We start from the raw sequence: 52,503 nt of genomic DNA, 5'->3' as shown, positions 1-52,503 counted from the left end.
CAAAAAGTTCAAAGAGAGCAAATGAAGGTGAACGGATTTGCAAAAGGACCAAAATAAAAGCAATCAAACGGAAAATAAGCAGACTAAGAGAAACCTATCAAATACTGAAAAAGGGCAGGAACAGCAACAAAGAAGGAAACAGCCAGCACCAGGCATGGAAAAAGCAAGCTTCCATGAGACCAAAGAACCCAAAATCAAATGTTCAGCTACGAAGACAGGATGAAATTGTTAGGAGCCCATCTTGAACTTCTGAAAGTCTATGATTTAATTTCATAAACTTCAATACCACAAACCTTTAGAAAGGAGGAAAAAATATCTTTACCTTCTAATACATTCTCATGAAGGAGAGGAAGGGGAGTCGTATCGGACAAATTCCTTGGAGGAGGGTTTATTTCTTCTAAAAAAAGTTACACAGAATCCCATCTAGCTTCTTGAGAAGAAATTTTTATCAAGCCCATTGATCCGGGGAGAAAACTGATGTGGTATTATGTTATGCAAAGAGTAACTATAAAGTGGTCATTGTGAGTCCACCATACCACTTTTTTTCTTTACCTGGTTATATGTTAGCTATCGAGTACCAGCAGTCACTTACAGGAAATGAACCTAAGAGTAATGATTCACATATTACTTGATCAAAATTCCCTTCTAATCCTGCTTTACCAAATATCTTTTATTACATAAATGATTGCAAATTTGTAAGTCGATGCTATGCTATGAATATCCACAGAAATCAGTAAGCATCAGGATATAATAATGGCTGTGGAGCTTCAAAACAGACAGAAACACAAGGAAAAATGAACATATGCAGTAAACGTGCAAAACATTTCTGCTGTACCTCCTTCAATCCTGGACGCCAGGGAGGAAGATTATTGTCTGCTCTTAACAGTGAAATTGGCGGTGGTAATCCATACTGCAAGCAGTAAACCACATCTAAATAGTCATAATTACATGCATAGGAACATAAAAATCAAAACTTATATCATAATAATCAGTTGAATCTCAAAAAATTGCACAAGCAAATTGCTAAGAGTATAGTCGGTTTTTTTCTTTATCATGTTTGTCACCTTCACATGTATTTTAACTGTCACTTCATGCATGCATAAAGTTTCAAACATTTAACATAGTACATTACTTGCAGTTTACAGTTTAAACTAAGACTGTCGCTATGAAGAAAAGTTTCTAAACATAGAATTTTATTATAAAACACAATTACCTGCTTGAAATTGCTCCAAACATTACAATCAGGGCCACGACCATCACGTACCACCCTAATGTCAATATCTGCACCCTGAGACATTTTGGTCAGTTTTTATTTAAATGGTCTCTCACACTCCCAGATTCGCATTCTATAGGAACTGGAAACATCCTCAAATTAAGTTCCCTAAAGGCAATTTATGTAAACTAAATTGAAAACCAAAACTCATAATCTAGTTTCCAATACAAAGAAAAAGTAACCCCCCGTGAGTTACCCCATTGACATTCATGTACGTGAAAAAAGTACACATTGTAGAGGGATGGATTCAAAACTACTGACCAATTTCCTTATGAGATTAATCAAGAAGCACATATCCTTGACCCAAACACTCACAAATATCAAAAATAAATATCCAAAGCAAAAGTAATTACCATTGTCATTGCTCCAAAATGAGCTGCGCCAACTAGAATGCTCCCAGTGCCAACGAAAGGATCATAGACAAGTTTCCCAGGTGTCGCTAATGCTTGGTTGGCCATTAAGAAAGCCATTTCAGCATCCATGGCAGTTGGCCCAAGATAAGTGCGACTTTTTAACTGATATGTTGGTATAAGCTTCCTATCAGCACCACCAACCTCCCGACCAAAAAAAATCGTCCTTTGAGCAACTGGTGGAAGTCCATTATTCAGTCCGTAATCAGCCGCCTCCATAAGGCTGAACTTATGATCTGGATTTCTTAAATTAACTTGACCCTGCAATATACCATCCGCATTCATTTATTAAAAAATGAAGACATTGACATGCACTAGAGCTTTAGTGACAAATGGATGATTAAAAACAGTGTCAAACTCAAGTATTTACCTGCAGAACCTAGAAGTGCTAACAGAGGAAAATGGCATTGATAGGACTTCTACTATTTGATTGATACCATTTATGATGGGAAGCCATGATAATTGCATGAGACCATGTCTTAAGTTAAGAAGTAAATGTAAAAGCAGAAGCGATTGTAACACAAATAAAGCATGAGGTAGCATAACTACCACAATTGATCAACATGCCTCTGAGTTTCTTCAAAAAGAGTAAGATTCCCAGGTTAGAATGTGAAGCATGACGAAAATAAATGTACAAAATTAAGTAAACTGATTAATTTACTCAATCAAATTTGCATGCATGAAACAAATAAAAAGTTAGGTAGATGGATAATACTTTCTCAATAAAACTTGCATTCATGAATTAAATTATATACCTTCTTTTTGTTTTGGTTTTTTTTTTCCTGAAAAAGAAACACCTTTCCTTTTTATGTGAAAATATACAAGGGATGAGGAGAAATCCTTAAGAACACCTAGGAGTTTAAATAAAAGCAATCTGTACCACTATCTAAAAGAGCGTAATTTGAAAAAAGGTTAACAAAGAGAACTCTATTTAGAGGTTAGATTAATCACTCCTTCCCTAAAGATATAATTATCAACCGAAATATGCTGAAAGAAACCTACTTTTTCTTTCTAACAACTCTCAAAGAAGAGCCTTAAGATCATTGTTCCAAAGGGATTTTTTCTTTCATTTTAAGGAAGGTCCACACAAGGTCTAGGGAATCTTTTCCCCACCCAGAACAAGCTTGTAACAGTGTTCAACCCAGCATTTCTGTTTAGAGATGAAATTCCAGGGGCATCTTGTCTTATTGCTCTTTTAGTTGCTGTGAACCATCGTCTAAACTTCCTTCCCATACTGTCAATGATCTTGTGTGGAAGACCAAGGGAAGTGACTACAACCCCATGCATGTGTCGCCTATCCATAGGCAAGTGCAAGTGCAACCACAAACCTTAGCTGCACCTTGCTGCTTATTATTGTTGCCATAAGTTACCTTTTTTAATGAGAAACCAACAATTCTTGGAGAAAAATGAAAGACTACAAGGCAATACAAAAAGGGCCAACCTAATATGAAAAGGGACTCTAATCAAGCAAATGGAGCCCTTTAGTAATTACAAAAAGGAAGCTTTACACAATGAGGCCCAAGGAGAGGGGTGAAACTTTACAAAGGACCACAACTCAATCCAATGTCTCTTAATCTCTCTTAAAATTATGTTGTCCCTGTTGGATGATGGAAGTCCCACATCGACTAATTTAGGGAATGATCATGGGTTTATAAGTGAGGAATACTAACTCCATTGGCATGAGGCCTTTTGGGGAAGCCCAAAGCAAAGCCATGAGAGCTTATGCTCAAAGTGGACAATATCATACCATTGTGGAGAGTCGTGTTTGTCTAACATGGTATCAGAGCCATGCCCTAAACTTAGTCTGCCAATAGATTGGTAAATCCTCAAATCCTCAAATATCGAACAAAGAACTCCTAAAGAAAAGGAGCCAGGCCCCTCCTCGAAGGCAGTCAAAAATGACTAAGACTCCAAAGGAGTCGAGCCTCGATTAAGGGGAGGCGCACTTTGTTCGAGGGGAGGTGTTGGATGATGGAAGTCCCACATCGACTAATTTAGGGAATGATCATGGGTTTATAAGTGAGGAATACTAACTCCATTGGCATGAGGCCTTTTGGGGAAGCCCAAAGCAAAGCCATGAGAGCTTATGCTCAAAGTGGACAATATCATACCATTGTGGAGAGTCGTGTTTGTCTAACATGTTAGACGAACACGACTCTCCAAAGGATCGTCCTTAGCTCTGATACCATGTTAGACGAACACGACTCTCCACAATGGTATGATATTGTCCACTTTGAGCATAAGCTCTCATGGCTTTGCTTTGGGTTTCCCCAAAAGGCCTCATGCCAATGGAGTTAGTATTCCTCACTTATAAACCCATGATCATTCCCTAAATTAGTCGATGTGGGACTTCCATCATCCAACATCTCCCCTCGAACAAAGTGCGCCTCCCCTTAATCGAGGCTCGACTCCTTTGGAGTCTTAGTCATTTTTTACTGCCTTCGAGGAGGGGCTTGGCTCCTTTTCTTTAGGAGTTCTTTGTTCGATATTTGAGGATTTGAGGATTTACCAATCTATTGGCACGACTAAGTTTAGGGCATGGCTCTGATACCATGTTAGACAAACACGACTCTCCAAAGGATTGTCCTTAGCTCTGATACCATGTTAGACGAACACGACTCTCCACAATGGTATGATATTGTCCACTTTGAGCATAAGCTCTCATGGCTTTGCTTTGGGTTTCCCCAAAAGGCCTCATGCCAATGGAGTTAGTATTCCTCACTTATAAACCCATGATCATTCCCTAAATTAGTCGATGTGGGACTTCCATCATCCAACACCTCCCCTTGAACAAAGTGCGCCTCCCCTTAATCGAGACTCGACTCCTTTGGAGTCTTAGTCATTTTTTACTGCCTTCGAGGAGGGGCTTGGCTCCTTTTCTTTGGGAGTTCTTTGTTCGATATTTGAGGATTTGAGGATTTACCAATCTATTGGCACGACTAAGTTTAGGGCATGGCTCTGATACCATGTTAGACGAACACGACTCTCCAAAGGATCGTCCTTAGCTCTGATACCATGTTAGACGAATACAACTCTCCACAATGGTATGATATTGTCCACTTTGAGCATAAGCTCTCATGGCTTTGCTTTGGGTTTCCCCAAAAGGCCTCATGCCAATGGAGTTAGTATTCCTCACTTATAAACCCATGATCATTCCCTAAATTAGTCGATGTGGGACTTCCATCATCCAACAGTCCCTACCTCCTCAAAGACCCCCTAAAATAGCACAAGAGCTTGCAACTCACGAAAGTGACCCTTGTCATAAAATAGCCCATGTCGTCTTCTTCTTCATGCAGGTCTATGACCTTTGGCCTGCAATTGTTGTATGTTACACGTTGTACACTACTTTTTCTACACCTTAGGTTTTGCATGCTAACCTCTCATCTTCTAATTCTTCGAGCTATTCGTGTACTACTTCCAGCTACTTCCCTTCTTCTTTGTGTGGGTTCCGCAGCACTCTTCAACTTCCCTTACTTTTTTATTGCTTGTTTGTTTTATCTTCACACATGAATTTCACATCCTTTCTGTTTTGGGTTTCTTGAAAATTTATTGTATGTTCCGAGAGCTCTTGGCTTTGGGGGAATTCTTCACAAAACCCAAATTCGTTCCAAAACATTCAACACATACTCCTAAAGACGTTGATTCTTTCAACCTCTTTCTTGATTTACTCCAACATTTCAAGGTTGACGTAGAAATTTAGGGGTGTTCTTGAAAAAAATTCTGCCACCATTGGTCTTCATTTGGTTCTTTTAGTGTCGAAGTACTCCATTCTTGGAAGATTCTTAAAAATTTTCTCCCCTAATCTTTGAAAAAAATACTCAAAATGATTCCCCATTGTAAATCGTTGTGTGTTGTTGAGTACCAAGCACAACTCACAAATCTCCCTCTTGTGACGGCTCCGACAGGAGTTTCCTGGTCTTCCACTGACAGTAGCCAATGTTGGACTAGACAATTGCTGACACCGAATTGGTGTAGCCTAAGGGATAAGGGAAACTTCTCTCCGAGAATCAAGTCATAAACTTTATAATGAAGGACTACTAATGGATAAAGAGTGGGATTCTCCAAGGGAATTAAAAAAAAACTAAAAATGATTAACCAAGGATTTAACAACGCTTAATATGAATTTACCCCAATTTACCTCTAATCCTACTACATCAACATTCCTTGCTAGTTTCATATTGGCTAAAAGTCCGAGCAGCTCAATTGCTGATTCACAGAATCTAAGGGGCTGTTTGGTAGGCAATCTGAAAACAATGGATCCAATGAAAACAGAGTTATTTCCTGTTTTAATATATGTGTTTGGTAGAACATTCATAAATTGGATCTCAATTTAAACAATTGTTCAAAATATGTTTGACATAACATCTTTATAAATCATAAAACTAGTTGTAGTTATCCAATAAATATTAGGTTGAACATAAACTATTAATAATTAATTTATGAACATGTGTTTATGTTAAAAAATTATATATTAATTATTCTACAATATCATAATTTATAATACATTATATTACACATTTTCATTTAACAAAAATGAATTGAGTTTATAACATGAAATACTATATTTATTAAAGTTTTGTCGTTTTTAAAATAAATTTACATTTTAAATTTCAAATTCAAAATCTGGATACAATGAGAACATAAAAATGTTGTTCTTATAATTTATATTCTTTGTATCACAGAATCAAAAAACTATTTCAAGGACACATCTATATTCCATAAACTCCCTGAATCTGAAACATAAAATAGAGTATAGATTGCCTATCAAACAAGTCCTAAGTCATTCTTGGAAAATCTTCTTAAGAAGAACTAAAAGATGATAAGATTGAGCAATCCAGGGCTCCTATGCTTAAACTCTAGACCTGGTATTAAAGTCTTGTCAATAGTTCCATTTCTCAAATTGCTTTTGCAATTCTTTCATCTATCAACACTCTGCCTAAAAAATTAGAAGTATCATATGTTAGGAATAACGACTCTCCACATAGTATGATATTGTCCACTTTGAGCATAAGCTCTCGTGCTTTTGCTTTGGGCTTCCCCAAAAACCCTCATTCCAATGGAGATGTATTCCTTACGTATAAACCCATGATCATTCCCTAAATTAGCCAATGTGGGACTCCCTCCCAACAATCCTCAACACCATAGTTCATAACTTTTAGCCTTATTATCTCTGATTCATCACACTTAACCCAACTCTTCAAGCTCAATATTAATCTGCCCAAACTAGAGTTTCTTGCCACATTAATTTGGTTACATCCACTGAAGAAAGCAATCCACACTATAACAATGTAGTATCTAGTATCCATTATAATCAAAACGATTGGATTTCAATAGCAAAAAAGCAGAATTTAACTAAAAAAAAGAAAGAATAGGAGAAAAGGGAAAAAAAAGGGCTAAAACTAGACCTTGAAAGGAATGTAAGCTAGACCCTGAATGCGTTCATTTTGTTCCTGGAAGCTGATAGCCTTCCCAAAGCTCTCTACAGAAATCTTGAAGGTGCTTCCCTGTTGTAAGTATGGGGACTTCCGTTCTTCCGGAAAGTTTCTAATAGACTCCTGTAGCTCCTCGTAGTCACTTCCTACGCCCCAGAGTTCATACATCCCCTTCACTAGTATACCTACACAAAACCAAACCAAACCAAACGAAATCAAAAGAAAGAAACAGGAATCAACTAAGAACAAAACTTTAAACGAAAACGAAACGAAATGACTGACTTCGATTGGCGATGCTCCGTGCGATATCATCGGAAGAGAGGTCGACGAAATGGAAAGGAGAATCGGGGTGATGGTGAAGAGGAAGCTTCCATTCCAACTTCCCCCCTTTGTGGTCGCCATTTTCACCAAACAACTCGGCCAGAGATTCGACCTCCGCCTTCCTGTAATCCAAAAGCCTGTGATAGAACACACAGAGATACCACATTTACTCTAAATCTAATACTATTCTCTGCCTGTTCCAATTACTTCTTCAAAGACGAAGATGAACTCGGAGGAACAGAGAACAACGGCTAAGGTAAAAGCTTTGAACTCAAACAGTTGGGTATCGGTATTGATATTGCGCCCAAACCCTTCAAAACCCTTCTTACCCTCCTAAACATTTTTGCCTCCATAACAAAATATCCGTTTTAATATTAATAAATTAAATTAAAAAATATAAAAATAATCATTCAAAAAAGAAAATGAAAGTTATTATTTATACCAACAAGGTGTACGTGCCTTTTCGATGGCTCGTTCATAGAAACTTTATGGTTAAACGTGTTTTACTTGGTGTAATAGTATGTTGGCTGACCTTCTATGAATTTTTATGGGATGAAGTGAGGAGGAGGTAACGTTACCGTGTCGTAGATGAATGTTGATGTGATCAAGTGTCGATCCAGACTCTGAATTCTGTACATGAATCGTTACGACCATATTTGAGAATAGAGATTTGAAAATATAATCTTTTGATCAAGGGATTTGAATTAATTAAACCCGAATGGGAGAAGAATGTTGGCCTTGAAAGGATGATGGCTCGAGATTTGAACTTGGTGAAAAGATGATGAGTGCGGGTTTGGCTTAGTCAAGTACCATAAAGCGATTTTACTGTTCAAATGTTTTTTTCGGGATGATTGATTGATGAAATTATAAGCCATGATATGATTGATGTTGTACTTCTAGCACGTGTTTAATGATTTTTTTTTTTTTTTTTTGTTGCATCATGTTTAAGAATTAATGTGTTTCGATATGTATTACTGATCATTATAATCGTGAAATATACTATTTTTTTTTAATTTTCTATACACTTTTAGGGGTTTTGTAGAACCCGGGTATAAAAGGAATGCATACTTAGCAAGGTAACATGAAACTTGGATCTGAAAAATTCAAAGAGAGGACTAGAAACACTTTTTTGTGAAGATGTCATCAATTTGAAGATGAGAAGGTACATATTGTGTGCGAAGTTTGCCAGCGACAACATATTCCCGAATGAAATGATAATCTAATTCAACATGTTTGGTCCGCTGGTGAAAAATGGGATTATAGCTAAAAAAAATAGCAGTTTTGTTGTTACAAAGTAAAAGCTGATGTAGAGTAGGGATCTTGAAATCATGCAAAAGATGCATAAGCTAAAGAAGTTTAGCAACAGTCACGACAAGAACACGATACTCAAATTCACAGTTGGAGCGTGAGACAGTAGGTTGCTTCTTGGCACTCCAAGAAACGAGATTATTACCAAGATAAATGGAATAGCTGGATGTAGAACAGCGAGTATCGAGACAGCTAGCCCAGTCAACATATGAATAAGCCACTAGCGCATTAAGAATAGTGGATGGACGAAAGGTAAGGGCGAAGTGGAGTGTTCCCTCAACATAGCTAATAATACGTTTGACATTTGACAGCAAGAAAGTGATATGCAAAAATTGACTGACATAATTGACAACATGGGCAATATTTGAGTGCATAATGGTCAAGTACGGAAGGGCGCCAACAAAAGATTGATAGAGAGTATGATCAGAGAAAGGATAACCATTAACAGTCACGTGTTGAGAAACAACCATAGGTGTGGATTGGTTTGCTATCGAACAATTGTGCACGACCAAGAATATTTGTAGCACCCCAAGGAAAGAAAAAAAAAAAGGAAATCCAATCAAAGTCAACCGAGGGGCAAATGAGTCATTTTGCCTCTCCAACAATAATAGGTGTCCTTGAAACCCTAGCACCATACTTCTAAAGAAAGAAAAAGAGTGAGAGAGAACAATTGGGAGAAGAAAGTGGCCCGAATACAACTGTATCCTTACTTGAATAGGATATGTTCTATAGGTTGTACAACTGTGTCCTTTGAGTTCTAAGAAGTCAAGAACCAAAGCCTGGTGGATGAACCACTGCCTTGCGGTCAGAGCGTAATTAATGGGGATTGTGAGATCTCACATTTATTGGGGAGGAGAATGAAATACCCTTTATAAGGGTGTGGAAACCTCTCCCTAGCATCCACATTTTAAAAACCTTGAGGAGAAGCCCGAAAGGGAAAGCCCAAAAAGGACAATATCTGCTAGCGGTAGGCCTGGGGCGTTACAAATGGTAATAGAGCCAGACACGGGGCGATGTGCCAGCGAGGAGGCTATTCACCAAATGGGGGTAAACACGAGGCAGTGTGCCAGTAAAGACGCTGGGCCCCGAATGAGGGTGGATTTGGTGGGGGTTCCCACATCAATTGAAGAAAGGAACGAGTGCCAGCGAGGACAGTGGGCCTTGAGGGTGGGGGTGGGGGTGGGGGTGGGGGTGGGGGGGGGGGGGGGTGGATTGTGAGATCCCACATCATTTGGGAAGGAGAACGAAACATCCTTTACAAGGGTGTGGAAACCTCTCCCTAGCAGACATATTTTAAAAGACAATATCTGCTAGCAGTGGACCTAGGTCGTTACAATATCTCGAGCATATTTTAACTGACTAATAAAGAGACCGTTACAATATCTCGAGCATATTTTAACTGACTAATAAAGAGACCATCAAGAGTGGATGAAACTTCAAAACTAAGAAAGTAACTAAGAGAGCTTAAATCCCTGGTAGCAAACTTAGAATAAAGCTTACAAGTAAAGTTGTCAAGAAAAGATGGGTTGTCGTCAATAACAATAATGTCATCAACATAAAGAAGCAGATAGGTAAGGTTAGATTGCTGATGAAAGACAATCAGCGCCATTACAAGAAAAACCAAGTGTGAGAAGAAATGAACTGAAACTAGGCGCGAGGATCAATATACCTAGGAGGTTGCAGGAGGTTATTTCATATGAACATGTTCAATAAGAGTGACATTGAGGAAAGCATTCTTGAAAGTAAGTTGCCGAAGAGGTCTTTATTTTTTTACAACAAAAGAAAGCACAACACGGACAGTAATAGCTTGGACAACTGGACTGAAAGTGTTAGTGAAGTCAGACTAGGAATCTGAGTATAACCTTTGGCAACAAGACGAGTCTTGAAACGCTCGACAGATCCATCAGACAAATATTTAATGTGAAACTCCTATTTAGAGCCCATGATGTTGGTGTTGGCAGGGCGAGGAACCAAAATTCAAGTGTCATTTTGTTGTAAAACTTGAATTTCCTCATCCATGGCAGCAAGCCAAGCAGGATTCTTAGTGGCGGATTTGAATCCTCTTGGCTCAATGGATGCAAGAAGATAAAAAAGTTCATATGAGCCCAAAACACCAAGATTTGCTGGATGGTGAGTCTTGAAGATACCAACTTTGGCTCGTGTGATCATAGGATGAGAGCCTAAAGAAGAAGAGGAATCAACAGCAAGTTCAATAGATGGTGGATTAGAAGTCGAGGGTGGCAAAGAGGAACTTGCAAGGGAAGTATGAACCTGCACAAACTCATCCACAAGATCAGAATTGTAACACCCCTAATTTTCTAAACCTAATAAGTGACGTCACTCATGCATACATAACTCATTACGCGGAAGCTCATCATAAATAACCTTGGAAAACACAACAAAGTTTTCATAAAGGTTCAAAAATCCAAACAAACATATCTCCGAATATAAAACATTCGGTAACTGAATTCAGAAAACTCTAAATAAAAACAATGTTCAATGCTCTAACTTAAAAACAGTCAAATAAAACGTAAACTACTAATAATGCCCCCTCTTCAACTTCCATAGTGTCCTCAAGTTCACCGTCAGGCGTACATTGGTGTCTTACATTTACCTGAAAAATGTAGGTAGCACATGGCTGGAGTATTTTATGAAATACTTAGTAGATTAGTAAGTCACCCCATTGTTGGGGTTAGAAATGCGAACACATGCAACTTATGAGTGGGACCTAGCTTTTCGTAAACTTTACATGGTCTTGGGTGCTTTTCTATTCTGGGTAGGGTTGGATGTGTGGTAATTCTTCACACATGACCCATGTATGCGCACATGAACCCACCAGGCGGGCTCGTATACGACTCCCTGGGCCTGGCTTGGTTGGGCACAACGTATTACACGTTGCCGGACACCACAAAACAGAAAAGGCCGGCATGATACATGGCGAATATAAATATCGTATTTCATTCTTTCATAACATAAAGGGGAAGTATCCCGATGCAAGTGACATACATATATGCATGAGGTCCCTTAACATACTTAACATGACATTACATAAGCATTGCTAACATCACATATATGTTTCTTACATTACGTGACATATCACATAACCTACATTACATGACATATTACATAACATGAAAATACATCCCAGTTCTATAAGCATTTCATGACATGACTCGATAATACTACATGTATACATGGCATCAATCAACATTTTCATGACATATATTACTAACATATCATTCATAACTTCACATAACATAACCAAACAACAGTCAACATAATTCATATGTCACATAGTCATATCACATAAATTATGGTGCATGCAGGGGCCATAGGGCACGCACCATCATACAACACGTAATAAGCTAACTCCAATAGTAAGGTCACTTACCTCGATGGCCTTGGCCGAAGTTATTCACAACAAGCTAATTCCCAACGATACTAAGTCTTATAAGAACCACATAAAAATTACCTTTCATAACATACCCTAGCTAAAACTCATCCTATTTATTAAAATAAACCCTCCCAACACAATCTATCTTTGACGGTTAGGAACCATACTAACCTCAAATTGTAAAAATAAAGGCGGAAACGGCTTCGGAAGGGCCGAAAACCTAGAAATCAATATATTGTGGGTACCGAGTCGCTAAGCCAAGCCGTCGAGCCGTCGCCGACGAGCCGAGCCACTTGACCAGTGCGAGCCGAGCTGCCACGGGGTACGCATGCGAAGCCGAACGCACGCGTTTGTTAGGTTCGTATTGGGCCAAAATGAGTGCGGTCCCCCATTCGTCTGTGGGCTGGGTTAGAGACCAAAGTAACCCAACCCAATTTCTTCGTCTTCCTTACCCAAAAGACCTCGAAAACCCTAATCAAAGATGCACCGACGACACACTCTTCTCCGTTTCCTACGACGGTCACATAATGTCCTCTTCTTCGATTCCGACGGTTTGCCTTATTCGACGCAGCGATCCCTATGTCGATGCTTACTTTCACTCGATTCTCCCTCCGGATTAGCAACCTCACCGAAAAACCAGCGAACTAACCCACACGATTTTCTTTCGAACACTCTCGGTTCCCGTTCTCTCAGACACACTCAGACACAGAAGGTGAGTTTGGAGACAAAAATCGTTTTTTAAGGAAAGAGAAGGGTTGAACATAGGAATATAAAGGGTCTCATAACATTCCCATTAAGGTAATAACTTTCTAGTCGGAAATCGCTCACCTTTTCCAGCATGAATAAATGCATAACATAATATCTTTTCATTTTTTACAGCAAAAATAAAATCTCAATCATAAAATCTAAAAAAATAAAATCTCAAATTATAAAATCTAAAAAAATAAAATCTGAATCCTTACAAGAACAAATATCACAAGAGAGAAGTTGGATCGAGGAATGTGCGGTGGAGAAGTGGTAGGGATAAATCAATATGGTAAAAATGTGGTTTCAAGAAATTTGAAATATGAAGAGAGGAAGAGGTTGGGTCTGACTACTAGGGATAGGAAATATAGTTTCATCAAATTGAGCGTGGTGTATAGCGGAGTGGTGGTAGGATCAAAACAACGAATCTCTTTATGTGAGGGACTATAACTCAAGAAAATGCAAGGAATGTTGCAGAGAGAAAGTTTGTTAAGCATATAATCACGCAAGCAAGGATAAAAACGACAACCAAAGAGATGAAATTTGTTATAATGTGGAGAGTAGTCGTAGAGGAGTTCAACAGGTGACTTACCTCCAAGAAGTAGAGTAGGGAACTGGTTGATGATATAAGCTGCCGTGCTGAAAGCATCAACCCATAAATGAGGAGAAAGATGGAAGTGGAAGAGAAGAGTCAAACCAATCTCAGTAACATGATGATGTTTTCTTTCTGGGCGAGAGAGTTATTGATGGATGCCAGAAGTATGTAAGTGAACTTTGAAACAAGTGCTACTAAATTCGGCACCCATCACTTTGAAAAACCTTATATGAGCCGAATATTGGTTAAACTTTTTAAATTAAAGAAAAGTATCAAAGATATAAGATTTAAATTTTAAAGGGTAAAGTCGAGTGAATCGAGAATAATCATCAATAAAAATAACATATTAAAGAAAATCCGAATTGAATTTGATGGGGGGAAGGATCCCAAAGATCACAATGAATAAGATCTAACACATGAGACAAACTGTTTTCATTGCAAAAATAAGACAATCGATGACTTTTCGCAAACTAACGGGTACTAACAGTGATGGAGAAGGCAATAAGGATGCAAAAGAAAGATTCATTTTTTTATTTAAATAAGAAATAACAAAATGATTCACATGACCCACGTGAGCATCAAACAAATCATATGAAACACGTAAATATTTATTTTTAAGAACATAAATAAAAGCAGAGTTGCAACACTACAACACATATAGTCCTCCATCCCTTTGACGATTTTGGACAGTAAGAAGATTATTAGTAAATGTAACAAAAAGAGGAAAATGTTAATTTACTCATTGAAAGAAGATTTTTTGTGAAATGAGAGACAACCAAAACATCTCATAAGTGAATATTTGAAACAGAAAAAAGAGTACCAATGTGGATAATGGGTAGGGATGCACCGTTTCCTACGATCACAGAGTTCTTACTTGTGTAACTTTTAGATTGAGGTCCAAAAACCAATCAACAGCTTCAGGTCCAACAATAAAACAAGACGTGTTGAAAGCTTTAGTAAGGTGAGCATGAGCAAAATCAATCCAAACATACCATAGGTTGTAGCGGTCAGCATAATGACCCTTTGTGCAACATATTTGGCAGCAAGGTGGTCAACGACCCTGAATCGAGTGGGTTCATCCTCGAGTGGAAGAGTTGTTCATGTAGAAATGAAAACGACCTTGCTGGTTGCTAAAGGAAGCAAGGTGACTTTCATGGGCGCGACCACAATTAGTGAATGTAAATGTCGTGGTAGCGGAGTTAGAAAATTCAAGGGATTGCTAGAACAACTCAAAATTTTCAACTTTAGATACTAAATATACAAAACATGGGAGAGTGGTAAGAGCCATCTGAAAAATCAGTGTTGAGTCCATGAAGGAACCAGTGCACTTTATCAATGTCCTCGACGGGTCTGTCAATGACATGAAGTTGATCACAAATTATTTTGAAGGTACGGGCATACTCAGCAATAGGTTTGGTGCCACGTTTCATTAGCTGCAAGTCATCCTTGAGTCTCAATTCATAAGCTTTCTGAGAATATTTGCTAAAACCACCACACCATCCACCTAAATGGTGTGAGAATTCTCTATTTATAATCATTTAGATAATCAAATAAATTACAAGAATATAAAAAGAGCAACAAACAGAAAGAACGATACAAGATATTTGCCTATAATAAAAGAAAAAAATATGATACCTATAGTAAGTCGTAATGGAAGACAAACATCTAGATATTTGCCTATGATAAAAGATCAAATATGATATATATGGTAAACTATAATTCATGACTAAACATCTTTAACAGTTTCGAATGATGGCTGAACATAGTCTCCAATGCAAGACAAATGTCACGTGCAGTAGAGAGATCAACGACGACAACAATGACTTTCATCCATTGTAAATTTTTAGACAAATTTTATACATCTAGTTTTTGTATATATTAATATTTACAACGCGAGCTACATTTTATGAATATTAAAAAAAAAAAAAAATCATTTCCTTTTAGAGCTAGTTTGTGAAAAACCTTTCTTAAAAATTAATTTGAAAATCTCTTTATTAAAAAATTAAGCTAAAATATAAAAATTCATAATTTTAGGCAGTTATTTGAATAGAGATGGTAGGAGAACTTTCTAGAAGATTATCCAATGATGGTCTCTAAATGAGAAAAATAATATTCAAATTTTTTATTTTTAATAAAAATAAAATATTAATTTATAAAACATCTATTTATTTATTTTAAAACAAATTCAATTTAAAAACCTACCTTTAAAATAGTTAAAAATCCATAAAAATAAAAATAAAAATATATATTTTTTTTATTATATACATAATTATATAAATAAAAATAAAAATTTAATTAATTAATTAATTTATTCATGAGTAAAATTTTAATCCATTTTCATTTCTGTAAATTCTTTTTTTCTGTCACAATTTCACATACTATTTTAGAGGGCCGGAACTGAAGCTCATTTTCTGGGCGATTCGGCTGCTAGAGCTCAAAGTTGAACCCATCTTAGGGTTTATTCGGGCTTACCCTTGGATTGAACTGCACCAGCAACATACGAGCCCGCCAGAATACTCCAGATTCCAATCAATGGTGTTTCTTTTTGTAGATTGATTCGTGTTTTTTTTTTTTTTTTTTTTTTTTTTTTCTTGCTCGAGATTGTTACTCGTACAGTCGTCGTGATTTCTTCATGTGCTCCATAATCCTTTGCCTTCGCTTCTGTTTAGTGCACTGAAGGCTGCGGATTAGAAATCATCTTGTCCTCGATATCTCAATAGCTGAGCTTCAAAGGTATTACTTTCCACCTACCTCCACCTCATCCTTCTACTGATGTGCTCGTCCTGTTTGATTTGATTTTCATTTGGATGGATTGTATTTTGATATTATTTTATTGATAGGCCGTAATTGTTTTGTTTGATCTCTTTCTATGAGAACGCGAAGATCCGTTTTCGAGCTGATGTAATTGGTCTAGTTCCAAAAATTTAAATCATGATTATTATAAATTCTTGATGTTTATTCGTTGTTAATGCTTTTTCTTTGCTTGAATCATTTTATCCAATTTTTTCATATTTTTACCTGTTTTCTTATCTCATTCACTTATGGATTTTGGCAGGTTTTGGCTCTTAAATTGATCATATATCTCAAAAGAATGGTCTCCAAATATTCTACGAAGTTTTTGAATATTTGTGTCGCTTCATTTTGTAAATCTCAGCAAATGCAGAAAGCTGAAGATGTCATAATAGATGGCATAAGGTTAGGAGTTCTCCCGGATGTAGTGACTTATAATACGTTGATTGATGGATATTGTCGATTTAGTGGCATGGATACTGCTTATTCTGTTCTTTATAGAATGAGGGAAGCTGGTATAAGCCCAGATGTCATTACTTATAATTCTTTGATAGCTGGTGCATCCAGGAATCGCTCATTAGAACAGTCCCTTGATTTGTTCGAAGAAATGCTTCAATCAGGTATCACTCCTGATATATGGAGTTACAACACTTTGATGCACTGTTTATTCAGATTAGGAAAGCCAGATGAAGCCAATCGAGTTTTCAAGGATATCATACTTAAGGACCTCTCTCCTCAGCCCGTTACATTTAATACTATGATTAACGGCCTTTGTAAATATGGATATACAAGTAATGCCATTATGTTATTCAGAAATTTACAGCGTCACGGATTCGTTCCTCAATTAGTTACATATAATATTCTTATTAATGGTCTTTGCAAGGTGGGTAGGATGAAGGCTGCTAGGAGGATGCTCAATGAGGCCATGGATTCAGGTCTTGAGCCTGATGCTGTAACATACACTACATTGATGAAAAGCTGCTTTCGATGTAGGCAATATAAACATGGATTTGAGATTTTTTTTGAGATGAAAAACAAAGGATATGCGTTTGATGGATTTGCCTACTGCACAGTTATTGGTGCTTTTCTTAAGTTAGGTAGGTTTGAAGAAGCAAATGTTTGCATGGAACAAATGATAAGAAATGGTTTGGGAATTGATTTAGTTTTCTACAACACGTTTATTAATTTGTACTGTAAAGAAGGTAAGTTGGAGGCTGCATATAAGTTGTTGGATGAGCTAGAGTCACAGGGACTAGAATACGATGACTACACACATTCTATAATAACTAATGGGTTGTGCTGGAATGGTAATATTGAGGGGGCCTGGCGACATTTGAACTACATGTATACAACAGGTTTTGCTTCAAACTTGGTAGCCTTAAATTGTCTAATTGACAGGTTGGGTAAGGCTGGACAGATTGACCATGCGATGAAATTGTTTGAATCAATGGAAATAAGAGATTCGTTTACCTATACCTCCTTGGTGCACAATCTTTGCAAGGCAAGGAGGTTTCGTTGTGCGTCAAAGTTATTAATTTCATGTATAAAAGGTGGCATGAAGGTTCTCAAGTCCACACAACGAACAGTTATTGATGGTCTTCGTTCTTCAGGGTTTACAAGTGAAGCAAGGAAGGTCAGATCAAAATTACGAATGGCTCAACTCTTTCATTGATCATCTGGGTTTGAATGTTGCACTAGATCAGAAATTACTTTAACTTTGAAAATCAATTTATTTTGTTCATGGGCAACGCAAGCATCAAGTACCATAAGGTATCCCTCTTTTCCCCTCTCTCAAATGAATATACAGTTATATACATTATTTGTTTGACTTAAATCGCCCTTCTACTGGTTTACTCAGACACAAAATGCAAGATCTATATCTATCTATTTATGTGTGTGTGTTTGTGTCCCTATCCATCCCTATGCCAAAATGTTGCTTTTCCTTGTTCCCTGGACCTGGCTTGCATGTGCTGACACTTTATCGCTGGTTAATGTGATGGCAGGATGTTTGAGAAAGCCATCACTCATCATCTGAAGAAATCTAGACGAAAAAACCATGGGATGAAAACTAGCCAATTGTTTTGAATGATTGGCTACTCATGGAAGATGAAATATTGGCAATGTGAGGGTAGCTCAGAGAGTTCAGCCTCAACAGAGGCCCTCGTTGATGATTATCGCGCTATTTTATGACTGGTAAGCCTTTCGAATTCGATCTAGATTCTTTTTAGGATGTTGCAGTGTTAAAACTTCTATGTTCTGGTTCTCTTCTTTTAGCCATGTTGTTTGAAGTAGAGAAGATTTTAAACTAATTAGTGGAATCTGAACGTTTAATTACTATACATATGAACATAATACCCGATCTGGATTTTGTCAGCATTTTTCTCTGCTTGTTTGGATTTTCTTCCATCGTTCATGATATTACGTTTATTTTACCATTTAAAATGCTGAAAGTGCCTCACAATTCTTTGTCATTTTAACCCTCACTGACATTTAATAACTTAATCATCTTTAACACCCATCCACATTTTAATAACTTCCTAAGAAAAAGCTGAACTCATTGACCTTCCCCTCAGTAACTCTACACATGGTCAAACAAAAGATTCTCACCCACCTTGAAACTCATTGATAGATTTTTGACTACTAATGGTCTCCTAGGACATTCAATAGTGCCGGTGTTTGAAGACTGAATAGACATACATTTGATCATTATCTCATTTTACTTTTTATGGGCTACTTTAAATAGGGCCCAAACCCTTCCATTTTGTGAATATGTGATTGGACGACTCTGAATTTTTGCCTATGATAGAATACTGGTGGAAGAACATGCCCCTTTGTGGATGTTCGGGACATGGATTCATTAACAACCTCAGAAGGCTTAAAGAAATTGTCAAAAAAATGAAAAATGGAACAAGGAGGTTTTTGGATGGTTTTTTTTTCCTTACATAAATTGCTCTTCTTAATCAAATGGAGGAAACTGACCCTATCACACTAGTTCAACATACCCATAAAAGAATCATGAAAGCTGATTTTATCTAGTTGGCAGTAAAGGAAGAGCAATCTTATAGTCAAAAATGTAAAAAACGATGGCTTAAGGAGGGCAAAATAAACTCTAAATTTTTCCATCGCATCATGGCCTCAAAGAAACAGAAAGAGTACCATCATAGAAATTCTATCGGCACAAGGTAGAAGTTAAGTCAATAAAGATGAAATTGTTTCAAAATTTGTGTCCTTGGACAATACCCTTATCGCATTTCCCCACGACTTTGATTGGAGCCCATCTGTTGAACAACAACCAGCCTCCTTTGATGTTGCTTTTACCGAAGAGATGCTTTTATCGAAGAAGAAATTGGGAAGGCAATAAAGCTCTTGAGCTCTGGATCAGACAGTTTTACCTTAGAATTCTTTAAAAATTGCTGAAACATTATGAGAGTCGATATCAATAGTGTTCCAAGATTTTTTTTTAGATTGGAGTTGTCAATAGAAGCTTCAATGAAACATATATCTGTTTGATCACAAAGAAAATGGATACCCGCACTGTTGTTGAATTTCATCCCATACCCCCTTCGACCGGGCTATACAAAATTATAGCAAGGGTGCTATCATAATGTCTAAAAAAAGGTTCTCCCTTTCACAAGCACTTGGCAATAGACAACATTTGTAGAGGGACGTCAGGTCCTTGATGCATCCCTCATGGCAAATGAATTTATAAACGGATGGAAAAGAAGAAAGAGAAAAGGTTTTGTCATCAAACTTGACCCAGAAAAAGCAGTTGACAAGGTCGATTGGACTCTCCTCGAAAACATTCTTGTAGCAAAAGGGTTTGACTCAAAACGGTGAGGGTGTATAAAAGGCGGCATCTCATCCACAAACTTCTCCGTCATCATTAAGGGAAGACCAATGGAGAAGATCTATGCTACTCGAGGTCTTCAACAAGGGGATCCACCATCCCTTTTTTTTCATAATGGTAATTGATTGCCTTAGTCATTTACTCACCAAGATTGAAAATAGAGGGCATATAAAGAAATCTTAGGTGGGTAATGAAGGTTACGTATCAACCCCCTTCAGTTTGCGAGTGACACGATCCTCTTCTCTAATTTGTTAAATGTTTCCTCCATAAAAAACATGTTTGAGATGGTGAACACCTTCAAAAGATTCTTGGGACAAAACATCAACGTTCGAAAAATAGAGATTATGGGTTGACGTTAGCACAGAGGATATTGAGGACTTCGCATAAATGTGGTTGTAAAATGGGTGAATGGCCGAATATGTCTATGGGATTGCCCTTAAACGGGAACCCCAAATCTTTCCCCTTTTTGAAGACCATTATTGAAAAAATAGGAAGAATATCACCATGGTCATCTTGTTACACTTCTAAAGGTAGAAGGCTCACTTAATACAAGCCACACAATCTAACTTTCCCACTTACTAATGTCTCTATTTGAAATGCCTAAGAAGAAAGTGGCTACGGAAGTAGAAAAATTATTCAGAAACTATAGGTAGAAAAATGGCCTGCACCTTGTACGATGGAATACCATAAACCTCCCAGTTGAAAAGGGAGGACTCAACTTGTATTCAATTAAGAAGAATAGAGCTTTCCTTGCTAAATGAATATGGAGATATTAACACGAAGTCCCTACATTGTGGAGAAAACATGGAAAGATGAAATAAACTATGGGATCTAAAGCTCGGTAGGATCCTAAAGGATAATGAAGCTACGAAATGGATCGAATTGAGTTTTGACCTTGTGTCAATTATATTGTCTCAAGAAGTAGACTCATTGAAATGGCTTCCCTGTTAGACAGAGTCTTCTCCACACAATCTTTGATAATGAATATGGAGAGGCAATAAACCCCTTACTAGCAAAGACAATGTCACCCTAAAAAGTGAGGTTTTTCTTATGGGAAATTGTGCCTAAAGCCATGATGATAGTATTATTACCAAACTGGTGCCCATTATGTAGGAAAGAAAATGAATCTCAAAACCATGTATTTGTGAAGTGTACGTATACTTGGTAATTTTTGGACAAAAAGACATCTCACTTTTCTTAGGGAGGTTAAAGAATCGAGGGACATGAGCTTAACATACCACCCCTTCAAAACCTCTACTATGGACAAACCTTATTATGACTTTCTTTTGGAATCTATAGAAAAAAAAAAAAAAAAAAAAAAATTTCAAAAGTATGTACGGAGAACACAAACTTACATTAGGCTGTTCGAAAATGTTGTTTACCACGCCATTTCTTGGTATAAATTATCTTGTACTTATACTTTCTATATCATGACCCCCTCATGGTAAATTCAAAAAGTCTTTTGTAAGCATCATGGATAACATATACCTTTTGATTTCAAACATCGAAATATATCAAAATTTTTAATGAATTGGGAAGATTAATAGATTTTTGACCAAATTGAGAAAAACCTGAAAAACTAGAATCCTTTAACTAGCCTAAAATAAAGTTGATTGAAAGCAATTTTTCTTTGATGAAACTCAGGCGGTTTAATTAAAAGGTCTATTTAAAAGTTTTTTTTAAAAAACATTTAAATCTACATTAAATACTTAAAAGATTGTTTAAACTAAAAGTTACGCGAAACAGTTGCGTTCTCATGATGTTCGTTGCACAGGCCTTGTTCTGGTAGGTCACTTTTTTTTTTTTTTTTTTTTTTGAAATTTTGTTCTTGTGTTTTTATTACTTATATTTTAAATCGCGTAGTTTTGTTTCTTTGAATCAAATTGTGATAAGCTGTATAATGTGTCAGATGAGCTGGTTCTACTATTGTTCATAACTTGGAGATGCAAGCTCAGAACAGATTAAAAGGGCCTGCATGGAAGAGTGCCATCCAGACTTGAGTGGCAATGATCCAGACTTCACGAATGTCTGCATGTCCATTAATGAAGTCTATGAGGTAGGATTTCAAATTCAAAGGATGCTATAAGCTTTGCATTATGAGAATGACAAATAAAATATATATACCATAATAAAAAAAAAATGGGTGGAAGAGTTTTCAGATACAAAATACACACACACATACATGCCTGATAAGAATTTATAGTGAGGGGGTTGCTCCTACACTCCAAGGGTCAATGTGGACTATCTGGGGCCGATCAACTACAACGATCGAGTTCAGCTTTTTTTCATTTAAAATATTACACATACTAGGCTTAGAGATGGGATTATAAACAATTCAAGTGACCTGTGGATGGATATGCTTTGACTTGAATCAATAACCCTTTCATGGATGATTCAAGAGGTCTCGCTTTTGTTGATGAATTCAGCTGGATAGGTATGTCTTATGTGAGTCTTTACCTAGTTTACAATACCCACACGCTTCGGTTGATGTTACCGTAATCTTATCGTGATGTGTTCTCGTCATGACACAATGGAATTGGCAGCATCAGGCAAAGAGAGGTAAAGGTCATATATTATGCAAATTGCTATGAAATATTGGTGTCTTGAGAGGCTGCATTATATTTTGCCAAAACTCATGATTTGTACCATGATAACATCTTACACAAGAATCATTAGAAGTGGCATATTCTAAGATCTAGTTCGACATATTCTCTTTATAAGGCATTTGTGGATCTAATTTGAACAATGATTTTTTTGTATTCATGTTATGTTTATTTATTTGCCTGATGGTACTGTTAATGCAAACATAATATGTTCAGTTTATAGACTTCAAGACCATTGATGAATGTTTTCCTCCTCCACCTGCCAATCTCGTCGATTGTATTCATTGAGCTTCAACTGACTAAGGTCGTCACTCCATACATACATACTCTAATATCTATATATATATATATATGAAAGAGTTGGAAACCTATGAGAAGAAAAAGAGTGAAAACAAAATGCTTCAAAACCTATGCTAATTTTATCACTTTCATATCACTTTTATATATATTGTTATACGTGCATCACTTTCATGTATACCAAATTGTCTATTTTTGCGCCACTTGCAGTCTAAGACTCTTTAAGTATGATTGACTTTCATACTCGTATAAAAAGCTTAAATCTATTAGTCTGAAATTGTCCAAAACCAACAAAGCTTATCAAAATGGCTTTGAGTCTTTGTTGAATACCTATTTTTAGATAACTACAGGATTGGTTATGGCTGAGAAGTATTCAATCTCAAGACTTTAGCATTAATGTTGAGATTTAGTTTTAGGAATTGGACTAAGGCGAAAAGTCAAGGGTGCTCTTTTGGTTAAATTGGATACGTGTACGTGATGATTGTGCATACATATATGGTGTATTTTGGATAGTTAGTTTGGAGGTCACTGCCCCATGTCTAGAATTTAGACCAAAATTTCAGACCAAAATTTGAAATATAATTATGTATTTCATAGCCTCAACATTTCCAAGCATCTTCCACAATATGACCAAGTTAACAATTTGTCCCGAAGCCACAATATGACTAAGTGAAGCGCTTCTAAGAGTAAAGACTATTTTCATCGACCAACACCATTTATTTTCACATACGAATCCTTTGTCTTTGAAATGCGCACCCCATTCAATTTTGATAAACTCTTCTAACCTTATGCCATGTGGAGGAGAATTGAGAATCGAAAGAAGAAAAAAATAAAAAAAACTCTATCCATTTCCTAAAATATATATATATATACATACTTGGGTTAAGAAACTTTTTTACTTTCTTAGAAAATACAGTTGAATTCGAAGTAAAATTTAATAAATAAAAAATTGTAAACTTTTTTTATTTTTTATTTTTATAATTTTTATATTTTAAAAAAACAATAGAGAAAGATGGTAAGCTTAATTTTTAAAAATAAAAAATAGAAAATAAAACGATTATAGAAGTCTTATTATATAATAAAAGAAGTTAGAATTTAGAAATTATAACCATATTGGATTTTTTTTAAAAAAATTTTAAGGAATATCCAAAAGATGAAACAATATATTTAGGGAAAGTTAATATTGTAAAGAAAAGTTACCAAATACGACTTAAAGAGCAACTAATCAGAGTGGCGCAGCGGAAGCGTGGTGGGCCCATAACCCACAGGTCCCAGGATCGAAACCTGGCTCTGATATAAGAGAAATGCTTCCGAATTTACTTTTTTTTTTTTTTGGTATCCTTTCCCCAATTTCGTCGGGCTTCGCATTTAAACGACTGGGCCCGATTCAGAGGGTGTTGGGCCTATTGGATTTTATCCGTTGGGCTTCGACAATCTACGGCTTTCGATTTTTTTTTTTTTTTTTTTTTTTTTTTTTTTTTTTATTCTTTATCCAATTTAGACGGTTTATTTTTCTAATTTTAAAGTTGAAAAATCCAGTTTTTATTTATTTATTTTTTTTAATTTTATAATTTGAGACTTCAACGGTTTTGATACGCATCATTTCTTATTTGTTAAAGATGGCTACTACCTCTTATCCGATATTAGTGATCTCGTTTCTTCAGCTTTCGTTACTCAATTTAGCCCAAATTTCTCTTGACAACTTTCTCGAGGAGTCTAGGTTATGGAACGATTGAAAAATCGGTCTAAAGGGGTTCAATTTGATAAAAAACTAGAGAGATCAACTTTTGGGCTAACGTGACCAGTTCAGTTAAACCAGCCTTGTCATCGTCTTTTTCCTCCCACAAGGGAAGAAGACATGTGTACTAACTTCGCCACCACCTGAAAACGACATTCTCTAGTTGATTCTAGGACATTTCTCCCTTCGATTCCTTCATGTAACTTGAACATAGAATGTCAAGGAAGAGCTAGGGATCGATGTCTCACCTTTTTGTGTTTTGTGTCCTAAGTTATTTGCTTCCAAAATTTGTATGATGATGCGTTATGATAATTATGACGTATTTCGATAACATGATGACTATGTATGATGATGATGTATGGTGTTGTTTCTGTAATATGATGTATTTTCCATATTAAGTTGAGATGCATGTTGTGAATGTCGTATTGCATTATGTCGTAACTTGGCCAATGACACACCCCTACAAAATGTTATTTATGATGTTAAAGAAGGAAAGCTAATGCACATTTATTACTAATAGTAATATAAGGATGGAGCTAGGGTTGTGTCATAAAGACGAGAAACTATAGGGACCTCATGCAATTTATGTATGTACATAAGCATCAAATACTTCCCCTTTTATGATGATGAGTACGGACATGTACACTACGATGATGATGGTGATCATGCCGAGCATGACACTCAAGGATCTGCTGATCTCCGGACGTCGCTACAGACAGCTAGCTCGACTATGATGGGTCTAGTGGGGGTGCGAATCGCTTGGGGATTCACGCTCGCACGTGTGGGTCGTGTGTAGGGAAGTACTGCACATCCAATTCAGTCTGGACTGGAGGCCACCCCTACGATGTTTTAATGATAGGTCCCTAGAGCATTATTGCACGTGTTTGAATCTTTACATGGCCCCTATAATTGACATACTTAGGCCGTGTGCTATATCATTTTTCAGGCAAAGGCAAGACACTCCTGTACGGTTGACGACGACATCGCAAATCAGAGACCATGGCACGTGCATAGGCTAGTAGCATATTTAATTTCCTAAACATAGAATAAAATAGGTTGTTATGCATTTCATGTTTTAAATTAATTTCATTATCGTTTTTAATTTCATTTCTGAATTATGTTTTGAACACGTAAGACCATGACATTGTTTTCAATGACGAAGTTATGTTTATTTTGAACTTATGATTTTAACGATGATTTTTTAGGAGTTATATTCCACATATGAGCTTAGATTAAGATGACAGTAACGACTTTAGGTAGTTGAAATCTAAGGTCATTAAAGTTGGTATCAGAACAGATGATCATGTTTATGTAATAATCTAAAGGGTTTATAGTATATGGATAACGCAAAATGCATTATCTTAGTAACATTATTGATACAACTCACATTGTAATTGTTACAAATGATTTGATCCAAATCGTTCATGTGTAGACATGTGAGTTGAACAATCGTTCATGTGTAATTATTCGTTAGAAGATCAATGGTGTTTAAGATGAAAGATAACATGGGTAAAACTAACTTTTGACGTAGCTATAATTACAAACAACTCGAATGGTCAACTTGCCTATAATGATTATATCTATGATTACAACTTGTCATCCACTAGGTCAATGGAGTGATGTACAATAAATTAATGACAATTAAATTAAAAAAAAAAAACAATTTGGCTGAAATAAAATTTTTGTGAGACATAATGAATAAAATAAAGTTTAGTTTTTAAAAATGAAATTGAATTATCATTTAATTATTGTAATATGGAGCTGAATATTAATTGAACTCATATTTTATTTATTTATATTATTATTATTATTTACGTAAGAATAAATTTTAAGGAATGATGAAGACTAAATAAAGAGAATCAGCACACATGCCGGAAGAACCAAATAATATATTTCAAAATAACCCAATTTATATAGAATTTGATCATACAATGTTCAACAAATCAGAGTGGCGCAGCGGAAGCGTGGTGGGCCCATAACCCACAGGTCCCAGGATCGAAACCTGGCTCTGATATCTGATATAAGAGAAAGGCTTCCGATTTACGTTTTTATCCTTTCCCCAATTTCGACTCTCTTTATTTTTCTTTTTTGGGTATTAAACGAATTGGGCCCAATTCAGAGACATTGGGCCCATTGGATTTATCCGTTGGCCTTTTTTTTTTTCTTTAAATTTATATATAATATATATTCTCTCCATTTTCGACGGTTTTTTTCTTTCTAATTTTAAAGTTAAAAAGTCTTTTTTTTTTTTGGTCTTTTTTGGTAAAAGAAAAATTAATATAAAATTAGATAGGTAGTACTTCCTTATACACGACCCACACGTACGAGCGTGGATTCCAGGAGGTTTGCACCCCCTAGATCCATCATAGTCGAGCTAGCTGTCTGTAGCTTGGAGGACAGCAGACCTTTGAATGTCATGCGAGGCATGATGATGATCATCATCATAATGTACGCGTGCATACTCATCACCGTAAATGAGGAAGTATCCAGATGTATATGTACATACAAATGCATGAAGTCCGTGTAGTTCTCCTTTTTAATCCATCTTTGTGACACAACCCTATCCACCGTTCACATGCAGGTATTGACATTCATACACTCATCATCATTAACATCAACTAGAGTCGTGTCTTAGAAAAAAAAATCAACATCATAATGCATCGTAGCATTTAATACATGCACGTCATCTTAATATGGAATAACGTCATATTAAAGCATCTCATCATCATACAATTTACGTCATCATATTATCATACATCATCATCATCATGTCATCATCATATCATCATCATATAACGTCATCTTATAACATCGTTGTATAACATCATCATAAATGTAGTCACATCATCATATATATAGTCTTATTATCATATAATATAGTCACATCATCATATAAGATAAAACGTAAATAACACATTCAAGGGCCACTAGGCACATGTTATCATACATAAGGCAAGTCTTCCGATCGAGCCAATAATAAGACTACTTATTCCTAATAATTTAAACTACTAAATCTAATTTTGCATAAAATAATTTAACTAGCTAAATCTAATTATGCATAATGCAAAAATTTCTACTTAAAAAGATAGTCATACTAATCTAAAGAATTTAAACTAGGAAGGAGAGAGAAAATGTGGTCGAAGATCGCTTGGAACCAAGTTGAGGAATTGGTCCAGCAGAAACGGGGCACAATCCTCGGCCCACCTACAACAGCCCGTAGTTAGGCCCAATAGCAGTACAACTTGCGGCCTGATGGCGTACACAACCAAACTTGCACTCAACAAATGCGATCGGCACGCCCGAAAGAGAGATTTGACGACCCGCACCTCGACCTGATTGTGACATGCACACACGTCGCCTTCTCTATTTACCTCGTGTCGCGCTTGCATCTAACGACTCCTTCGACTCACGCAGCTCAGTCAGCTCGGCTCAACTTTGGTAGCTCCAACGACATAGACTTTGGCTTCTTGGCTCGATAAATTATATTTTTCACCAGTTCCACATTCGGACCATTTCGAAGTAGAAATTGACCTTGTTTAAGGCAATTAAGGTCAGTATAAGGTCCAATTTCTTACATTAAGTTAATTTGAGCTAAAGAATTTGAGTTATTAATGAAACAAGATGGACGTTCTAATAGGAAACCACTATCGACGATACTTAGGACAACTTCGAGGGACGGAATTAAAATGTACTAGAAATTAGGGAGAATGCTGGCTAAGGTGAACAAAGTAAGTGGTCTTACTATTGGTTTGGTTAAAAGTTGATGTTTGTATGTTGACACGTGCCTCGTGGTTCTGCAGGTGTTATATGCTTAATATGTGTGATATATTAAAGAAATGATATGACTATGGTATGTTTATGAAATGATATGACTATGATATGTTTATGAATGATATGACTAGGATATGTTTATGAAACGATATGATTAGGATAGGTTTATGAAATGATATGACTTGGATATGTTTATGATACGATATGACTATGATAGGTTTATGAAACGATATGATTATAATATGTTTATGAAAAAATATGACTATGATATGTATATGAAACTATATGACTATAATATGTTTATGAAATGATAAGTCCACAATACGTCCGTGATACGATGTGACTGAGATGATATGAGAATGTTACGACACGTGTTATGATGTGATGTACTGATAATATTGTTGGATCGATATGACAACCCTAGAGTGGTGAATAGGGTTTCAACAATATAATTATTAAGTTTTTTCTAGTAACAATAAAACTTATACCATGCAATAAAACTTAACAATAATTTAGAATTTAAATAGGAAAAGGGTTAGAAAATATAACACAGTAGTTTTATAGTGGTTCGGTCAAACTCGACCTACTCCACTCCCCAAGCTCCTCTTGGGAATAAAACTTTCTGACTCTTTCCTCGGATCAGAGCCCAACTGCTACACCGCTCCTTTTACGAGTGCAAGAGCAAACTCAATCCTTCTCACAATACAATAGACATCTCTCTCAAGAATAAGATAAACCAAAAATAGAATTGGAAGCTTTGGAGAGAGCAACAATGGAGGCTTTTAAAGAAGTTGTGTATCGTGTTTTATGTTCTGTGTGTTGTGTTTTCGATTGATCCATGATGTCAATTTTGTCACCACATCATCATATCGGGTATCTTGTTTTGAATTCGATTGGTCCATAATGTCAATTTTGCTGCCACATCATCACGTCGGGTATCTTGTTTTGACTGAAAGTTCTTCGTTTTAGCTCTAATTTGAGTGAACCAAAAAAGACGTTGAAATCGTTATTCTCAATCTTACACTCTGAACAAAATACTCAGAATTGTTAATAATTGAAGGGAGGTTTGTTATCATCAAAAACATCAATTAATTAATTAATTAATTTGATATTAAAGGCAAAAAAGTCAACAAATATGATAAATGTTATGGTGTAACACGTTTGACGATATAGTACATGTTATATAATATGCCGATGATATATATATATGACATGATATGACACGATGCATAACATGAATGATATACGACAAAATGTGACGACATGATGCAAAACCCCGAAATTTGCATGAAAAGTTATAATAATGATATGATGTGAAGGATAACGGAAAGGAGTTGTTTTATACGATAGTGAATGGAAATGTTGGGACGTACGGACGCATACACTATGAGACAAGAAAACGATCATTATGTTTATCATAATATTGCGACGGTTGCTATACCTAATGTGTGTCTAACATCAGCAACTCTAGAGAATGCTCACCTGACCATGAAAGGGGCTCGGAGGTGTGCGAATCGACTTGTGGGTCCATACTCACACGTGTGGACCGTGTGTAGAACCGTAAATACACATCCAATTAACCCATACAGAATATCCGCTTAAGAAAATATAGACTATTGTTTCTGCTTGCATCTAATCCAAAAAGTGGGATCACTTGCTAAATATTTCTTAATATACTCTAGCCACGTGCTACTTCTATTTCAGGTAAAGACAAGACACCCCTGTACGGCTGATAACGACATCGTAATTCGAGACTATGACACATACATAGGGTAGTTGTAGTTATTTTCTTAGACTTAGGTTGAATGAAGTGTTTTTAATTTTAACATTTATTTATTTCATTTAGTATTTTGTTGTATCATTTTAAAGATGTTTTCGAATATGTAAGTCGATGACAATGTTTCGAACATTTTAGAGATGAATTTATGTTTTATGTTGAAGCTTAAATGATTAGGTTAGGACAATGGTAGCCGTCTATGTAAGTAGAAATTTAGGGTTGTTACAAGTGATCTCATCACTCCCTTCATCTCTCACAACTCCTTCCCTATCATACCTCAACCAATCCTTTCTTAAACACCTGCAAGAAAGGACTTCAAGCACTTAGACCAAAACTTCCATAAAGAGATCGAGAGTCTTCCTTTAGTTATTTTTCTCCGAGCATGTCATGAAAAACATCCCAACGTAATAAGTGACGTGTGAGGCTATTTTTAGATTTTACGCCTTTAAGGCTATATTTGCAAATGACCTCTTTTTAGGGCTAATTTTTTTTTTGCAAATTTTGACATTAATGAAAGTCATCCTTGTAAATTGGAGTTCATGTGGGTTACATTCCCAAATTTATCATTTTAAAGTCATTTTCCAAAAATACCGTTTTAGGACTTTACACCAAAAATACCGTTTTAGGACTTTACACCTAATGAAGGTTTAATTTGAACTTTACCAATAACTTTTACAATTAGACACTAATTAAAATTGTATGGACCTAATAAACATTTTTGAAATTTTAGGAACCAATAATAAAATTAAACTCTTAATTTAATAAAAGAAATTAGTAAACTTTTTTTTTTTTTTAAATATTTATAATTTAGCTTTATTATATAAAACATATTTAAAAAAAAAAAAAAAACTATATAGAAAGATGGTAAGCTGAATTCTTAAAGATAAAAAATAAAAAATAAAATGTTTATAGAAATCTTATTATCTTATAAAAGAAGTTAGAACTTAGAAATTATAACCATATTGGATTTTACTTTAAAAAAAAAAATAATTTCAATTTGAAATAGGTAACTAAAAAACCAAATAAAATAAAGTTTTGAACTCTTTTTTTTACATATTAAAGATAAATTTAATGAATATCTAAAGAAACAAATCATTTAGTTATTCTATAAAATACTACTGAGTTACTAACAAATCAGAGTGGCGCAGCGGAAGCGTGGTGGGCCCATAACCCACAGGTCCCAGGATCGAAACCTGGCTCTGATATTAGAGAAAGGCTTCCGATATTATTTTTTAATCCTTCACCTTTTGAATTAGGCCCGGTTCAGAAGTTGTTGGGCCTATTGGATTTATCCATTGGGCTTCCTCAATCTCCGGCTTCTTTATTCTTTGTCCAATTTCAAAGGTTTCACTATTTTGTTCGGTTATTAATCGAATTGGGCCCCGTTTAGGGTTATTGGGCCCATTGGATTTTCTAATTTCAGATTTAAAAAGGCCATTGGATTTTCTTATTATTATTTCCTTCTACATTCCTATGAGCATTTATTTATTGAAGAAGAAAAAAAAGAAAATTGAATTTCGTCGCCTGAGAGATTTGAACTCTCGCGGGGAAACCCCATGTACTTAGCAGGCACATGCCTTAACCACTCGGCCAAAGCGACTTTGTTTCTTAATTTAAATATAATGGTATTTAATTATTTATAAATTATTTAATGTTTGAAATATCTTCTTTGAGATATTTTATTTGTGGAAAATATTAGAAGTATCTGGGAAAAGATGTATTGTCCACGTCACAAGGGGATGCTCGATTATGAAAAATCAATTGAATGAGGAGCCATAAACTATTGCAAAAAAAAAAAAAAAAGTGTTCTTTTCATTCAAAGGTCGTCGTTAATAATCTTCGTCTCCACATCAATCACTCATCCAACTTCTCCTAGAATCCAATTGCTATAAGAACTCTTCCTGAACTGTAGCAGTCGATATGTCGCATCAGAATAGGTACAACCCAGTTTATACGATTACTACAAGGATGACCCCAATCTGGAATATGAACGGAAAAAGCAAAGACCCGATTCATTCCCCCTTTTTCACTGAAAAGTCAAAAAGAGAGACTAATAGTTGGATACAGGTTCTGGATAATTCATCTCATGTATTGCGCAAATCTAGTATACGAAAGAAGAATCATCGTTGTTGAAAGAGGCTATTAAAGTAAGTCAATTTTCAAATTTCTCCTTACTATCAAGTTATTCCAATTTCGTTAAAATTATGGCATTAGAAAAGAAAAGTATCGATTGATTTATGTGTTATTAGAACCGTGTCAAGAATTCGTTGTCAAAACGGGTCAAAAGGGATGAAGAATCTATCAAAAAAGTGGCCAAAAGACAGTTACAAAAAGGAAATTTTGTGAAACTAGCTTAGATTCGAACATGGCTCAAAATCCAAACTTATGTTTGAACTTAAGCCTCAACAGCCAAATCATTCGAAACTCGTCCGACACGAATGCCCAATGTTATAATTATACTTTTTTTAAGCATGCAGTGTCATGAATTTGACACGCTCATGACATGTTTGAAGGGAACTCAAGCCTCAATCACATTTTTTATATAGGACGTTGTAGCTTCGTTGAACCTTAGGTGAGACCTGCCTTCGCCAACCAAACAAAACTCATACAAAATCTAAGTCTGGTAGGCCACACATGCTACCCGTGTCTCTAATGAGAATTAATTTTCTCGATTTCTCCTTTTAAGATAAACTCTTGGGATTTTATTGACGGTCTTAGAGGTCGAATTTGAGGACATGGTAGAAGAAAAAAAAAAAAAAATCTAGAAAAAATATAAAAATAAAATTGTAAAAAAATCAGAAAAACGCGGGTCAAAGTCAAACGAAGGGCAAAATGGTCATTTTTCCTTTTATACTATTTATTATTTTTTTGTCTTTGGGTCTGAAGAGGCCCTTAACAAAACACATGAAAAAAAAAAAAAGTTAGGGTTTTTGATGAAGAATAAATAAGAAAAACGCTCCAATCCGGTGAGAGAAGGCTTCATCTTGACCCCGAGTCAATCTCTTGGCACTTTATTCGTTCGATTTCGTCAAGAAACGAGGAAGAAAGTAAGGTTGTTTTTGGGTTTTAGATCGTGGGTTTACAACAAGATTCGTAAGTTTTTTTTTTTTATGGAATCAATCTATATAATTTTAGTACGTGGATCTTAAAGTACTTTCACACTTTTCTCGTGAAGGAATTTGGAGGCAAACTACGCTAGAGGTAGGAGTTCTTAAAAGCCTCGAAGAATCATAAGAAACTTGATTTTTGCCGACTTTGGACTTGAATAACTTTGCATATAGTTACTATAAATTCTAAGAAAAATAAGTTGGTGTAGATGGAATAAAACTCTACAAATCTCGCGAAGAAATTAAGTTTAGATGGATTCTATTGACAAACGTATAAAAGTGTAAAAAAAAAAGTTAGATAACTCACCAGAATTCTATAATTCGCGGTTTCGCAAGCGTGTTTCGCAACAAGAGGAGAAGCACGACTGGTTTAGAAGTTGATGCTGGTGCTTTGCAGGTGATACAACACGACTAGTTCTGGAGGCGATGTGTAGCCGGTCTAACCCACAAGTTAACCCGAACCCGCCTACCCGCGCTCGCCCGATCTGTGAATTGTGCTCGAATAGGACAACTTGAACTGAACCACTTTCGACACGTGTTAGCAGAGTGAAAACTTGAGAGATCCGCGTGCTGTTAGATTTGAACATGTGTTGTTTGACTTGGGTCCATCAATCAACCACTGAAACATGGCGACACAGAGGCTCGACTTCCCCTCCCTACCAGGCATGACACTCGCATGTGGGAGCCACGTGTGAAACCATCCCACTTGAGCGTGGGGAGCGTGTAAGGTGGTTTTTGGATTCGTTTAGCCATCGTTTGATTGTTTTCCATTTCGGTTTTGATACTTGCCCTAACTTAATTTGAATTAGGACCTATATGTGAATTTTTTGGAAATTTGGAGCTTCCAACGAGTGAAAGCACAAGCTAGAGAGGGCAAATACCTGTAAGAGTCACTAGGACGTTCTAGTATGCAAGCTTATCTCACCTTAGGTGGTTAGAATATGTATATTTAGAACTTAAATGAGCTTATATGAATAGGTGTGCAAGCATGTTAAAAAAATTAAGAAATTGCCCCTAACATGAGAAGAGAGAACGCATGTTTATTAAATGATTTCAGGAAAAGTTGTGATCTGCACTTCGAGTGCTAGATGGACGCTAACTCCCTGTTGTATGCTAAATTCAGGCGAATGTATGTATGAATTATCTATGTTTACTTGATTGATAGGAATATCTCTTTAGCTTGCATGAACTTTTAGATCATGATTTTCATACACTAGGTGATCGATATAATATCACCCTAGTAAAGCAAGCATGAATCAGATTACATTTAGGGCAATAGAACATAGTGGTTATGCAACGTCTTAGGTTGATACGTTTCCAGTATGTTGAGAATCATTGGATGGTGAATGACGATTAGAGACCTAGGTACACCTCGAGATTTGACTTAGCCATGAGGAGCTAACCCGAGCGACTTAGAAACGTAAGTTGTGACCTAATCCACCTAGATGCTCTAGAACATAATATATCTCCATTGTACCCAAGATGAACTATGATAACTTATGAGATCAGTGGTAATGCAAATGAGACTATTTAAGGAGTCACTGTGTGTGTGAGATATAACCCGCTTCGATAGGGGACAAGAGACTATATAAATAGTGAGCCGAATACTCACTACTATGTCTAGAGTACCGCCTTGATAGGGGACAAGGGACTACGTGAGTAGACGATATAAGAAACTACCACTGTGTGTAAGATAACCCGCCTTGAGAGGGGACGAGGGACTACATAAGTGGGTAACATGAGGGATAGTTATTGTATGTACGACAATCTGCTTTGAGCGTATATGAGGGACTACATAAGTAGATAATAGCACAAGGAATCACTATTATGTGTATAAAACCCACCTTGAGGATACACTATTGTGTGTACAACCAACCAACGTTGAGAGTGCACGAGGGACTACATAAGTAGTATATTGAGGAGCTACTATTATGTGTGGAGGAAACTCATTATGAGAAGAGATGATAGACTACACTAAAAGATTAGCTCGTCATATACACCATTGTGGAGTGAAGTAATATTAGGGGATACTAGAACTTCTTAGAGGCTTGTGACTGTGGAAACATATTAAATTAAGGATGCGATGAGAGACTATAGGTAGGCTGCTTACTGAGTATTTCAGCCCTTTCTCCTTTTCTTTTTTAGGTACCGGTTGAGGTGAAAAGGTGCTCGGGAGCTGCATTACCACAGAGAGGTATCGACCCGGGGTGTCAATAATATTTTATATTTTTTCTTTTGGATTGTCATTTGTATTGGTTTTCGCACCGGTTCTCCATTTGTAAATAACTAGAACAATACCTATTTTATATACCTATTGATTTGGATTACGAAATCATGAGAATTTCACTCTATATTTAATGGTTTGTTTCATTTTATTTTTCTTTTGTTTATTTTTGGGTTTTATTGCGGACCAATTTTTCGAAGCATCGTAATTTGGGTCATGACACTTGTTTCATCTCTAGGTCAAGTCACTTGGCTCGACATTATCTCTATTCTAGGCCAAGGTATGTCTTACGGAATGTCGCATCTTATTTCGTCATCTTGATTCCCATTAACATGGTTTGCATATGGTGATGTCATCCCAAGTCTCGAGAAGTCATCCACAATCATAGCTTGGTCAGGCATTTCTACTGAGAATCACCCCATGAGTTAACTTATCGTTGGGACATCTTATGCATCCATGCATCCGAGTTCTTTCAGGCATGGACCCTCTCGGGTCCATAATTTAGCTTTATTTTTCAAAACACATTTAAAAAAAAGCTTAAATAAAGTTTATTCTTTTTATTCTTTATTTTTAAAAATTAAGCTTACCATCCTTGCCAATAGTAACACATACCGGAAGAACCAAATAATATATTTGAAATGAAAGTAATTTATTTAATATTTAACATAGAATGTTCAGGTCCCATAACCCACAGGTCCCAAGATCGAAACCTGGCTCTGATAAGAGAAAGGCTTCCGATTTGTTTTCTTTTTTTTTTATTATTACACCCAATGTCGTCAGGTACTAACTTTTTTTGGGCATTAAACGATTTGGGCCCAATTCAGAGGGTGTTAGGCCCATTGGATTTATCCGTTGGGCTTCGGTAATCTCCGCCTTTCGACCATACCAAAGAAAAAAAAATAAAAAATAAATTTATAAAAAGTAACGACCTTAGTTTTCTGCTAACCTAAAGTCGCTATCATATACATGATGTAATCTCTTATACGAAAATATTCATTTAAAACATCTTCATAGAACAATGTTATAGACTATCATGTTTAAGAAAAGGTTATTAAAGCAACACAAAAGAAAAATTAAATAAAACTAAGTAAATATTAAAAAAATGACAACGACTTATACTAATCTAAGGTCTAAGAATTTAAATATAGCAATTCTGTGTATGTGTCATGGTCTTTACTTGTGATGTCGTCTCCAACTGTACATGGGTATCTTGCTTTTATCTATAAAAAAAATATAGAAGTTGCATATGACTTGAGTATTTTAAAAAATACTCAGTAAAAAATATCGAGTAAGTGACCTACTATTGGGCGTCAAAGAATGCAAACACATACAACTTATGATTTAGGGATCCCTATCATTCAAAACCATCATAGAGGTGCCCTCTGGTCTACACAAATTGGATGTGTAGTACTTGCCTATACATGGCCCACAAGTGTGAGCGTGAGCCCACCAAACGGTTCATACACCCCCTAGTCCCATCATAGTCGGGTTAGTTGGCTGTAGCCAAACGTTTGAAGGTACAATAAACCCACAAGTATCATATAAGACATGAGGATCATCATCATAATGTACGTGTCTATAGTCATTATCATAAAAAGTGGAAGCAACTTGATGTAAATAAACATACAATATGCATGAGGTCACTATAATTTTCATCTTAAATCATTCCTATGACACAACCCTATACATACTTCAAATATTACTTCTAAGTAACATGCATGCATAAACCTTCGTACATTCATCATTGATAACATCATTTAAGTTATATTTCAGGAAACTCTTCATCATAAATATTACTTCTAAGATGTATAGGGTTTATTTATTTCATTTAGTATTTCGATGAGTCGTATTAAAGATGTTTTCGAACATGTAAGTCCATGACAGTGTTTTAAGATAAAGTTTATGTTTTATGACAAAATTTAAACGCTTATAAACAAATTAGATTTAAACTCAAAGTTTGTAAATAAATAATTATTATAAATAGTTCGTCATAATTTCAATTGGGTTGAAATTTAAACGAAGTTACCCATCCCATTCCTCTATTTTCATCCAAACATAAATTAATGCTAAGAAAGTTCCTCATAATTCCATAATAATTGTGATAGTAATTTAATCATTTAATAATAATTGTGATAGTAATTTAATAATCTAAAAATTAACTTATAAGCCAATTTTAAGAACTTAGATTTATATATAACTTTCATTCTTCCTTTATATATTTATGTTTATAATTATATAAATTTTTATAATTAAATTTTATGTTTAATATAACCATAAATTTCTGTTTTTTTTTTTTTTTTTTTTTTTTTTTTTTGAATAAATAAGAGACTAGTTGAAATTTTAAGAATTTATTAGACAAAAAATTGAGAATAAAGACTATATCTGGATACCGATATAGAATTTCATAGGCGAAATGTAACAACCCAAGTCTACTACTAGGTTGAGGTAAATAATGTTTCGTCCCCCTTTCGTCCTTGCTGGCACTCATTTCTCTCTCCAATCGATGTGAGATCTCTCACGATCCACCCCCTTTAGGATCCAACATCCTCGATGGCACATTGCCTGATGTTCACCCCTTTCGAGGCCCAGCATCCTCGATGGCACACCGACCGGTGTCCACTCCCTTTTGGGGCTTAGCATCCTCACTAGCACACCGCTGTCTGGCTCTGATATCAACTGTAACAACCCAAACCCACCACTAATAGACATTGTACCTTTTGGGCTTTCACTTTCGAGTTTCTCTCCAAGGTTTTTATAACGAGTCTGTTGGGGATAAATTTTCACACCCTTATAGAAAATACTTAGTTGATTTCTCCAACCGATGTGGGATCTCACAATCCACCCTTCTTTGGGGTCTAGCGTCGTCCCTGACAGTCATTTCTCTCTCCAATCGATATGAGATCTCTCACACGAAACTTCTAACCTTATATAAATTCATGTCCTCTTAGCTCTAGGTCGGCCTTTGATTAGATGTGGTAGTTTCTCTCTTACATTTATTAGGGTATAGTTTGTATTTATTGTGGAACCTCCTTGAAAGCTATAAATGAGTTTGATAGCATCGAAGAGAAGAGAACTTTGATTTTGTGGATCATATCAAGTAACCCTTCTTGCTTTCAAATATGACTTTTGTTCTATTTTTGTCCTCAAATCTTCATTTCGTAACATAATTAGAGTCATTCGATAACATTTATATTAATGGTTTTTTTTCACTTTTTAATTTTAATTTTTGAGAAATAAAAGCTTTTGGTACTGGTTCAAAGATGAATATTTACTTACAATTTCAGAAATATTTTTTATAGAAAGGTGAAACTCGAACTATGACGATCAAGTCAACGTCTAAAAACAAAAAACGAAAAAATAAAAACATTGATTTGACTCGAGAATGTAATTTTAAATTTTTTTTTACGAATGGTGCCAATATATTCCTTAATATTCTTTGGTAGATTTTGAATGATTTGATGAAAGTTTAGTAACACAAAAACCTTGAATGCAGGCAAGTAGCATGGCAACGTTCAGTCTTTTAAACAATCCAAAACACATGATATCGTCTCTAACAGAAAAAGGAGCACGCCCTTTTGTTACAAGATTTCTTGGTCGATACATATCAACCGGATCGTTAATGTGAGCCAACACGATACTATATTCATTTGTTTCTTCTTAATGAGAATTTGATGACAGTATAATGGAAGATGGGGGAGAAATATTTACCTTCGAGGGAACAACAACTAACAGCTTCCTCCAAAAAGTTGTTCTAAAAGTTCACCACCCTCAGTTTTATTGGAAGGTAATTTAATTATTTCTTTTTTGTTATTATTATTATTTTATTAAAAAATGGTTGAAAAAAAAGGATAAAATATAATTAATTTTGGCCGGTTAGGAGAGAAGCTGACTTAGGGCTTGCAGATGCATATATCAATGGAGAATTTTCATTAATGGATAAAGAAGAAGGTCTTCTTAACCTTATTTTGGTGAGCTTAATTACTTCATTTCTTTCTAACCCTAATTAAGGTTGTTAATGATCGCCCTCGTTCATGCGCACCTTCTCTTTTGCAGCTTCTCATTGCAAATAATGATACACTAAACAACACAACAAGGTATGTCAAATAGAACTCTAAGATTACTAATAGATATTGTTTGCTTTGGTTCGTTACATATTGTTGTCAGCCTCAGCATCTTAAAACGTGTCTGTCAGGGAGAGGTTTCTACACCCATTTAAAGAATATTTGGTTCTACTCATGCTGGTCTACTTTTTTGTAGGAGATGGTGGTCTCCTCCATTAATTACCGCAACTATAGCATACGAAGTATTTCTTTCAGCATCACAATTGCACAAGCTCGTAAAAATATTTCTCGTCATTATGACCTGGTATTATATGGATTAATTAATTTTTTTTTTAGTCTCTCGAATCGTATTCTTGTACTGCAATATTTTGATTTAATCAAAACAAAACTAGAATATAAGTGTAACGGTTCAAGCCCGCTGCTAGAAGATATTGTCCTCTTTGGACTTTTCCTTTCAGGCTTCCCCTCAAGGTTTTTAAAACGTGTCTGCTACGAAGAGGGTTTCACACCCTTATAAAAAAAAAATGAAATAATGGTTAAGAAAGACTTACGAGAATTGATAGCTATAACTTATACCAATGGTATACATTTCTTTTTTTAGTGGGTTAATCGTAAGAACTTTAAAATCAAACATGCTTAGGTTTGAGCAATCTATTTTGTGTCACCTTTTGAAATTTTTTCTAGAAACCATGTGAGTGAGGATAAAACAGCCTAAACGAACCCATGTTGATTTGTAGGAATAGTATTCCGTCTTAGAAGTTATTCAAGTAAGGTAGATAACTTAGTCATGTTGTAGGACATGCAAGTGAAAGTCGATACCATTAACTATCAGGTGTTGAATCTTGGTACGAACCCTATACGTTCAATATCAAATTATTCTCTTGTTTCGTAAAAACCTTGAAATTCTTATTGAATAATTTATTTGGTTGTATAGAGCAATGAACTTTTTTCTCTCTTCTTGGATGATACAATGGTGTACTCATGTGCCATCTTTAAGGTTCGTATATCCAACTTTTATTTATTAAAAATTTAATAATCTATATGATAATGTTTTGTTTTTGCATTGTTTTCTTAACAAAGAGGGAAGATGAAGATTTGAGGATCCCACAATTGAAGAAAATCTGTGTTCTTATTAAGAAGGTGATTATTATATTATTACACAACTAAACATATGTTACCTAATCCTTATTTCTTAATAGGCAAGAATCAACAAAAAGCATAAGGTTTTGGATATTGGGTGTGGTTGGGGAACTTTAGCTATTGAAATAGTTAAGCAAACTCGATGTCACTACTGCCATTACTTTGTCCAAACAACAATTGCAATATGCCCACATTGGCCTTAGTAATATCTCTTTCTTCCTTCGATTCTTGTTTATCAAATATATTGGATAAGCCAAAGCAATTTAGGTCACATTGATTGAGATCCCACATCGGTAGGGAAGAAAAATGAAACATTTTATATAAGGGAGTGAGAAGATCTTCCTAACAGAAGTGTTTTAAAAATCTTGAGGGGAAGGGCGAAAAGGGAAAACCCAAATATGATAATATCTGCTTATAGAAGTATTTTAAAATATATTTGATTAAACAAAGCAGCTTAGGTCACATTGTATGCGATCTCATATTGGTTGGGGAGAAAAACGAAACATTTTTTGTATAAGAGTGTGAAAACTTCTCCCTAGCGTTTTAAAAATCTTCAGGGGAAACCCGAAAGGAAAGCCCAAAGAGGACAATATTTGCTAGCATAAACGTTTTAAAATATATTTGATTAAACAAAGCTGCTTAAGTCACATTGTGTGTGATCCCACATCGGTTGGGGAGAAAAACAAAATATTCTTTACAAGGGTGTGAAAAATTCTCCCTAACCGAAGCGTTTTAAAAGTTTCGAGGGAAACGTTTTATAAATGCATTGGAGAACAATTTAGATTTTTTAGATTTTGTTTTTGAATTGTGCTTAATTGTTTTCACAATTTCTTACCTTTAGGAGGAAATATATGAATTCTTAGTGAACAATTTTCAATACTTTAGAGCATGGGTGTATCGTAAACTTATCTTGGTCTATTGACCTAAAAGTAGCATATCGATTTCTTAAAAATGTTACGTGAAGAAACATCTTGACTACTTGACTCTAAGCGTAACATGAAGCTTATAACACACTCTAGACTCTAGTCTAGATACTTGATAACATTTGAGGCCCCAGAGTGATTTATGTTCATGGCTTGATAACAATGGAGCACTTGGAAAATATTGGAATTCATTACTATCAAACATTGAGGTGTTGGAGAAATAATTTCTTGAACAATCAAAGGTAAGAAACCATTATTATAATAAACGATTTCAAATCAAAATCTAATTTATATTTGAACTCGGGTTTGATCAAGGTTTCATACGAACTTGGGAATACTATTTTGATTACTGTGCTGCTGGGTTTAAATCACGAACCCTTGAAGATTATCAGGTAATAATATTTTTACATAAGATATCAAATTAATGTTAAGAATTGTAACAACCCTAGTTTTCTAGGGATCTAAAGTCGGTGTATTTCGATGATATTTTAATTTATTCGAAGACTTTGTATGAACACGTAGAGCATGTTATGATTATTCTTAGAAAGGAGTAACTTTATGCTAATTTTAATAAGTGTAGTTTTTGTATGAAAAATTTAACTTTCTTGACTTTATGGGAGGCAAAGTAGAAAAAAAGTCAATTAGGATTGTCCAACAGCAAAAAAAAACTTTGAAGTTGAGAGTTTTCGGGTTAGTTAGCTTCTATAACAGATATATAAAAGATAATGTTTTTTTTAAAATGAAAAAATACAAGAGAATGGGTTAGCTTCTACCATAGATTTATAAAAGATTTAGTACATAGTTGCACGACTCAGTGAAAAATAATTTGGTTTTTAAATGGGAAAAATACAAAGAGTATGCATTCAATGAGCTTAATAAGAAATTAACCAATGCACCATTATTTGTCTTACCTAACTTCGAGAAAACTTTTGAAATTGAATTTGATGCAAGTGGTTTGGTCATACGTGTTGTTTTGATGCAAGATGGAAAACCCTTAATGAAAAACTAAATGGGACAACCTTGAATTGTCCGTAAAGAATTGTTTGCTTCTAGTTACCACGGTAGGTGCACAAAAATGAGCTTAAAACATGGGTCGGATTTTGTACTTTATGGTTCCAAATGTTGGATCTTGGATTGTAAGAGGTAATCTAATTCTAGCCTTATTTCTTGGATGATCGAAATTTTGTATAAAGAGGGGTTAATTTCTTAAATGCAAAAGTTATTGGTTCTACCAAAGTTTGGATCATTGACGTGAAGACTAGGGATGTTTTATTAGAGACATAGGAATGCCTTTATGTTAGGATTGGTCAACAAAATTTAATTTCTAAACATTAATAGGAATTGTTGTCAACCATGTACTTTTTATAATGTTATTATGATATTTAAAATGAATTTATGAATATTTAAATTCATGACCGTTTTTAAAACGAATTAAGTTCAATAATTTTTCATATATGGTAGTAATGATACATGTAGTACGTATTTTATTTTAATCCACCCTCTTCAGGGTCCAGCTTCCTCGCTGGCACTCGTTCTTTGAGGGGAAGCCCGTAAGTAAAAGTTTAAAGAGGACAATATTTGCTCGCAGTGGATTTAAACGTTACAAAATGATATCAGAGTCACACACTGGGTCATGTGCCAATGAGGAGGTTGTTCCCCGAAAGGGGTAGACACGAGGCGGTGTGCCAGTAAGCGAATGCTAGGCCTCAAAGGGGATGGATTTGGCGGGGGTCCCACATCGATTGGAAAAAGGAACGAGTGTCAGCGAGGAGGCTAGGCCCAGAAGGGGGTGGATTGTGAGATTCCACAATCCTACATTGTTTGGGGAGGAGAACGAAACACCATTTAGAAGGGTGTGTAAACCTTTCCCTAGCACTCGTTTTAAACCCTTAAGGAGAAGACCGTAAAGAAAAACTCGAAGAGAACAATATCTGCTAGTGACACGTCTGGGCTCTCACAATAATGCTACTCCAATAATCACAAATTTGACCCAACTTTTCAACGAAGTTTGTGAAGATTCAAGCCAAATTAGAGTGGGCGAACGTAGGGTTATTAAAGAGGAAGTCAAGGGCAATCCTGAAGCATTCATCATCGTTGTTTTTCCCTAAATTGTAAAATTTTCCTCATACCCAATCTCTTTTAAGACAAATTTCTTTAGCTTTCTAAAGGCTTTACGGAATTGGAACAAAATACCCTCGAGCCAAAAGTCTATGATAAGCCATATAGTCATCTTAGAAATCCAATAGACCTCCTTAACTCCCGGATATGACTAAGATGAAGTTTAGATTATGTGTTTCGTGCTTTAGATGATCGATAGGAATATCTATCCTGCACTAGCTTTTAATATTACTATTATTATATTGAAAAAAAAAAATTTTGAAAATTTTCTTTATTTTTAATCACTACCTTCTATTTCTCTTTTATCCCAATAGAATGGTCCATATTAATTTCTATTTTTTTTTTACATTTTTCTTCTTTATCTAAATTCATCTACCTCCAAATTTTTTACCACAACTTCTATAATTCTTCAATCCTCAATTTTCTAAAACCTCCATTGTCAGTCGTTTCAATTTTACTTTTTGAAAGAGTTGTGGTGTGTTCCTACAAAATTTCAATAATTGTAACGGTTTGATCCTAAGCTGTGGAAAAAATTGAGTTGCTTTTGAACTCGTAAAAAGAGCTGTATAGCGGTTGGGCTCTAATCCGAGAAAAGAGTCAAGAAAGTTCTTTATTCAAATTACTAAGATGCACTCGAGAAATGGAGTAGGTTGAGTATGTCCAAATCACCATAAAAGTGTTATATTTTCTAACTTTTTCTTAATTAATTTAAAAAATTATTATGTGAGTTGTTGCATGTTCTAATTTTTCATAATTGTTTATTGTTTTGAATTGAATTATTGTTATATACTTGTATTAATTATCATCATCCAGTTATTTCCAAAAAGTTTAATAACCACTAAAATTAAGCATATTTAAATAATTTTATTGTTAAAACCTTATTCAGCCGTGTAGTATTGTCATATCAATCCAACACACTCTCTCTATTCCTGGGTGTCTCTCTACATGTTGGGGAGGACGTTTATCAGCATATCGAGGCCTTCATGCCGGAGGTCGATAGTCTGTTTGTCTAGGCTATTTTATTTTTCTTTTGTTTATTTTTGTGTTTATTTTTTGTCTTTTACCAGGGACCAATTTATCGAAGCATTGAAATTTGGGTCGTGACACTTGCTTCATCTTTAGACCAAGTCACTTGGTTCGACATTATCTCTATTCTAGGCCAAGGTATGTCATACGGAATGTCGCATCTTATTTCGTCATCTTGGTTCCCATTAACATGGTCTGTGTATTGTGATGTCATCCCAAGTCTCGAGAAGTCATCGACAATCATAGCTTGGTCAGACATTTCTACTAAGAATCACCCCATGAGTTAACTTATCGTTGGAACATCTTAGACATCTATCCATCCGAGTTTTATTAGGCATGGACCCTCTTGTGTCTATACTAAGTCATTATGAAGACCATACCAAATAGTAAGTGTATTTATCTACCTCGGACACATGGACTAGAGTGCAATATAGACTCATTCTTGCTATCTAACACTATCCTTAAAAAACCCATTTTAAACTAATAACTAAAATTAGCATCAATAAATCATTAGTCGGTTATAAATAATCAATAAGAATAGTAATAATTATGGTGAGATAAGTTATTTCTAAAACATACCAAAACAAAGCCATAGGAAGTTTCATATGTTATTTCTATTCCATCAAAATTTTCTTTAACAAATAATATAATAGGCAAGTTTGCAATAAAATACGTAGAGACTACGAATGGAGAGTAGAAGTTATGAACATGTATGCTCAATTCATATTTGCCCAATGGATTAATCTGCTCATGCTAAAATTTTATATGGATTTGATGTACTTTTATCTTCAACAAGCAGTCCGGCGTTCAATGTGGATCAAAGCATATGGTTGGCAACTTGGTTCATCATGCTTTTGCTTTAAGTTTACATGCAACTACATTGATCTTAGTAAATGGTGCTTTAGATGCAGTACTGATTACTCTTCTAAAAGACAATGGTTAGATATTTTTCTCTTAAAATACGTGCATAATATTTGCTACCGTAAAAAAAAATTAATAAAAAATTTAAAACTTATCCGCTGCCGTAAAAGAAAAGAAAAGAATAAGAGAGTTTTGGACATGATTCAATTATTTAAATTTCAATTTATTGAATCCATTAGAAATCAACTTGCAAATAATAAGGAGTGAAATTAACTTAGATGGGATATAATTCTTAAAAATGGAAAATAAAATAATTTTTAAAAGATTATAAAGTTTAAACAAATATATTAAAAACAATTTATCTCTCAACAAATCAGAGTGGCGCAGCGGAAGCGTGGTGGGCCCATAACCCACAGGTCCCAGGATAGAAATCTGGTTCTGATAAGAGGAAGGCTTCCGATTTGTTTTTGTTTTCTATTATTACACCCAATGGCGTGAGGTTCTAATTTTTTTTGGGCATTAAACGAATTGGGCCCGATTCAGAGGGTGTTAGGCCCATTGGATTTATCCGTTGGGCTTCGGTAATCTCCGCCTTTCGACCATACCAAATAAAAAATAATAATAATAATAAATTTATAATAAATTGGGTATTTTGAATACCCAATAAGTGACATTATTGGGCATTACGGAATGCAAACACATCCAACTTATGATTAGAACCCTATCATTCAAAACCATCATAGAGGTGCCTTCCCGAAGAACCCTATCATTCAAAACCATCATAGAGGTGCCTTCATACACCCCCTAGGCCCATCCCATCATAGTTGGGTTAGTTGGCTGTAGCCAGACGTTCGGAGGTACAACAAAACCTCAAGTATCATACAAGGCATAATCATCATCATCATAATGTACGCGTCTGTCCTTATCATCATAAAATGGGGAAGTAACTTGATGTAAATAAACATACAATATGCATGAGGTCACTGTAATTTTCATCTTAAATCATTCCTATGACACAACCCTATACATCCTTCACATATTTCTTCTAAGTAACATGCATGCACAAACTTTCATACATTTATCATCGATAACATCATTTAAGTTGTGTGTCTGAAACTCTTCATCATAATGTAACATGACATCTCGTACATGCATATTATCATAATACATCTTATATCATCATGTCATAATGCATCATCATCATCATCTTCATCATCATCGTAATACATCAATTCACATCATCATATCATCATATCATATAAATTCACATCATAGCGTCATAACATCATCATATCATTTAAAGGCACACCATCATCATATTATATAAGCCTACATGACACGTGCAAGGGCCACTAGGCACATGTCATCATACATAAGGCAAGTCTTTTGATCGAGCCGATAGAAAGGTCATTTACTTGGTTGGTCTTAGCTGACATTCTCCCTAAACTCGAATACTTGATTTTGTCCGTCGAAGTTGTTCCAAGTATTGTCTGTGTTTCACCCTATTAGAATATTCACCTAATTTCTTTAGCAATTAGCATTTCCTAACTTAATTCAACTTGAGATGGTAGGCCGCCTTGAGGCAATACTTGTCCATGAATTAATGGCTAGGGTCGAGCCCTTAGAAGAAAAGGCCACAACTACTGGTGGCTTCAAGCATAGGGATAGCTCAACGGGCTTTGTTGCCCGAATGGAAGAACACATCAAGAGCTTAGAAAATTCCCAACAAGCGATCATTTAGATGGTCTCATATTTTTATGAATATTTGAGAGCAGTCATTGGACTGGTAGTACTGAAGTGGGGGATTAAAGCACCTGATTAAACCTCACCATGAGAGGAGTGGGGAACCAAACCCCAACTAGGGGTGTAGTACAATTTAATAAGATAAAGGTCTCAGAGCCCAAGTCCTTCTATGGGGTTCAAGATGCCAAGACTCTAAAGAACGTTATCTTCGACCTCGAATAGTACTTTCGAGCCACAAATATCGTGGCAGAAGAAGTGAAGGTCACGTTGGCAATAATGCATCTAGCCACGATGCAAAGTTGTGCTTGAGGTCCAAGTACATGGACATTCAAGATGGTCGATGTACTATGGACACTCAGGATAGCTTGAAACAAGAACTCTACTCTCAGTTCTTCCTAGAGAATGCCGAGATAATTGCAAGAAGGATGTTAAGAGAGTTGTGGCATACTGGCAATATCCGAGACTACGTCAAGTAGTTTTATGAGCTTATGTTAGATATTCGTGATATGTGTGAGACAAACATGGTCTTCAGTTTTGTTGAGGGCCTGAAGCCATGGGTAAAAATCAAGCTCTACGAACAAAGAGTCGAGATCTTTTCACGGCCTATGCTACCACTGAATGACTGTTTGATCTGAGTATCGAACAACCCTAAGAGATAAGGCGAAATCAGACATCTGCAAGTAATAGAAATGAGAATTACCAACCCAACTACCCCAAAGGTGGGAGAAATGACAGACTCGAAGGCAGAGAAGAGGAATGCGAGTCCTCCCAATAAAGAGGTAGGACTTCGTGGTGGAGACCTTAAAGCCAGAACAATCATAGTTAAAGCCAAGGCTCTTCATCTTGTTTCACATGCAAAGGGGCCTATCAAGAATCAGAATGCTAACGGAAGGCAACAATATATGCCTTCCAAGAAAAACTTAGAGTAAATTTAGAAGCCGAGTATAAGACAGTAGAAACAAAAATACAGTTAACTGAGAATATTGAACACCCTAGCTTGAGATACTAAATTACTTGTCTACTCTCCAAAAGAGAATGGAAGAGACAGAAGAGCCAATGGAACGCGGTCTAATGTATGTTGATGTCTGCGTTAATAATAGAGTGGCCAGAAAAAATATTATCGACTCTTGAGCCACCCACAACTTCATCACGGAGATCGAAGACAAATATATGATTATTGTTAAGGATATTTGGTACTAAATTATAGTTTACCATATATATCATATTTGATATTTTATTAGACTGTTTAGTATTGCTTGTACATAATCGTGTTTATATGGAGGATGAGAATTTATGTATTTATGCTCCTAGAGCTTGATGAATGTTACTGTCCCGTTGAGCATGAGTGATTGTATGCATGATTGACACATTAGCTCCCTTGAGAAAATTAGTAGTAGAAACAATTAAGTCTAGAATGATTGGGACTTATGATGGAACACTTCCAGTAGACCGAGCGTAAAAGAATCATGAGAGACAATCAGAGGGTAAGTCCTATAATGCTCAAGATTGCCAAAATACCCTAGTGCTTTGCTAACTTCCAGTATAATCGTTGCCTTCCATAGGTCGAATCCTTTACACAGGGTAGCCCAACTAAACTCTCTTGCTCAGGTTACACAAAACCTAAACGATCTGTCACCTAGCTCAACGGTACCAAACTAGAGGGGAAAAGGGGTGTGGAGACTCCTCGACGTCGCACTCACTGCTATCAACATATGTGGTACTTTTATTATTTTTGGGGTTTCTGTGATGATCATCTAGATCTCTAGGGCAGTTTGACAATCTTAATGAAGTTTCACATCTCCAGGTAATGCGATTCTGACGTCCAAGTCTGGATCAGTCTGGAGCACGACTTCTCACGCTCTGTTCATCTCTCACGAATCCAAAGCGCTCGACCTTTAGAGGCGTTCCATCTTGGGTCATAGTTTAGCCAAACTATCCCACACGCCCTAATCTAAGCTCATTCTACTCTTAATCCACTATGGAGAGAATCACACATTCAAACACCTGGAGCTAATGTATATTCAATCATGGAAGCAGACAAACAAATACTTAACAAGGTGATAACATCAATCAAGCCTTCGGATTGTAGATTTCACAAAGTCTCATCCTCCAACACACCATGTTATTTGTACTAGTAGTGTAAAATGACACTAAGACAAAAACGATCTAACACATCCATTTTTACATACAAAAGCATATAATTGTGCATTTATTCCACATTCCTAGGTAAAAGGCATACTACACTATTTGTTAGGGTCCAGTTTTGTAGCATGCATGAAAATCTAAGCAATTCCTACCAACATGGTAAACTTAATTATTAAAAATAGAAGAAAAAAATTATAAAATTTAAAACAAATAAAAAAAAATAATTATAAAAGTGTGGTGTTTCATAACCAGAGTTCCCAAAATCAAATTTTGGTGGTGATATAAGAAAAAGGTTTCTAATTTGTTTTCTTTTTATTCATAATCCTTTTTTTATTCTTTTTATTCCTAAAACAATGTTATGGACTTACTTGTTTAAGAAAAAGTCATTAAAGCAACCTAAAAGAAAAATTAAATAAAACAAAGAAAATATTAAAAAATGACAACACCCTATGCTAACCTAAGGTCTAAGAATTTAAATACAACTATCATGTACATGTGTCATGCTCTTTACTTGCAATGCTGTCATTAGCCGTATAGGGGTGTCTTGCCTTTACCTGAAAAATAAAAGTAGCACACTGCTTGAGTGAGTACTTTAAGAAATACTCCGTAAGTGACTCCACTATTGGGGTAAGAGAATGTAAACACGTGAAATTTATGATTATGGACCTATCATTCAAAACCATTATAGAGGTAGCCTCTGCTCCATACAAATTGGATGTGCAGTACTTCCCTATACACGGCTCACAAGTGTGAGTGTGGCGGTTCATACACCCCCTGAGCCCATCATGGTCGGGCTAGTTGGTTGTAGTTGGACATCCGGAGGTACAACAAACCTTCGAGTATCATACAAGGCATGATCATCATCATCATGATCATAATAGTGTATGCGTCCGTACTCATCATCATAAAAATGGGAAGTAACCTGATGTAAATTAACATACAATATGCATGAGATCCCTATCATTTTCATCTTAAATCATTCCTATGACACAACCCTATACATTATTCACATATTATGTAATGACCCTAAATTTTTACTTACTTAAAGTTGCTACTAACGTCTCCTACTAAGCTCATAGGCAGAATATAACACTTAAAAAGACATCATTTATAGCATAAAATTCGAAGAAATTAAAACAACTTCATATTTGAAAAATACTCCCATGGACTTACTTGTTCTACCGGTCTAGGAATTGCAAATAAAAATAAATATGAAATAATTTAAAAATATGAAATGCAAGGCAACCTATTCTAACAGTCTAGGAATTCAAATATCTTTCTATTCTATGCACATGCCATGGTTTTTGCTTGCAATGTTGCCGTTAACTACACATGGATGTCTTGCCTTTACCATGAAAATGATGTGAAACACGACTTGAGTATTTCAAAGAATATTCAGAAAGTGACCCCAGGGGCCATGCAAAAATGGGAACACTTGCAAAAGATGCTCTAGGGAACTATTTCTATCTCATCCTAAGGGTGAACTCTAGTCTGAACTAACTTTGGATGTGTAGTACTTCCCTACATACGACCCACACGTGTATGTGTGGATCCCCAGGCAGTTCGCACTCCGTGGATCCATTATCGTCGAGCTAGTTTTTCGTAGTGACATCTAGAGGTCAGCAGACCCTTGGATGTCATGTTCAACATGATCACCATCATCATTATAACGTGTGCGTCCACACTCATCATTATAAAAGGGGAAGCATCCTGATGCTTATGTACACACAACATGCACGAGGTCCCTCTATTTCTCATCTTAAAACATCTTTTTGACACAACCCTAGTCTCATCTCTATCTTAGTTCTAGTAATACATGCTCATTAGATATTTATGTTAATATCATTATTCATGCTCTTTAGGAATGTGTCCTAGCCGATTTCTGACATGATGCAAGATGACATTTTCACATACAACATGCATAATATGGAAAACATCATCATATTATGGAAACAACGTCATGCATCATAATCGTCATAAATCGTCATCATAACACCATCAAATACATCATAATCATCAAGTATCATCATACATCATCATAAAGCTCATATACATCATCATAACTCATCATCATACAAAATCACATAATTAATATACGTCATCATACATCATCATACGTCATAGCTCATACACCATACATCAGAATTCATACAAGTTTCTCGTCTATCCTGTAGTAAGGCCACTTACTTGTTTGACCTTAGCCAGCCTTCTCCCTCGTTTAAATAGCCTTAGCTCATGTTCCTCGAAAGCTATTCCAAATGTCGCTGGAATTCGTTTCCTATTAGATCGTGATCTTTTGTTAGTATTTCACAAATAATAATAATTCCAATTGGCATTTGTGAAATACGACATTAAAATAACCTCAATTACCTTCATCAGGAGCGAAAGCAGGTTCAAGAGGGTCAGAATGATAGAAATTGGGTTGAATTTGGGTTACCTAAGCCATATAAGCTGAGGGAGTCGCAGAACCAAGCCGAGTCGAGGTAAGCCACGAAGACGAAGGGCTAATTTTACCGCAGGATAACACATGGCACGATATGAGTGGGCTACGTCGTGTGCAGATGACTTTCGATTGAGGTGCGAGTCACGTGTCGCAATCTCAGGTTGTGTTGGTTGCAAGTAGGTCTCGGTTGCAGGCTTGGTTGCGGTCACAGATTGGGTTGTGACGCGATTTGGGCCTCGGGTTTGCATTGGTTGCAGGCGTGAGTTGCGGGCTTTCGAGTCGAGATGCTGCAGGCGTAGGCCGCTGTAGATGGACTGTGATTGTGGTTCGATCTTGGGCCTCAGGTAACAGATTGGGTCCGACCTGAATCTGTCAGATCCTTTCTTCTTCACCCGACTAACAATGCGATTTT

The 52,503-nt window shown here is 35.8% G+C and overlaps 2 protein-coding genes and 4 non-coding genes across 8 annotated transcripts in view; 4 read left to right on the top strand and 2 right to left on the bottom strand.

Moving 5' to 3' along the window:
• The window catches only part of TRM11 (tRNA modification 11 protein), a 9,084-nt gene extending 1,323 nt beyond the window's left edge, over positions 1 to 7,761 (bottom strand). Inside the window, exons 1-5 of the mRNA XM_023655924.2 lie at positions 7,398 to 7,761; positions 7,089 to 7,300; positions 1,627 to 1,944; positions 1,214 to 1,288; positions 836 to 910 (exon numbers count right to left, since the gene is read on the bottom strand). Of these exons, the coding sequence (XP_023511692.2) occupies positions 836 to 910; positions 1,214 to 1,288; positions 1,627 to 1,944; positions 7,089 to 7,300; positions 7,398 to 7,602 (885 nt within the window). The 5' untranslated portion in view covers positions 7,603 to 7,761. The remainder of the gene's footprint in view (positions 1 to 835; positions 911 to 1,213; positions 1,289 to 1,626; positions 1,945 to 7,088; positions 7,301 to 7,397) is intronic.
• An 8,083-nt stretch (positions 7,762 to 15,844) lies between these two features.
• LOC111811859 (Pentatricopeptide repeat (PPR-like) superfamily protein) lies at positions 15,845 to 22,960 on the top strand. Of its 3 annotated transcripts, none has more exons than XM_087118166.1 (5): positions 15,845 to 16,210; positions 16,533 to 17,768; positions 17,878 to 18,037; positions 18,271 to 18,460; positions 22,024 to 22,960. In XM_087118166.1, the coding sequence occupies exons 2-3, from the start codon at positions 16,569 to 16,571 to the stop codon at positions 17,980 to 17,982; spliced, it is 1,305 nt and encodes a 434-aa protein (XP_086974292.1). In that variant the 5' UTR covers positions 15,845 to 16,210; positions 16,533 to 16,568; the 3' UTR covers positions 17,983 to 18,037; positions 18,271 to 18,460; positions 22,024 to 22,960. The 3 variants fall into 3 exon arrangements, with proteins under 3 accessions (XP_086974292.1, XP_086974293.1, XP_086974291.1); XM_087118167.1 differs by having other exon boundaries at positions 15,846 to 16,012; positions 16,147 to 16,210; positions 16,632 to 18,037; XM_087118165.1 differs by having other exon boundaries at positions 15,847 to 16,012; positions 16,147 to 16,210; positions 16,533 to 18,037.
• A 1,278-nt stretch (positions 22,961 to 24,238) lies between these two features.
• On the top strand, positions 24,239 to 24,310 carry TRNAM-CAU (transfer RNA methionine (anticodon CAU)). Its single transcript has one exon. It is a non-coding gene; the product is annotated as a tRNA-Met (tRNA).
• Positions 24,311 to 26,694: 2,384 nt separating this feature from the next.
• TRNAM-CAU (transfer RNA methionine (anticodon CAU)) lies at positions 26,695 to 26,766 on the top strand. Its single transcript has one exon. It is a non-coding gene; the product is annotated as a tRNA-Met (tRNA).
• A 4,667-nt stretch (positions 26,767 to 31,433) lies between these two features.
• On the top strand, positions 31,434 to 31,505 carry TRNAM-CAU (transfer RNA methionine (anticodon CAU)). Its single transcript has one exon. It is a non-coding gene; the product is annotated as a tRNA-Met (tRNA).
• A 313-nt stretch (positions 31,506 to 31,818) lies between these two features.
• TRNAS-GCU (transfer RNA serine (anticodon GCU)) lies at positions 31,819 to 31,900 on the bottom strand. Its single transcript has one exon. It is a non-coding gene; the product is annotated as a tRNA-Ser (tRNA).
• Positions 31,901 to 52,503: the final 20,603 nt, after the last annotated feature.

Source organism: Cucurbita pepo, chromosome 15 (assembly GCF_057944985.1).
Source record: "Cucurbita pepo subsp. pepo isolate OVF chromosome 15, ASM5794498v1, whole genome shotgun sequence".
NCBI lineage: Eukaryota > Viridiplantae > Streptophyta > Magnoliopsida > Cucurbitales > Cucurbitaceae > Cucurbita > Cucurbita pepo.
This window is presented reverse-complemented; position numbering and strand designations above follow the sequence as displayed.

Excerpts from the sequence above, each read along its gene's own strand:
- LOC111811859 (XM_087118165.1), top strand. The coding sequence starts at position 16,569 with ATGGTCTCCAAATATTCTACGAAGTTTTTGAATATTTGTGTCGCTTCA.